Source organism: Artibeus jamaicensis, unplaced genomic scaffold (genome assembly GCF_021234435.1).
Source record: "Artibeus jamaicensis isolate MK-2021 breed Jamaican fruit bat unplaced genomic scaffold, CSHL_Jam_final contig_519, whole genome shotgun sequence".
NCBI lineage: Eukaryota > Metazoa > Chordata > Mammalia > Chiroptera > Phyllostomidae > Artibeus > Artibeus jamaicensis.
This window is the reverse complement of record NW_026521871.1, coordinates 41,074,119-41,146,207: the sequence shown is the minus strand read 5'-3', so window position 1 is coordinate 41,146,207 and position 72,089 is coordinate 41,074,119. Positions and strand designations below refer to the sequence as shown.

The window sequence follows — 72,089 nt, the reverse complement described above, 5'->3', positions numbered from 1 at the left end:
ATTATGCTAGAGGCTTGATTGGACTTGGATTTATTATTGTTTTGCAAGAACATTTCATGGGTGGTCCAGAATTTTATTGTAGGCATTTATCAGGAGGCATTTAATGTCTGGATGTCTCTCTTTCACCTTCTTTTTTTGGTAGTATTAGAGAAACTAATGGATTCGTATGTGAAAACCTGATCCAACTATTATAAGTTCTTCATTAGTTATCTTAAGGTGAGGTTTTTATAAATCTTTTCTATAATTAGAAGCCCATGTGATTTTTTAAATTGGTATGTTTCAACACATTGAAATACATTTTTTCAATGCACAAGTTATTCTCTCTATGCTCAAAGGGAGCCCCTTCAAGTTGGCTTCTCCATCCTTTTGGCATTCTGTCTTTCTGAGGTTTATGTGTCCTGAGGCTCATGATAAGAGGCTCATTTTGTACTGTCTGGGATTAGCCAGTTCTCCAAAAGTCCCAGGTTTTTGTTTGTTTTTAGACAGGAAATGATATTTAGAAACCACAATTTGGGCACTGAGGGTGCTTATTGGCACAGTGTTGGTCGTTGTTTTCAGGCCTTTACAAAAGACAAAAGTAGAAAAAAAATCTTCAGCCCTGGCTGGTGTAGCTCAGTGGATTGAGCACGGGCCTGTGAAGCAAAGGGTCACTGGTTCGATTCCTAGTCAGGGCACACAGCTGAGTTGCAGGCCAGGTCCCCAGTAGAGGGCGTGTGAGAGGCAACCACACATTGTTGTTTCTCTCCCACTCTTTCTCCTTCCCTTCCCCTCTCTATAAATAAAAATAAATAAAATATTTTTTAAAAAGAAAAAATCTTCAGAAAAAAATATATGAGGACTAGGTCAAAGTCAAACGGAGTTAAGTCAGGGGCCTACTATGTGCTCCCTGACATGGAACTCAGAGCATGAGGAGCCTCGGGAACAAAGAAAATGGGTGTACAGATTACTATCAAGAGCTTACTCATACCACAAGTGGTTACCCATACCATAAAAGAAAAACAGACCACAAAATATACCTGGTAAAGGTTAAAGTTAACCCTGTGTTTTCCCAGTCTCTAGTTCCCTGTATTAGCCATTTTCCACAGAAACCACAGAGACACAAGCTCAACCTCGAGAGAGGGCTGGCATCACTCTTCCTTCTCTTGCAAGGAGAGTCTGCTACTCTGCAAAGTGGCTTTTCTTGCTTCTCTTCTCTGCTCAGTAAACTTGCTTCCATTTTAACCTCCTAGCTGGCTCATGTCTTGAATTCTTTACTGCACGGAGTCAAGAACCCTCTTGGCTCTGGGCTCGCATCTCTCCTAGGGCCTCACCCCTCTGTCATTGAGATCATACTAATATTGCTAACATAAATGTATAATTTTTATTTAACTTACTTTTTAGATGTGGCTCCTTTTCCATATGCTGAAAATCTTAGTTGCTAATGACAATTAATGTAATTATTTCTTCGCTTCATCCTAATAATATACAATTTCAAAATAATCATACCAGTATTATTACCAACAATAAGATTATTAAACATAGTTTGATTTCTTTGTAGTTCTTTTTGTCTTTAGGATATATTCCACTAATGCTGTATCATTAATATAGATAATAAAGTCATATATATATATAATCAAAGTCATGGAAATAATTTCTGCCTGTGTAATTAGCACACAACTATGTTCATTTGTTTCATTTCATTTTTATTTTGTAGGGATTGTCAAAATTTTGGTGAATTAGGCAGGGTTCTCCAAACAGAACCATGAGGACATATATGTGGAGCTTTATTATAAAAATCGGCTCGCACGGTTATGGGGACTGAGAAGTTCATGATCAGCTAGCTGAAAGTGGGGGAGCTAGAAAAGCCTGTGATATAATTCAGTCTGACTCCAGAGGCCTGAGCAGAGAGGGACTGATGGTGAAAGTCTGGACCTGAGCCTGAGGGTCGGTGGACCAGGAGCACCAGTGTCTGAGGGCAGGAGAGGATGGATGTCTCACCTCAAGCCAGACTGGCAAATTCACTCTTCCTCCACCTTTTTGTTCTATTCAGGCTCTCAAGGGATTGGATGATGCCCACCTGAATAAGGGAGGACCATCTGCTTTACTCAGTCCACTAATTCAAAGGCTAATCTCTTCCACAAACACCTTCACAGACATACCCAGAAATAATATTTTTCCAGCTATCTGGGCATCCCTTAGCCCAGTCAAGCTGACACACAAAATTAACCATCACATTTAGGTTAACTTGTGTTTTATTTTTTACCTAAAACATTTACATGGACCAAAGACACAACTTTAAAACTAATGGCATTTAGGCCTGGCTGGTGTAGCTCGGTGGATTGAGTGCGGGCCTGCAAACCAAAGGATGGCAGTTCGATTCCCAGTCAGGGCACATGCCTGGGTTGCAGGCCAGTTCCCAGCAGGGGATGCATGAGAGGCAACCATACATTAATATTTCTCTCCCTCTCTCCTTCCCTTCCCCTCTAAAGATAAATAAATAAAATCTTAAAAACAAAAACTAATGGCATTTAGACAAATGTAGCTTCCAAGTCTTTTATCTTCATCTGTGCCCTCCTTCCCTTTATAGATAGTGATTTATATTTATTTTGGTTTATTGTTTCACTTTTAAAAATCACATGCACTTTTAAATTCCTTCCTTTAAAAAGAAAACACAGTTTACATACTATTCTGTATAGAAAAGTGCTTAGAAGGCTATAAGACAAAATTCTACAAATCTTAAGTTACTATTCTTACAAAAGTCATTAGTTATTTTTATCATTAAATTCAGATCTACTTAGATCATGTATAAAATAACTACGTGAACATAGACCTAGTAGGAAAAAATCATTAAAATGAACTTTTGTTAAGCTAGAACTTTGGTAATACAGAAGGAAAACACTTTGCTCATTTAATGACTCAGCACTTACTGTGTGCCAGGCTGTTTTTAAGCACTTTCCAAACACTAACCTAATTAATTCTCATAACAAATCCATGAGGTAAGTTCTATTATTAACTTCATTTTAGAAACAGAGAAACTTGAGCAAGAGAGGTTAAGAAACTTGCCTGAGATCTTTAGCTATTAAGCAACAGAGCAAAGATTTGAACTGAACATCCTGGCTTAGAATCCAGGCTCTTAGTTGGTTCACGAGGCTACCATCCCCCAAGGTCAAAATTTACCTAGTGTTCTTGAGTTTGCTATTATAAGCAGCATCATAGTGAGCATCCTTTGAAGGTCAATTTTAGTTTTCATCGATACAATTGTATTTATGTCTATAGGGCTTCTGAGTTGAAAGGTAAGCGTATTTTAAATTAAGCATTTCGGAATTTTTTTTATTATCTTTCACTTTAGAAATAAGAAGGAATCCTTTTGAGTATACAGACAATGGGTCTCCATGAGTTGTTCTTAATTCAACTTTATTAAGGTTTAATTTGCATACAATACAATTTATCCAATTTAATTACATGGTTTGATGTTTTGACAAATATACACACCCATGTAACCACCACTGTGACCAAGAAATTGAACATTTCGCACACCCCCAACAGCTCCCCTGTGCCCATCTGCACTTCCTGTAAGTTTTGAGAACTGATTTCTTTTACTTATAATGTTCTGTTTAGAGGAATAAACAAACTGTAAAAAATATAGGCCATCTTATTCCCAAACGAACTGTCTTCAGGCAGAAATTAATTTTTATACTTGTCTGTTTTTCTTCCTGCCAGGGCCCCTGTCAGAAAGCATGGACTGGAAGCTATCAGTATTAAACGCCGCTTTTGCTATGTGAGCTGAAGGCTGACGTCCACTGTGCTGTGATGCCAAGCCTGAAACTCTCATGTCTCATGGGCTGCTCCCATCAGACAGCGCTGCCTTTCTGGATGTGTATATTTGACATTCATTTAAACAAAGGAACACTGAAATAGCTAGAGCTGCCTGTTATCCCGAGGGAGTGTTATACATCTGTCCAAAAGATGGGAAGTTTCAGTTTTTGAATGATTAAGAAATTTCACTTTTAATCAAAAGTATAAAAGTGAGTTCTGCAGGCACGAGCAACTCTATGAGCATGTATGTGATCATGGAATATTATAATTTTAACACTGGCATGTATTTACATGAAATCTAAAAGGCAAATAAGTTAAATGGTCTGTACAAGGTGATACCACTTAAAGGACATTTGACATAAAAAAAAACTTTCTGAAAGGGGTAAACTATGTATTCGTCCCAAATCTCAGCCTGCTGTCCCAACCTCATGATCTTTCCACAGTATCATGCTGCCTTTTCATATTGGTCTTAGTTAGGCATGACTGTTCCCACACAGAAATGACAGATATTGTACTCACTCTACCATGAGAAAATTCTCACGGCCCACACTTTGTAGTATCATTCTGATATTAGTTGCAAATTAACCTTATCACACCCATGCTCATATGTACTTGGTATACCATACACCTTTTAAACAGCTTGCTTTGCTGTAGAGGGAGGAGGGAAAGAACACGCATGCAACATCTCTGCAGACATGTAACTGTTGTTGCCTATCACCACGGAAAAGAGCCACTCGGTTACCAACTGGAAAGGAAGCTCCTACGTGCTCTACAGAGTGTCCCCACGTGATATTGTGGAGAGCCCCACAAGACCATCTGAAATATGTAACCTTAAAATATAATAATGACACTCTTATTTTTTCCTTTTAAAAACATTTTACTTTTTTCCTATTTTCTTCCATTACCACTTAACCCCTTTATACTCCCTTTCCCTCAGCATAGTGACATTTTTTGTTGCAGGACAGCAAGTCCATTTGGAAAAAATTAGTAACAATAATAAAAATAATCTCAATATTTAAAACATTCATTTTCACCGTTAATATTTGTTGTATGTCTTTCCAAATTTATTCTAAAACATTTCTAGTTTTTATTAGTTTTAATAACACAATGAATGCATGAGTGCCTTTCTCTTGCTCACGGTCACAGTAGGATACATTGACTAAGGGGACAGATCCAAGATTACTTGGTTAGCATCTGGGATCTGCCCCCTGACACTGAGTAAATCAATCAGCCTGTGCTTTAGTTTCCTCCTCTACAAAATAGTGGTCATTTTAGTGCTTACCTCCCAGGGTTGTCATCAGGGTTTAATGAATCAATACATGAAAAGTATCTACAAGAGAATTTGATGCGTATTATTACTATATCATCGTTACCATAAATTTCATTCTTGAGTGTTTCTTTTGCCTACTACCTCTTTCCCCAGTCACAATTCCCTCTACAGAGATAACCCACATTATCTATACAACAAAGAATCCAACTGTCCCAGTGGTATGATCTCTAAGAATAAATCTGTAGTAATGTTTTGGCTTCTGCTAAATGTAAAAGGATTAAGAGAAGGAAACCCTTCAGGTATCCGAATAAGCTTTATGAACGGCGTAAAACTGGGACAGGAATTGTTGGGCACACACTAAATGACTTCCCTTACTGTGGGCAAAGTGGCTAACTATAAAACAGCCCCACCTTTCACAGGTATAGCCAAGGGAAAGCAAATAATGTAGGCGCTGCTCTGGCTAGTCTTGACTGTTGCTGCCAAGGTTGGATGCCGCAGTTTACACCTTTCCCTGCATGAGTGGGGTAGGGACAGAAGCAGTTAGGTCTCAGTTCCACTTCTCTTTCATTTCAGAGATTTTGAACCTCTTAAACCCGACCTCAAATGTCTTCTTTCTGCTCGCTTTAGGTTGGTGGTATTTGTTATCCAGTCTAACTACAGACCAGTTTTCTTCTCCCGGCTGAAAACATCCCTACTGACAGCTCACGGTTTTTCATCAGGTATTTCTCACTGCCCCTGGAGGACTATCTCTTTTGAATTAGTCCAAATTCTGGCCAGAACTGGTCCTGATTGGGTCAGGTGCTGACATCCTGAAACAATCAGCCATGGCCAGCATGAGTGGGGTCCTGCAAAAACACGACAGCCCCTGGGAGAAGCACTTGCTGGGAATGGTGGGAGAGCACTTCCCACAAGAAGGAGTAGAACTAGGTGGGATGTACTGTTCTCATAATGATGGCGGGAGCTAAGCAGCCCGAAGCGCCACCACGGCCTCTCTTAATTCCCTTCTGCTCTCTGCCCGTGTGTCACCTTCACTTTCATTACTCAGCAGCATGCTGTGGGTGTGACTTTTGCTCTTATATGCCATTGGTGCCATCTGCTCCTGCCTTGTCTCCTTTGATGTCATTATACAGATGGCAAGGGCACAATGGGAAGTGGCACTTAGTTCAACATGGTAGCTCTGGACACATCAAGCCTACCCTTGCATAGACGCTGCCACCAAGTAAGCCAGCTCATGTGTAAGCCTAATAATAATGGCATCATTATGACATTTGGTTTAGCCTCTGAAATCTCATTATAAATTACTGGAACTATCTGCATCCGTTCCAAAACACACATCGTACAGTGTGGGAGTGCACACACATGATTGTTTTAAAGGTGATCTGGCAAATTTCTAAGAAATGATGACAACTTGCTATTAACAACTTACCAAAGTTCAGAAATAGTTTTGATATTGTAAACAATGAAAACTGTCTTACAAATGTGCTTGTTAATTTGACCATGTAGGTGTCAGAGCTAATCAGTCAACAGCTAGAGCTAATGCAGAAAAGAAGAAAAATTAATATTCATTAGACTCTTGTTTACACTTTTGTTGTCAAGGTTAATCAGTGTGCTTTAAGCACAACGTTTCGCTCTTATTAACGTCATTAGTATCCTTCAGCACATGGGGAACACTTGGGTTTCACAAATTTGTTTGATTTACATGCTGCACAGGGGCCGGGCTTAGGCCATGTACTGTGGGGAGTTAGACATAAACCTTTATTTAGACCAGCCAGTTATTACTCTTCACAATACAACATTAGTAGACAAATTCAGGTATTCAGTAACATATCTCAGTTGCAGGAACTAACAAGTACTCAGCCTTTCAGCTTTCACACCAACAATACAGACTCATCAAAACACTCAGTACCTGCCAGGCACTAATAATGCTAAAAGAATTTTTGGTATTTCTGTTTACTTTTGTACCAGAGATGATCCTTGTAAACAATGGAATCGTGGTCAGAAATTTTTACTGACAAACAGTGTACATAGCTAGTATTCCATGGATATGACCTCAGTGGAGGATTAGTTTTTCCTATGACAAATAGAATAGCAACTTTTCATGCCCTTCCAGGTGTGGAACTGTCCGTTTCATGGAAATCCCAGCTGAGCATTATTCCAATCAATTCTTCAACAAGCTGCAAGTCTGGGTTTCTCAGGGCAATGATTTACACAGGGAAAAGTGTGCCTCTCAATGACTCGTCATTGACCATTCTTTCGCCCTTTGTCATTGCATGGAGAACTTGGACAGAAATATACAATACAATGCGGTTTTCAACTTTTACCTGTGTTTCTTTAGTTATTTTCAGAGACAAGAACAATACCGAGTTACTCAGCAGACTGGATACAAAATCTAGTTATGCTGAAACTACTCTCTACTCACTAACTTGAGAATTAAAATCTACAAAAATAGTCTGTTCTGTTGAGCTTAAAATGGAGCTGTGTTTTTTTTTTAAATTTTATTTATCTTTAGAAGAGAAAGGAAGGAGAGAGGGAGAGAAATATCAATGTATGGTTGCTTCTCATGCGTCTCCTGCTGGGAACTGGCCCCTGCTGGGAAATGGCCTGCAACCTAGGCATGTGCCTTGCCAGGAAATCAAACCACAATCTTTTGGTTCGCAGGCCCGTGCTCAATCCACTGAGCTATACCAGCCAGGGCTGCATTGTTTTCTTTCTTTTAATTTTTTTACTTTTCAATTACAATTGACATACAATATTATATTAATTTCGGGTATAAATATAATGATTAGACATTTATAAAACTTACAAAATGATCACACCGATTAACCCTATATCTCAATGATTTAGTATTTTCATGACTAGACACTCTAGATATATGTCTGTTGGCTATGACAAGTAGAACAAACAATAACTTGCTGTATACAAGTTATATGTTCCCATGACAGTAAACAAAGGCAAGAGATTCTTAAATTACTGTCACTGGAGGACTTGGTTATTCTAAATTTAAAACTTATTTTTAGCAAATTTCATCTGAAATTTAATTAACATATTCATACAATAGGAGAGTTCGTTCATACTTTGGTGGAGTGGGAGCCATTTGTAGGCAATCAATTCTGGTAGTTTTTCTCCTGGAATCATTTAATAATAATTGGACAATCCATTAAAGCACTTCATATGTATAATAAATAGATCACATATAGAACTCCCAGTACCAAATAGTCTCCATAATACTGTACAAGTGTAGAGCACAGTATAATACCTTGGGAATTGCATTTATGATTTATGAGTGAAAAAACACTAACTCTGCTGGAAATGGCCATTTATCTGTCTTGAATCTTGGTTTGGCTTCTCTACTTATTTGCTATCTAAAATGGTACTGTCCAATACAGTAGCCACTGGTCACATGGGGGTATTAAAAGTTTAAGTTAATTAATTCTAAATGAAATAAAGAGTTCAGCTGCTCAGTGTTCAGTAGTCACATGGGATATCAGTCACCCTGTTGAACAGCCCAGAGTAGAATATTCTTTTCATCTCAAAAATTTTTACTGGACACTGCTGATCTAAAACTTATGCCATCCTCATGGCATAAGTTTGACCACAAACATGATCAATTCTCCCACCACTTCCCAGGATGTTTTTATTTCAAGGTTACCTAGTAAAGATATATTTTGACCTCTCATTTTCAAAGGTCACTGTCAAATACTAAAAGGAACAAAAAACAAAACAAAAAACCATTTTGTTGCCAATGAAACTAATTCAAAGAATATCTGAGTACAGAAAAGGTGGAGAAATCATAAATGACATTGGAGGTGGGAGGAGGAAGGTCATGAGTAAGTGACTGAGACTGTGTGAATGTGTGTGAAAAGTGATAACCAGAAGCAAGATGCGCTATGGAACCAAAGAAAGGCTTAGGAATTTGAAAAACAAGGGACCTCTACTCTTCACGTCAACTTTGCATGGTCAAAGTGCTCTCTTTATTCTACTGGTAGAAAACTGGATGTTTATTCTCTAGATTAACCAAACTACATACAGCTTATGGATTGGGGGCACCAGGCACAGAGGACAGAGTGGAAGAGGGTGGCACACTGAAAACAGGGTTAAGTGCATAGCAACTTCCTGAATGGGGAGAACCCCTTTGGCTTCTTTTCTCATCTATTTCTAGAAAACCAGCAGCCAGGTTATTTATCCTCCCTGCTATCACCTCATGTCCAAAACAGGGAACTGGAATCTACTGTGTACAAAACCAACAACCCTTAAGGAAAGCTGCACTGATACTGTCATAGACTGCCTACAGTTAACAAGCTGGCGTGTTTCTAATGCCTGACAGTACAGCCACCAGCACAGAACCCAGCCCTTGCACAAGCACATGCCAGCTATTTTTTTAGTGCTTCATTCTTAAATGCAAAGGATGGGCTAGTGATGACCAGGCATTTGAGGATAATCTCCAGCAAGGAAGAAAGATGCTTGCTTGCATAAGCAAAGAGGGCAAAGTAGAAATCAGGAAAAGAAAAAGATAAAATGTAAGAAGAGACCCTTGAAGACAACATGAAAGAGATAAGAGAAATACTGCACAAATAAGAAGAGAAGACCATAAAGGAAATGGAGAAGGAATTTTAAAATATAAAAGTAAATGTGAAAAACTCAATGGAAGCTTTAGAAAGTAAAGGTGAGGATATTGTCCCAAAAACTGAACAAAAAGAAAATAGATGACAATAGGAGAAAAAAATTCAGGCTCGGTATCTAATAAATAGAAGTTTGAGGGGTGGGGATAATAGGAAAAAAAGGTAAAGAATAAATAGAAGAATATTTCCCCAAACTGAAAAACATGAGTGCCAGCAGATTTATGAAAAAAACAAAAAACCCCACAGTGTGGCACATGAGGGTGAAACAGCAGAATGTTAGAGACAAAAAAGTTCCCAAGGACAGTGGGTCACATTAAAATGTGAACAAGAATTAAAATGACACTGATCTTGCCAAATGCAACTCTGTCTGGTTTCTAAACAGAATGGGGAGAAAAAAGTTACCTCTCTATATACATATGTATATTATTTAAAAATATTGATGTAAACGCAGAGGAGACAACAAAAATGCCGAAAATGATTTACTCTGGGTACAGGAGTGAGGAATTGGGGAGAGAGGCATCAAGAGACTGCTGTGTTCTCGTTAGAAGGATTCAAGCTTTCTTTGGTATCTAAATTATTTGTATGTACTGTATGATAAACATGTATTAAAAACAAAACTGATTTTATAAAAGTAATCTCAAATTTTAATAACCAGTTCCATCAAACTCCCAAATTAGAGAATTTACAAATAATGAAAACTTGTGGACTTGTATCTAGGAAATGTCAATTTATAAGGTATATGTGTAAAGATTATGGTCTGGAGTGAATTAAATATGTATTAAATAAGTGTACAGGCCCTTTGTTATGTGACAATTTGAAGACATAAAATACACAACTACCACTGATATAAATGTGCTTTTTTAAAAGCAACTCTAACCACACTTCTAATCTTTCCCTCAGAATTTACAGTGAGGGCTTCTGAAATCATTCTGCAAGCAAAGTATCTTAATTGACTGACAAAGAACAGTTTTTTCATATTCGGTTTGTCAAAAAGTGGCATTAATACTAGTTAAGCCTAACATCTTGACCATGACATTTTAGTATGTCAATGATGATGAAAAATTCTAAGAACACTCTTTTTCAGGATGACTTTTCTAAAAACTGAGATTTACAAAATAGGATAACAAATATCCAAATACATTATTGTGGAAATCTTAAATCTCCTGTGTTCCCTCCCAGGTCTCCCATCAGAGAATTGACAATACTTCAAGAGTTTAATAGTGCAGAAGATGGTAAGTTATTAATGAGGTCAGGTTTAAAAAGACGGTCTGTGAGTATGATTTTTAAGTGCGTCTTTCCTCCACATGGAAGTATTAAAGTGGAAACCTGTCAATTACCTGCAAAACAATCTCGGGTGCGTTCTTTTGCCTAGTGTGTAAAATCTGAACTACTTACTCTTTTATGCAATAACCTACATCAATTTCCTCTTCTTTCCTCACTCTCCTTAGTATTTGTCAGTTGAAGACTGATGAGTCTACTTGCTTTTTTCCAAGTGTGGGTTTTTTTTTCAGTTCCATCTTTGTGCTTTTGTCCATATTATCCCGCTGCCTTGAATGTTTTCATTTTCCTCTTTACCAAACCTTATTTCAGTCCATCTTAAAGCTCTAGTTCAAAGTTCTACTCCAGGAGGGCGTTTGTGATTGATATTAACTGTGGCTGTTTTGTTGTTATTGTATTATTATTATTATTATTATTATTAACCCTTACAGGAACTATTCTATATTAAAATATTTTTAATATTTTAATTTTCCTCATGGACTGACTTCTAGCAAATTACTGACCAACCTGTTTGTCTTGACAGTGGGCATACTCTGCTATTTACTGGAATTTTAACTCTATCATGGCCTATGTAAAATTACTAAAACCCTTGATTATCTCTTTATGGAGATTATACTCAGGTCAAATTATGAATCCACTGGTCCCATAAACCTGCTTTGCAGGCTCAGTGTGTGTGTTTTCTATAGTGACTGCTCTCTTCAAATGTGAGAGCCTGTTCCCTGAGGTTTTTAGACATACCAGGTCATGGTCGGTGCCCCTCCTGGTGAGTTTAAACAGAGGGGAGGGTTGAATGCCAAGGCACAGCACTCTAGGCAACACAGTTACCTACTGAAGGGCCTAGGATTGTAATCCACCAGTTCCGGTGGTTTGGAAGGAGAGACGATGGGTAAGGAGATACCTTAGTTCCAGGTCTGTCCACATTCTAGCACTTTTCTGATATCTTGACATTATGCCCAAACCAACCATCAGAGCCTCTTTTGTGGATTGGATCTCAAAATGACCAGTAACCCTTCAATGACTGCACTAAGTAAGGCATATAAGTGAGAAGCAAAAACAGAAGATAAAATGTTTCTCCCAGGGCTGCACTGTAGACCACTATCTACCCTGTTCCCCATCCTTATGACCTTTCAGTTCTAAGGCTTCCTCTAAGTATTTAGCTTTTCCAGAGTGTTTTGGGGAAGGGAGGAACCTTATGTGAATTACCCGCCTTTTCAGGAAAGCTGCATTTCTCCAGGGTTTCTTAATCTTTCTTAATCTTTTGTACCCCATTGACCTCTTTGATTAAGCCTATAGACCTCTTCTCAGAATAATACTTCAAATGAATAAAAGGCAGATCATTACAATAGAAAATATTCATATTAAATTTTAACAAAATATCATTAAACAGTTAACAAAATGTCATTAAACTCCAATATGTAATAGTTATATATGTGCTTTTTCATTAGTATGTAATTTGATAACAACTATATTCTCTAATGGTGTTGAGTCTCTCAATTTTCAGATAGCTGAAATAACTGGAACATGATATGAATGTGATTTCCACTGTTAATAAAAGTCACAGATACTTGTGAATATGGCAACACATACATTTAAAAATTAATTTTTTAAGTTAGCAATATGTAGTCCTGGCTGGTGTGGCTCAGTGGATTGAGTGCTGGCCTGCGAACCAAAGGGTGGCCATTTTGATTCCCAGTCTAAAACACAAGCCTGGGTTGCAGGCCAGTTCCCCAGCAGGGGGCTTATGAGAGGCAACCACACATTGATGTTTCCCTCCTCTCTTTCACCCTGCCTCCCCCTCTCTAAAAATAAATAAGTAAAATCTTTAAAAAATTAGCCATACATAGATATGTTAAAAATGTAACCTTCCATGTAGTGAGATGCAACTCCCCCCAAACCAGGGCCCACAGCTTCCCAGTCTAGGAGTGGCTTCCATCATCTGTGTGTGTGTCTCTCTCCAGAGAAATTGAATGCATGTACAAGGGAGGAAGAGAAAGTTATGTATTGGACTTGTTCATTTGATACATTTTGGAGATTATTTTATTTTAACTCATACTTCTTAAGGACCTGTAGCATTCTGCTGTATGAATGTACCATAAATTATTTAACCAGTCCTCTGTTGACAGACATTTATGGTGTTTTCAATCTCTTATACTTATAAATAATGTGAGTGCAATTTTGAAAACATGTGGGTTGTATATATTATACCAGAAATGGGAATTTCCAAAGGAAATATATATTTTTTTAATTTAGAAGAATTTGGCCGAATTCTCCTCCACAGAAGTTGTGCCGGTTTGCATTCCCAGCAACACTATGTGAGAGCTGTTATATGTAGCAAATGTGCATATGTTTCCTGGGACTGGCACTACCTGGAAGAAGACTGTAGTAAATTCACGATACTATTACCAACACTTGTCTCACCTTTTATTTTTCTTTAATTTCTTGCGCTAAAATTTAACAAAATGTGGTTGTGTTCCTGGCTCATTTGTAATTACTTTCATTTTTGTGGCCATGCCTGATTTTGGTCTTATATTCTTGGGGACAGTGTAATTTCTTTCATCAGAACCCTGAGATCTAGGTCAGGATGCTGGACATGGTTCTACTAAATGTCTGCAAATAGTTCCTTAGAGTGATTGCGTGTCATAGGGAAGTGGGGTTGGTGGGTCTTGTGACAAACTTCTTTACCTACATGATAGTGGAAATTTAACACCACCTTCAAAGCATGTTTTCTTAGATGTTTAACTATTTTCTGATGTTTAACTCATAAACTGTGTTCAAGATAAGTGATGCCATTAATATTTTAAAAATGCTGGGGATCCAATATACAGCATAATCACTATAGTTAGTAGAGTATTATACACATAAAAGTTGCTAAGAGTGTAGATTTTAAATGTCCTCGCCACAAAAAAGAAATAGTAATTATGTGAGGTGATAGAGATGTTAACAATGTCAATGTGAAAATCATTTTTAATATGTGTTATATGTATATGAAATCATCACCTTAAACTTAAACAATGTGATATGTCAATGATATCTCAATAAAGCTGGGAAAAAAGAATTATACATTACGCCATATGTATGTATGAAGGCAAATGACTAAAAGATGTTTCTTGAACATCTCCTTTCAGTTCTCAAAAGTTATTCCCATTATCTAAAGATATTAAAGGTCAGAGGGAAGTTACAGATATAAAAAATCTTTGCATGAGTCAATATGACATTGACGAGACTGAGTAGAAACCTCATGGAATTCTAGCCTGTGTTCATCTAAGTGTGAGTTAATGTTCTTTCACCCTCTATGCTAATCAAATTATGGAGTGACAGCATTTGGCTCTAAGAATCTCAAAGGAGAGATACTGATAAGATAAATCATAACACTATGAGGCTGCTCAGCATAATGCAGGATCTCAAAAACATACCATGTGAAAATTGACTCAAGAAATTGGAGATAATATTTTTGTTCTGAGGTTATGTGAGCCATGGCTTCCTACCCTTAGCCCTGTGTACAACCTCGGGATATTTACTTAATTTTCCTAAGTCTTTTTTCTCATATGTGAAAAGAGAAAAACATTGCCTACTATATCAGTCAGGATAATGGTGCCTTTGGGTAACTGAAAAGTCAGTCAATCTTGGCTGAATCCATAAAGACATCACCTGTTTACAGACACCTTGAGATGTCTAGAGGTATGTAGTTCTAGGGTTAGTTCACTGGCTCCATGATGTGAAAGTTGTAGGTTCTCTGTAATTTCTTTGATTTTCTCTCAGCTGTTGAAAAATTACAATAGTGGCTCTAGACATCTCATTCTCCCCAATTTCAAGTCTAAAAGCTGGAAGCCGTGAGTAGGCAGGGAAATGAGAGAGAGAGAGAGAGAGAGAGAGAGAGAGAGAGAGAGAGAAGGAGGAAAAGTCTTTCCCAGAATCCTCCTGGGAGATCTGTGTATCCTCGACCAAAACTGAATTCTATTTTCACTCCTAGCTACAGGAGAGGTTAGGAAAGAAAGCATTTGGTTTGCTATTCTCTACAGCAGGAGGGCAGGCAAGAGAGATGGGGCTGACAGTGTTGGCCACAAGAACCTCGGATATAACTGTAAATATTAGATAAGATAACATATCAAATAATTTTCACAGGCAATATATTGTAGATATTCAAAACAATGGTAACACTTATTTGTTACTGTTACTTTCCTTGGAAACATTTCAATGCAGAGGATTTATAGTTTGTTTTAAATATTTGAGTGTTGTGATATGTGGGAAGAGATCAGAATTGAAATCATAATAACTTCCTATTAGATCTGCTTCGAATTGGTAGTGAGTGAATTGCAATAAAAGTTTCAAGCAGAACTGGAATAACCCCTGTTCTTCAGGTGGAAACTTGCTTTAAGTAAGTCTAAGATTCCTTATAATTGAACCTTCTATAACTCTATTGTACAGCAATCAGCAGCTCAAGATACAAGAGTCGTGGCAAAAGATGAACTTAGTTTGTGGTTGGGATAAATAGCAATGCTCTAGCTACATCCAGAATTTCTAAAATGAGGTTATCAAAAATCTAACCATCACAACTCTATAATTGTAATGAGATGCCATCAATTATTATCAGAGAATAGTTGCTTAGATACTGAAGGATACAAAATAATAGCATTTTTCCTTGTTTAGAGGCACGAAATTCATTTAGGTCTTGATATTCTAAATACTAGAACTGATATTTCTTCAAGTGAAGAATGAATATCCAGTCATTAGCTCTCCCAGAACTTCTTAGTTGAATTCCATTTCCTTAAAATGTCTATATATTTCTCATTTCATGAACTTCTGCATCACATGGGCCTTCTCTCTCCCTTCATTAGGTTTTGGTAAGAGTGCTATGAATGTGTTAGAATGGTGTAAATGATATTTGTGGAGTATGATTTGTTTCCCCTCCCCAAGCCTGCCAGGGGAGGGAGGTGTTATATCTCAGGGGACTCTTTTACCAGGTCCAAGTTTTAAATAAATGAAACTTGTACAGATTCCAACACACCATCTTGAGATAACCTCAGGCTCTGAAGTACACTGACAAGCAGCATGATCTCGGCCAAGCCGTAAAACTGTTTTTTGAAAAGAATAGCTGGATGAAAAACCTCGGTAGTGACTGAGCCAGGGGAAAGTTTGACATCTTCAAACTGAACGGGATCCTAAACGTAAGATAAACAGTGAAATTGTGTTCCCCAAATTCACATTTTTATGATGCTTTGAGCAGTCCGAGGAGCTCAAGGCAGGTGTGCAAGGCTGCTTACTGAGAAGCTCCATTAATCCCTGCACATGCTTCACCATTATTTCTCTTCACATTTCCTCTTCAACCTCTTCGCATTCGGCTTTCATTCCATCACGCAGCAACACCATTCTGTTCAGGTCACCAGTGACTGACAACTTGCAAACCCTACAGCTGCTTTTCCATCCTCACCTTACTTGTCTTCTCTGCATCATTAACAAAGTTGACAGCTTCTTCTACCTAGATGACTTTGGTGACATCATATTCTCCTTGTGTTCTCTCTTGCTTTCCAGCTGCTCCTTTTCATAATTTTTTTTTTGGTGGCTTTTCCTGCTTTACTGCAACTCCTATTCTCCTATTGTTGGAGTATCACTGATCTTGGATTGGGTTCCAGAATGAGTAATGGCACTCTCTTCCCCCACTGATTGCCATACAACCTCATCCTTCCCAGGCTTCCCATGGTAAATGGTACCATCATACACTCAGTTAATAGTATCTGAAACCTGGGAGTCATCCTTGAGTGCTCCTTTCATCCACTACTCCTTCACATCCAGCCAACCAGCAATTCCTCTTAATTTACTCTCTAAAACATATGCCAAGTTCACCCACTTTTTCTGCCTCCCCTGCTGCCACCTGGTCCAGGCACCCATCACTTCTCACCTTGTATGCTGTAGTAGCCTTCTAGCAGTTCTCCCAGCTTCCTTTATTAGCTCCTCCTCAGTTATTCTTTGCACAGAAGCCAAGACTAGAATCAGACTAGATCACTCTCCTACTCAAAACTCCTGAAGGGTTCTTAGTGCAAGTTAAATGAAATCCAAAGAACTGATCACGGTCTATGTGGGGTGCTTCACGTTCCAAACTGTGGCAGTGTTTCCAACATCACAACAGTTCTTGATCCTTTTGACTAAATCTCAGTCACACTGATTTAATGCATCAAGCTTGTCCCTGCCTCAGTCCCTTTGTACTTGTTACTTCTCTTAGGACATTCTTTTCTGGCTCTTCCTATGGGTCATGCCTCCTTATCCTTTGAGTTTCAGTTTAAACGCCACCTATCCAGGGATATCATTCTTAATATGTTACCCTCGAACCAGTTATTTGTTTATTTACTTTTTAAAAATTTATTTACACTGGTAGGAAGATAGTTCTTATCTCACTTCTAGAATCAAACCAGGAAAGGGTATGAAGAGCAGAAGCAAAACCAGTATTTGAGAGGCAAATATGAGAAGAACCCCACTTCATTCCCTCTCCTGGAACTTTTAACTTTTTAACAAGAATTACAAATTCTAAAGCCATTAGGGATCTTGCAAGTGAGTGAAGTTGATGTAATGGCCTATGTGCTGGACAACGGGGAGAGGTACACCAGTTAGCACCTGTCTGTGGAAAGGTCTTCAAGGCGGAAATTTAAAATGCTGTCCGTGAGAAGCTAAGTCTGGTGGAGGGCCAAATTGGACAGTGAACCTTCCATTTGAGATCTGTATCTAGATATCTTTTGTTAAATAAGTCAGAAATTTCCTGGATACATAAGCATCATAATTTTTGCTTCCACAATTTATGTGCAAACTAAACATAATACACAACTATACAATCAGGAGCTGAGACATGTAGGCTTTGTTAGCCCTTTAGACATTCTTCTCTTTGTCAATGTTTTTGAACTATTACAAACTTTAATATATAAAGCATACTTATCTAACCTAGTTTCTGGAATCTCAGTGGGCCAGCCAAAGCAGTGGGAGATGACTCTATAGGAGATCATGGAAAGGTCTAAAGCAGTAGAGTGACCATGTTTGTATTTTAGATAATTACCTTTGTGTTGTAGGCAAATCATTTCATAGTAGTGTGGAGTAAAGAACAGAATGACAGAAAGCAGACAGAGTGGTTAGTAACTATTGTAGTAACTTAGACGAGAACTGATGAAGGCAAAGACAGTGAGCTCAGAGAGAAGGAGGGAGAAATAATCAAACAAAAAAACCAGGTTAAGAAATGCAAAAACAGACATGTACTAAAGCTTTGTTTCCTAACAGTCATGGAGAAAGGGGAAATAAAATATGTGATTCCATGATAATTATCTAGTAAAATACTGTATTTAACTAGAGCAAACATGTCAGGAGCAAACATTTTCTTAAACTCCAAGAGGGCCATGTAAAAAACATTGCCCTACAAAGGGCACTTGCATGCATATGGTCATATCTTATCTCAGCCTTTGATGAAAGGCCAAGATAAAAATATTAATTCATAAGGTAATCAATCATGTCTATAAGGAGCTAAAATAATGTTGTATAGATATGTTATTTTCTTATGACTTTAGTGGCATGAAGAGAGAACTTTTAAAAAGTAGGAGAAAAAAAAGCAGGAGATAATTTAACAGCATATCTCTTAAATCCATGTTTTTCAAATTGCGTATTATAACTTATTAAAGGTTATAGAATTAATACAGTAAGCCGTGAATAGCACTTTAAACTGAAATACTAGATTTCAGTAGAAAGTTTTAGTAAGGGCAAATGGTACAACACAGAACTTGAGTGTGTGTGAATTTGCATGTACATGTGGCCCAATGTATTTCTGACTGAAGGTCACTGTAAAAATAAGTTTGGAATGCTCTTTTTCAGATAACCTTCCAGTATGTCTCATCTCAGCTACGATTCTGAGTAAAATCACCATAGAGTATATATGAGTAAAGGATCTCTGGACTAGTGTTTAAAAGCAGATTTGCAATCAGTTACCTCAGACGTGAGATAAGAATACTGCTTCTACCTGAAGTTATTCCTAGATAGACCTAGCCCCTCTTCACAAAATGCTACAAAGTGTTGGGAACCTTACACCTGGCTTCTAGGTAAAAACATTGCATTGATTACAGGAACCTGTGTGCTCCACAAGCCAATCGGCTACAGGCACATGAGGTGTGCATGCGCTCCACAAGCCAATCAGCTACAGGCACATGAGGTGTCCACGAGTACAAGTTACACCCAAGTAACCAATAAGCGGACCCTCCTTTGTCTCAAGCTAGCCAATAGCAAGCAACCTAATCTCCTTCCTCTCCCTCCTCCCCTATATATATATATATATATATATACCCAGTTCGGAAAAATAAAGTTTGCAGCTTGATCAGAATCTTTTGTCTTGCTGCCATTCTTCGCGCCTCTTGTCCCCCCAACCCATTTGTTCTAGGTCGGTGGTCGAGCTCCAGTTGACTGCTCCGTGGGCCGGAGCAACAAAGCACAAAGGGCAGGCACAACTCCTGGATCTGTCCAAATGCTGAAACAAGCCCTTCACTGAAGATACTGAGTTCTATTGCTTGACAGAAACCTTAATTTTGAGTAGAAGCCTATCTCAGGCGACCCATCAGAATGTAATGGTTATGAGATATATATTGTTTGGTGTTTTAAAAAAATTCACTGTTTTTTAAAAAATTCTCCATACCCTAAGAACACTACACTCATAGAATACTTCACTTCTGGTCAACAAATGTGTGAGTTTTCTTCCCACGCTAAGTAATTCTCAAATGCCAGCTGGACGTCCTACAACACAAATCAACGTCTAATAGAGAGAGTGTCAGATCCCACAGATTAAGGGCTCAGTTCCACAAGACTGCTTGAATGTCACAAGTCCAGATCATCACCTGTGCTTTTGACTGACTGGCCATGAACCGAAGTCTCCCACAACCTCCTCCTCAGGTTCAATCATTTAGTAGAGTTCTTTACAGAACTCAGGAAAAAAGTTTACTTATGAGATCACTGGTTTATTATAAAAAGACACAACTTAGGAACAGCCACATGGAAGAGATGCACAGGGCAAGTTATGGGGGAAGCAGCATGGAGATTCCATGGCTTCTGTGGGTATCGCTCTCCCAGCACCTCCACGTGTCACCTTCTGAGAGTCCCTCTGAACACTTCCCTTTGAGGTTTTTATGAAGGCTCTGTTACATGGGCATGATTGATTAAATCACTGGCAATGAGTGACTAGCTTGACTGTTAGCTCCTCCCACTTCCCAGGAGGTGAGAGGGAGGTAGGGCTGAAAGTGATCACCTTCTATCACAATGTTGTTTTCCTTAGGAACCAGCCTCCACGGTGCGGTTATCTGGGGAATTTCCAAAAATATCAACCCACGAACATAAACTCAGGTGTGACTGAAAGAAGCTTATTATGAGTACGACACCCATGTCACATTTATTGATTTGGAGCTATTTCAGGAACTGGGAACAAAAGGTTCCCCTATGACTTGTATCACAAGCTAATTTTCACGACAGACTGTAGAAGCTAAGTGCCAGGAAATGTGGATGAGGTCTGTGGGAATGTGATCCCAATGTTACCAGTTTTTTCCAATTGTCAAATCCCAGAAATCCAGCTTTTTATGTAAAATGACATGCCAATAAATATTGACAACAAATATTTTTAAAATGTAATGATGTATTATAGGCCAAAAAATTCCCTGAACAAGATCTGTTCTATTGGCTCCTGATTGATCTTTTTCACCCAAATCAGACTACTTGTTTGTTTGTTTGTTTGTTTGTTTGTTTTATCAAAAAATCCTTTTCTTTAAATGAAGTTTATGTAGAAGTCTGATAAATAAAGCCACCACCAGCACAGATGCTCCTCTCTGCGGCGGGGTGGGGCAAGGCTGGAGCCCATCCACTTGCCTCTGACCTTCCTATCCCTGCACTCATGGCCTCCCAGTTCTAGAAAAGAGGGACGTCACAGGTCTAAATGCCGAAAGCATGGTCTCCTTGAGATAGACTTCTTTTTCCTTTTTTATTTTATTTTATTTTTTAATATATTTTTAAGATTTTTCATTTTTATTTATCTTTAGAAGGGAAGGGAAGCAGGGAGAGAGAAATATCAATGTATGGTTGCTTCTCGTGCAGCCCCTGCTGGGAACTGGGCCCAGCTGGGAACTGGCCTGCAACCCAGGCATGTGCCCCTGACGGAGAATCGAACCTCAATCTTTTGGTTTGCAGGCCCGCGCTCAATCCACTTAGCTACACCAGCCAGGGCTTCTTTTTCCTTTTTATTCAACTTGGCAATTTGCAAGCAGGCTTCATTACTTCCTGAGTCCAACTTTATAATGTAATAGTAAGATTATATCATCAACATGCTTGTCTTTTAAAAAAAATTTATATATGATGGGGCAGGAGGGAATACATAGATCATTTAAGTGAGCAGCATTAAATTATTTAGGTATCAGTCATAAGTGAAGATGTCTAAACACATCTTTATAAGGTAGTATATAAACAAAAGGTCCAGAGATCGTACCTGTTTACAGAATTGAAAGCTCTTAATAGTTCCCTTAATAATGAAAAAAAGTGGAATTTTTAATAATTAACTTCCCAATAAAATTAATGGGACAGGACTGTGAGCCCCATGGTTAAATGATATGATTGAGACCGCTGTTAACTAGTCAAGAGGTGGGACTAATATCTGGCCTTTTCTATTCTACGGCTCTGTTTTGGTTTTTCTATACTGCTCAATCCAAATGACACAAGATTTTTTAATTATTCATTAAAAATGTTACAGATATCTGATTTAAGATAGCTTTGACCAAAGCCATAATGAAACTAGATATTTTGCTACTAAATAGGTTTTTGATTAAACAGATTTTTATATAACTTTTGTATAAAATCAGTAGACAGCAGTTGAGAGAGGCAGATCAGACTACTGAATATAGGTATATAAAGACAGCATTCTATAATGTGGGTTATTTGCTTAATACATTTAAAATTCTTAATACAAACTTCATAGCTTCTGTAGCCTTTCCTAACCTGCTTCCCATTCACTCAATAGGGTGGCAGGAGTGGAAATCAACATACATAGAAATTTATTTATGTCTATCCTTTAACCATATATTCCATACTGTTTATTGCAGAACTATCTTTTATCTACTTTTCTGATTACAAACTTCCTCAAAAAGAACACAGCTTTTGAGTAAAGATAAATTATCAATATTTTCTTTCTTTTTTTGCCTTCTGTCCACATCTCCCTTTTTGCTAACTTCTATTGAACTCTTGACCTTGGATAAAGATGCAGCTTTGCATGAATATTTGAAAGTGACTTTTGGTGACTTAGGTGCTAAATGTGTATGATAGAAATCCAGCTTACCTTGGAGGCTCACGGGGTTTTTAACTTACCTAAGTGCCAGAAAGCAGCCCAGGCTGGGGAATCCAGTGAATGTCTCCCAGCTGCCCGGGGAAAGTGTGAACAGCTCTGTCAGAAGCGCTGCCTCTCTCTTTTCTTTTCCAGACAGGACCGTCCACTCAAACCATCACTTCTCATTTGCCATTTGGACAACAGTGATGGAACTGCTGCTTTATTGCCCACGGAGAGGCCACATGAGGTGTCTGGGGCTGGCCTTGCATTTTCCCTGGACAAGAGAAATTTCAGGCTCAGGCCTGACCCTAAGTACACACACAGAAGGCTGACAGAAAATATATATTTCACAGCTTTGGCCTAAAGGGTGCTGGTGGACCAATCGGTAATACAAGGAGAAAATCTCTTTTCTGGAGTTGTAGTTCTTTCCAGGTGAGAAAATTAAATGCCATCACTTCGTCCTGAATGCAATCCAGCATTTCTTGGTAAATTTCCAAAGCATGTTTGTTACCATGTAGGATCTGTTGTATGATCAAGGCTGTTAGGAGAAGTGACAGAAACATAAGAAACAAACCCTCAAAGATCAATATTACATTTTAGCTGGGGGGCAATCACTCTCAACTTTACTGCTTTATCAAACAGCAGAGACTGAAAGATGCCATATGCTCAGCGCTATTTGTGGAAAACACTCAGTGCCTCTCCAGCAGCCACCCCACCTCTCCTCACCTGGAGCAAACCCCTCCTGTCATGATCGAGGCTGCACACTTTGGAGATGCCTCCCTGGCCTCCTTGCAGGTAGAGTTAGTCATGGGCCATAACTCTGACCCATGAGACATAAGAGTAATTCTGGTGGCTTCTGAGAAAGATAGTTGTCTGTGATTAAAAGTGATAGGACAGAGAAAAGCTCTTTCCCCTCTCTTTTCCTTTAATCTTTCAACATCAGAACAAAGCTTCATGAGAATAGGGACTTAACCTGTTTTGTTTATGGTCATGTTCCCATGCTAACACCATTGCCTATTGCTTATAGTTTCTCAACATATTTATTTACTGTTGACTAAATGAGGAAGTGAATGCAAACACTGGTGAGACAATGTCATATTTAGAACGGCAGCAGCCATGGTGTGAGCTTCAAGTGACCACCTTTCTGACAACACCCTGAGGATGGCACCATGGAAAGTTCTTGATGTCACCTTGGAGATCCCAAGACAGACTTGTGGCAAATTACCTCTGAGTGTATTCACTATTATTATATAACAAAATCCCTTTTTTAAAACTACCTTTCAATTATTCATTCATTTAACAACTACTTCTTGAGTGCCCAATCTGTCCTAGACTTTAAGCCCTAGGGATATAGCAGTGGATAAAACAAGGTCTTTTATCTCCATTCGAGGAGAAAGAGCCAGATAATGAACAAATTTACGAGTAAATGTATTCCATACGATGATTAGCACAATGGAGAAAAAGAAAGCTGGGGAGGAGTTGTGGTTGCTATTTTACATAAGGGGGTCAGTGAAAATCTAACTGGAAAAGTGGCATTTAAGCTGGAATGGAGGAAGTGCGGGAGGGCATCATGCCATTACCTGGCGTGGGAGAGCATTCTGATCAGAGAAAAGGGAAATGCAAAGGCCTTGAGATGAGAACACACTTGGTGTGTTTGAGGAATAGAAAGTAGGCCAGTGTGACTAGACCAGAGTAAGTGAAGGATGAGATCGATAGGAAGTGGGTTTAGACAGGCAGTGGGGACCTGGATCAGAAGAGCTTTCTAAGCTATTGCAAGGACTTTGGCTTTAGTCTACAGGGGATGGGAAGCTATTGTGATGGAGGGAAGTTTGGGCAGAAGAATGAGGTAATTAGACATTTTTGAAAGGATACCTCTAACTGAAGTATTAAGGATAGACTTTGGGGTGATACAGGTGGAAATGGGGAACCATTTGAAGGGACTGTGGAATAACCCAGGTAGGAGATGATGCTGGGTTAGACCAAGGTGAAACTGGTGGAGGTGTTGAGAAGAGGTCAGATCTATATATATCTTGAGGGTAGATCTATCTTTTTTCAGGTATTTTAGATAAAAAAATGATGAGGATAGCCCTGACCAGTGTGGCTCTGTTGGTTAGGCATGATCCCACCAGTGAAAGGTGGCCAGTTCGATTCCCGGTCAGGGCCCGTGCGTGGGTTGTGGTTCGGTCCCTGGACAAGGTGCACAGGAGAGGCAACCAATCAGTGTCTCTCTCTCACATCAGTGTTTCTCTCCCTCTTTCTCTCCTTCCCTATCTTCCCCTCTGGAGGGGGGAACAAGGAGACTGAATGGTAATGGAAAAATATATAATAAAGATTATATAAAAAAGAAAATGAGTATATGTATCAAGGAAATGGGAACCAGACTCTTCACTCTTATGGTTATTCTTCAGTGTGTAAGTATGTGTATGTATTTAAATATACATATATTCCTTGGGAAGTGAATGAATACATAAATGTTTTAAAAATGCTCATTATATACTTTTTTTTAGAAATTTATTTTACTCATTCCTGTACTCATTCACCATTTATTTAATATCATGTTCCAAGACTTATTTAGGAAAGTTTTTTAAAAGAATTTGCTTTTTTACAAGCAGAATAAAAACAAAGACACTGAAATAGAGAACAAGGGGACAGTGACCAGAGGGGAGAGGGAAGGGAATTTAAGGGGAAAAAAGGGGAGGGATTCAAAGGAGCAAATATGAAGGACACAGGGACGAGAACTAAGGGGGGTGGAAATGGGAGGGAGGTGGGGAGCACGGGGCGTGGGGGTCTGGGATGGGAGAAATAGACAAAAAACTATACTTGAAAAATAACTAAATAAAATTTAAAAAATTAAAATAATTTGCTTTTTATAGTTAATATTCAACAGTCATAAAAATGATGACTATTTTGAATCCTATTAATTCATAGGTTCCAAAGACTAATTAAGGAAATACTTAAGATGGTCTTGTCCAGTTTCCCTCTTTTACATGTAGAAAAACTGAAGCCCTGGCTGGTGTAGCTCAGTGGCTTGAGCGCAGGCCTGCAAACCAGAGTATCGTGCTTCGATTCCCAGTCAAGGCACATGCCTGGGTTGCAGGCCAGTTCCCGGCAGGGGACCCACAAGAAGCAACCATACATTGATATTTCTCTCCCTCTCTCCTTCCCTTCTCCTCTAAAGATAAATAAAATCTTTTATAAAAAAGGAAAGAAACCTATAAAAAAATCAGTAGATGTAGGGAAACTGAGACTTTGACCATTCCTGTGAGCCTCAGTTTCTCCTCTAGTATAATGAGGTGAGAGAGCTAAATGTTTTTCCAAGGGTTTCTCTAATTTCACAGTTTCTATGATTTAAAATTTTAATTTTGTTATAGTATTACAGTTCCTTCAAATATCAAATCACAACAGTTGAGTCTCATTCTACTTGATCTCAGGAAATCCAGATGTTGACTATATTTCCTCCCCCAAGTATTTCAAGGAATACCTGAGAAAAGCTTATCCATGCCCAGATCAACCCTATTTTCCATTTGCCATGTGTGCCAGTGACTTGCTCTGGACCACAGGCCAAGACACATTCTATTGCTGTTGTCTTCTCACCAATTTTAGGCCAGCTTCTCACAGGCCTCTGTGCTCCCCTGGGCCACTGTACTTTATTTTTAACAAAGAGAGTACTATAACTTTTCACGAGAATTTCTAAGGTTTTGAGGATGATGCAGTGCTAGTCCAGTGAAGGATGACTATTTGATTCTACAAGTCAACTAAATTCTGACCCTGTGTGCTTGAAGATAGCATCAGATCCCATAGGTTAAGATCTTAGTCCTATAAAACTATCATGCCTGCCCCTGCCTCCCACTTCATATGCGACCTCCAAGTCCAGGCTGTCTGGTGCTTCTGAGTGGCCCCTGTTTGGGTGTTACTGACTAGAGTGGCTCACAGAGCTCAGAGAAACATTGTACTTACTAGGTCACCCATTTCCTATAAAAGGATATGACCCAAAACAACCAGATGGAAAGGACACGTAAGACAAGGTCTATGGTAGGGGTGCTGAGCCTCCGCTCCCTCTCCCAGCACCTTCTTATATTTGCAACCCAGAAGCTCTCTGAACACTGTCCTTCTGGGTCTTTATGAAAGCTTTATTGTGTAGGCATGACTGATACAACTCACTGGCTACTCGTGATCAAACGATCTACAGCCCCTCGCCCCACCTGGGAAGTAGAAACTTTTAGCTCCACCCCTCTAATTACAAGGTTGGGTCCTACAACCTGGGTAAATAGGGGCTTTCCAAAAGTCACCAATTACTATTACAAAAGACGCATGTACTGCTCTTTTTACAGGAAATTCTAAGGGTTTTAGGAGCTCTCTGCCTTGAACAGGGTCAAAGACCAAGTAAATATTTATTATTATAAATCACAACATCACAGCCTCTCTTCCACGGATTCACATTGTGTCATTTAGGGTCCACCTGCACTTAGTGCTCACCTGCATAATACGCAATAACCTCTCCATCTCGAGATGCTTAACTTAATCACATCTGCAAAGGCCTTTTTCCAATTAGATAACATTTACAGGTTCCAGGGATTAGGATCTGATTATCTCTGGGAATCAATATTCAGCCACCACAATAGTCTTTGATGTTATTCTCCAAATATTTCCAATTTGTAATATTCAAGACACTCGTAATATTGCATTACCTGACTTCCTTTGTAAGGCAGGGGATGTTAAATGGACAGTAAATTGTTCCTCCTTAACTGCAGTTTCACTTTCCATGGTTTCAGTTACCCGAGGTCAACTGAAATCTGAAAATATTAAGTGCAAAATTCCAGAAATAATACCTGTTTTAAATCACGTGCCATTCTGAGACGTGCGTTAAAATCTCGCGCTGTTCTCAGCGGTGTGATGAAGTCTCGCGGCATCACTCGCGAGAAGTGAGTCCTTGCCCCGCGTCTCCACCAGCTGTTCCATTGCTGTTAGACAATTAGGGGCTGGCTTTGTTGTTAAATCAACTGTCAGCATATTCTAGGGCTGGTGTGTTCTAGCAACCTTCATTTTACTTAAAAATGCTCACAAAGCACAATAGTACTGCCTGGCAAAGTGGACGCGCCAAAAGGAAGCCATTAAATACTTCCTTTATTTTACTGTGAGTATATATAGTACAACATTGTGAGAGACCCCATTCATGTAACTTTTATTACAGTATATTGTTATAATTGTTCTGTTTTGTTATTCGTCATTGTTGTTCATCTCTTTACTGTGCCTAATTTGTAAACTAAACTATCATAGTGTGTACGTATAGAAAAGAAACAGTTTCTGTAGGGTTTGGTACTCTCCTCAGTTTCAGACTTCCACAGGGGGTCGTGGAACCTATTTCTGCTGACAAGGTGGGGGGACTGCTGTGTTTTGTGCCACTTCCAGGCTAGAGCATTTAACTGCTAGTGTAAGGCCCTGGGAGCCCAATTCCCTCTCCCGTGAGCCCAGCAATTTTTGGTGCGGTGTGTGCCCAAGGAAGGTGACATGAAGCACTGCCCCCGCTGACCAGCAGTAATGTAAAAGGATGAACAAGGAAGACACCTCTGCTGCTAAAGGTCACTAAATTTAGTTTTCGGGGTTTGATTTTGTTTTTCTGCTGCGTAACTTAACCTGTCCTGACTGATGCACCCAGAATCTAAGTTCCCAGCAAACTGAAAGCCAAAGAAAGAAAGCAGTTTTCCTTTCCCCACACTAAAACATTCGACTCCCAAATGATTAAAAGGTGGGGAATTCCATTGTCCGTTCCTCCCAGGGATAATCATATCCCCTCAGCTCACATCAAAACTCGGTAAGTGATAATTAGTACATTTCCCAAAATATGGGTCATTCCATTTTTATTTTTCGAAATTTATTTAATTCATTTTAAATAAATTAATACACATGTAATTATCAATGAACACATAATATTTTTATAGTGATATTTGTGCAGTCGTATGAAGGTGGTTTTTTAAAACATGTAAACATAGAGTTCCCCTTTGTTATTGTTGACACTGTTACAGATGTCCTCAATTTCCTGCCCCCTTTCCCCCCTCCAGCCAGTCCCCGACCCCTCCCTGGCCTTAACCACATTGTTGTCTGTGTCCAAGAGCTGGGCATATGTGCCTATGTGTTCTTCGGCTAACCTCTTCCAGTCCATCTCATAGGTAGCTGGACTCCCTTATGATGAGCTCACAACCCCAATTTGGTACATATCAGATTAACCAAACTAAGGATTCTTAGCAGCCTCAACACACAGAAACAGCATGATTCATGGTCTGATGAGCTGTGGTCTGTGTATCATATTCACAGAACACAAACCAAAGGAACTGGTGAGAAAGGAACCACTTGTGAAGACATTTCCTTTTCCTACCCTGCAGAGTGTTTGAGGAAACAAGGACTGGCTAGTGCCTGTCTCACTAAAACCACATATCCCCATAGGAAAAACAAAATGCACCTTCTTTATCTAAGCCATAGGGCAGGTATCAAGAAAACATCATCATTTGTGCTATGAAGCACATGGAGTTTGAAGTCAAGGAGATTGGCTCCAGTTCCTACCCCTATCACTTACTGACTACATAGCTTTGGAAAATTAACTTGTCTGAAAATTGGTTTCCTCACTGGTAAAACAAAGATGGAAAGGATAGCTTGTTGAAGGGTTAAATTACCCTCTGAGAAGGTTGCTATGGGGATTAAATAAGATGATAAGTGTAAATCATTTAGCATAGTGTTGGGCACATAATGAGAGGTCAGTACGTGGTAATTATTATTTTTATAAAATCTGCTTTACAGCTACTGTATGTCTGTAGCTAAGGGCAGTGTGCAAAACTTTTTTCAGTAAAGTAATATGTGGGTATAAGGAACAGCCATTTCAAAGTTTGAAATAGCTTGACTTACTACAATTTGCAATTAGTTCTCATATATCCTTCACCCTAAAATAACATCTTATCTAACTGTAGTATATTATCTAAATGAGGAAACTAAAATAGGAAGAAAACTCTTAACTGTAGACCTTATTTGAATTTCGCCAGTTGACATTTCTTATGTCTTCCAACTCTCTCTCATGCCAGTCCACTTGTTTCTCTTCTTTCTGATGCATTTCTAGTCCACAGGTGAGAGATTACAAACTTAGAATGATCAAAAATGAACTATTCCATATCAATGTATAGTATCACCAAATGTTTGTGAGGCCTCCATTGGGGCAGTCACCATATAGTACTTACAAAGATGGGCCAAAAACTCTTTGAAACAGTGGTCTTTCTTGACATACAAGAAAGATAAATTCTTGAGGGAAAGCCAATCCTTGTAAAGTCTTTAGGTGCGAAAAAGAATTTCGCCTTGGAATATAGTAATGAAGAACATTATTACATAAGTGCTGTTGTCACCATAGCTGGTTAATTTACATCAGCATTTGAATATAATGATGCTCTGAAGTTGGACCACTTTGCCTCCAAAAGCATAGGAGGCAGTATAGTGTGCAGTGGACAGGATAGCAAGGGCCTCAACATTGGCTTCCTAGTCCCTGTGGATTGATGGGAATCTCATCTGCCCAGCCCTAACCACTCTCCTCCGCATACCAAATGAAGAAAGCCTTAGCTTTGGGAACTGTCTAGGGGAAAAGAGAATCGTGGACCATCTGTAACACACTTCATTATTTTCAAGTAATAAAAGTTTAAACTAGATAGTCAATGTAATCATCCAGATTTTGTTACATATTTTATAACAAAGAAGTATCAATTTAAATTGTGTCAATCTAAACTGAAAATATGCCAGGCTTATTAACACCAGCATTAACAGGCTTTTTAATTAAGTTTCTGATTCTGTCAATAATATAGTTATTTCTGAAAAAGTTGTGTAAGCATTTCTTTGTTTATAACTTTTATTTCTTTCAGGTATGGAGAGGAGCAAAGTCTCAACATATGTGTTAAGAATTCAAGCAAAATTTCATAATGTGTTGTCTTATTGCTGTAAATATAAACATGTCTTAGTTTGTTCCTCAAGGTGTAAGTCTTGGTTATCAGAAACTTTAAATGTATTACTGAATCGGTTAAAATGTGCTTTTGAAAATATACGTGTTGATCCTTTGTAGCCCTAGTTCTTGGGTAGGTGGCTGATGGCATCTTCAAGATTTGTTTTTATGGTGGGCTAGAAGTAGAATTGCATTTTTTATGTATTTTTACACTTGTAAGGATTGTACCTCTACTCTCTCACACTGTAATGAATGCTCTCTATCTTTGTGCCAAGCATACATACCTAAAAGGACTTTTATTCATAAAGACTGGATGATATGTATTATAATAGTCCAGCCTTTTATATAATTCTAATACTTCATCAAAAAGCAGACCCTTCTTTTTTTTTTTTTGCACTGAAAGGAATAGTACTTAAAAGATCTACTATTTAAATGTTGAGGCCATGTAGTCCAAATGAGAATATTTTCCTAAGATATGTTGTCATAGCATCAATAAATATGTCAATATTTTGTTCTGTATCGCCCACCTTCCAAAAAAGTATTAGAAGTGTCATCTTCTTATGTGGAATAATTTGATTCAGATTTTCTCGTCTAAAAAAGATTGGTTTGAGCTCACATAACCTCAGCAATTGTGTTTATACTTCTTTCATTAATTGTTTCATATACCAATTTGGTCTTTTGTGCCCATCCTTGTTTGAAGGTATGGATTCATTTAAAGAGAAAAGCACATGCAGCTTTATAAGGAAATCCTATCTCTTCTAACAAGACACATATCCGTTTTAATTTCTAAAGCAACCCAGTCATAGCTTCTGCTAAAAAATCAATTCAGCTTTCTAATAGATTGATTGTAAAAATGTTCCCAAAGTCTCCCACCCTCCCTCTTTCTTTTCTCTTTGCTCTGAGACTCTGTAGTTCCTTTCATCGAGAGGTAGTAGATTTTATTTCTCCATCCTTTGAAGCCGGGCTGAATCTGTGACTTGCTTTGGCTAACAGAATATAGAAAATATGACTGCAGGTTCTGACACTGAGCTGTCTGGACTTCTGTTTTTCCTCAGACTCCGTAACCTGCTGGCCTTGTGGAACAAGCTGAGACCTCCCACTCAAGAACATGCGAGACCTCCCCACCTGCCAACTAAGAGAATATGCATGAGCAAGCTCATTTGAGATCAGCTGAGCCTGCAGCAGTCAGTGTACCAGAATCCAGCCAGTGAACCCACAGACTGGTGAGCAAAATAAATGTTTAATTCTTATATGCCACTGAGGTGTGGTGGTTGCTCATTACACAGTATTATTGTGGCAATAGGCAACTAATAGAGCCCTTCATGTTACTTGTTATTTTTGCCTGATTGGCTGCAAAGATTCTTGAGGGTGTTGCTAATGGAGTGATAGTATTGAGTTCTGTTTGTCTAACATCATGTCTAGCCCATGGTAGGGGCTCCAGAAATAGTTATGTACTGAATTTACAAATAAGTAAATTAATACACTGAACATACTATACATGGTGGTATGTGAGAGACATTTCTTTGCTAAAGAAGTTTGTATTTCCATGAATATTAAACATTAGAAATAATTCTGTTTATAAATCCCACAGGAAGGCTTCATGTTAAAATTCTCTGGAGTACTAAAATATCAACTGCTGCCACCACTCGCAGGGCTGGCGTTGGTGCCACCAGACTTGTGGCTGCTCTATTTTGTCCCGTCATTTGATCCTCATGGTCTCCATGAGTGTTCTGGGTGCATGTTCCCTTCCAGTCTTCTGGCTTCTTCATAGCAGGAGTTCTAGTTTGCTGCACTACCTTCTCTGCCCCATTCCACCTCTCATTTGCAGCTCGCGTTAAACTCTGTCTGCTTCACTAGCCACTGTTAGTAAATGAAGGAGAGGTAGAAACTAGTCTGACCCCATAGCCCAAGCCCTGAATCTTTGTACTCTCAATATCACTCCGCTGCTTCTTCATCTACCACTAATACGCAGCGCAGCTGTGATCTAGCAGCTTCACTCCTGTGGGTCTTGGTCTCCTCCGTTTTTATTATGAATGCTTTGCTTTAGATGGTCCATGATGACTTGTGTCATTTCCACCATGGTTTCTTCTTTGACTCATGAGTCATTTAGAAATACGTTTTTCATTTTGTGAAGATGTTGGCTTTTTAGACTTAAAAAATGATTTCTTGCTTTTCACCTCTTTTGAGGTTAAAAAATTGGTTAGAGCAAATGATCTCTATGCAACCAGGCATCAAAATATTTTGAGACTCACTTTATAGTCTAGCATGTGATGAATTTTCATGAATTTTCTGTCTGTGTTGTGTGGACAACTAAGTCCTAGGCCTGATTGCTGCCATTGTGCTGGATGTGGTATCTTGGCTCTAGCAGATGTACTAGGGTTTCAGAATCATGATATGGGACCCTTGATTTTAACTGTTTTTGCATCCACCGTTCTAGAGAATCCAAACTATGATGCCCCACAAGTGCTGTACAGTAACACAGATTCAGATGTGACATAATTGGAAAGTGGCTCCTAAACACCCAGGACTTTCTACAGGTTAGCTGGTCAGGCTCACCCTAGTCATATTATTAATGTTCCCATAATGCAATGCTGTATTTTACATCATTGAATGTTTTGGGACTCTATTTATAGTGTCATGGTAGATTTTTGTTGTGTTTTATTTTATAGTATTTGTCAATATTTAATCTTTCTTTTAATTTTTATGGAAAACAAGAGTTTTTCCAGACTTGTAGACACACAACAGACTGATGGTGGCCAGAGGGGAGGAGTTCGAGGGGTACTGGGTGTAAAGGTGAAAGAATTAAGAACTATAAATTGGTAGTCAACAAATAGTCATGGGATGTCAAGTACAGCATAGGGAATATAGTCAGTGATGTTGTAATAACCATGTGTGGTGCCAGGTTGGGAATATCAGGGGGAACACTTTGTAAGTATATGATTGTCTAACCATTATGCTTGCTGTACTCCTAAAACTAATTACAAAATAACATGGAATGTAAACTGTAATTGAAAAAAAAACCTTCATGCTATAGAATAAAACTCTGTATTGACAACTATAAAAACAAAACAAAGCAAAACAAACAAACAAAAAAAAAAGAATTTTCCCATTCCCTTACCCTCTGCACCAACAGCTAGGGCCAGTTGCAGATAGGCCAACTCCCTTCAGGGAAGAAAGAATGGCGCATCCCTGTATCCTTTCTCCCCTTCTCACCTGGCTAACTGGGGCATCAGACCTCCTCCACGGTCAGAGCTTGGAAAGAGCCCCTCCCAAAGTAAACATTGCCCCTTCCTCCAACCACTGGAGGGCGTGCCCTAGCGATAGAATAGTTACCATTATCTGAGCATTCCAATCGAATCCCTAACTTAACATCTTATCTCATATAGCTATTTTGGCTTTTTATGCTTAGTGTTTGTCTTGTCTATCTTTTTACATTCTTTAATTTTCAATTTTTTGGTGTCATAAGTGACACCCCTAAGGATGTTGCTTATGAAAGCATATAGGTGACTTTTTAAAAATTCAGTCTGTCAGTGTAAGTTTCAAAATTTGTTAACCTTCCAGATGATTCTTATGGCTGGCATAGGTGAGTAGTAGCAGGATTCTTTCTTGGAGTAGGCTTGGGGATAGCACAGGTTGCTGAAGACAGCCTCAATCTTATCTTTCTTTTCTCCCTCATGAATCTTAGCCTGTCCCCTAATCAGCCCTGGTCCTCTGCCTCTTTATTGCTTTTTCTCAAAATTTTGATTGGTTCATTCACATAGAGGCATCAAATAATTTTCTCTGAAGAAAATTACATTGTAGTGGACAAAGAAATATCTACTTGATTTAAAGCTAGAAGAGAAAACACATTATGTATTGACTCTGGAAATTTTGCGAAAGTTTTTCCAGAGGCCTGTAGGAAGATAGACATTCCTCCAAACCCTGCCCAGGCCAGAAAGGTGAACCTTTGATCTGTTCCTCCACTAGGGACTTCTATAAGGAATAGACAGATTTTTGATGCCCTGTGACTACAAAGATGTAGCATGATTAAAACATTAAAATGAGAGAAAGGAAGTAGGCTATGGGATTGGGAGGCATTACTGTCTATGTTGGAAAACAAGACTACAATATCAATTAGGAAGCTTTTAGCTGCAAGTAAAAGATTCCCCAAGTAATAGTGGTTTAAGCACTCTAACATTTAGTGCTTTTATGTAACAAAGCATATAGATGTTCCATTTTTGGAGAAGCAGTTCAAATACTTCTTTAAAGTTCTAAGTTCTTTTCTATCCTTCATTTTGTCATTCTTAGAATTGGCCTATATTTAAAATTTTTTTTTGTCTTGGTGATTGTGCCTTTCAGTTCCAAGATAGTTGCTATAGCTCCAGCCATCATGACTTATGCATTCACAGGAAGGAAATGGTAAACTGGTCAGAGAGGCAAAACAAACTCCTTGTGGGGGTTTGCCTCCCTTTATTAAAGAATAAAAAATATTTGAAGAACCCATACCCTCTCTAGAAGACTTCCTCTTAGATCTCATTGTAGAAAACAGAATTAACTTTTTAAAAGAACAAAATTCTGTTTTCTATTAGTAGCTCTTTGTAGGGATACACTTTGTCAGTCATTCATGGTCACAGCTAGGATGCACATTGCACCTAAGGCTTACCTGCCTCAAAAATCTTGCTACTGAGCAGAGCACTCGGTGTACCTGGCACATCATGTAGATATACATAGACAAGTAAAACAATTACAGGTCCAACAGCTTGGCTAGAACCAGTTGGTGGACTCAGGAAGCCACTCAGGGATATGTAAAATAGAATGTTTGCTAGCTTTCAATGAGTTTGAAACTCAATAAAGTTAGTTACTTTTTCTCTTCAAAGTTCATTCTTTCCTAATAAATGAAGGAAAAAAATGTCATCCACTTACTTCTAAACAGCCATAGAATTCTGACATAATCTTTATATTTCTCCCCAAGCCTTAGAGGAGGGATAGCATTCAAAGCCCTTGAAGGACATCACTGTCTGCTCAATTACTTGGATACAGCTTCAAAATCCTTCCCAACACAGTGATTTAGGCAGCAATTATCAGTAGATCAGAGTTGGCACTGAGAATAAATGATACCAGGTCTTTTGTACTAATGCTGGTTTTGTAGCTTTAGAAAAAAAAGCATAGGTAGAGCACTGGCTGGCGTATCTCAGTGGATTGAGTGTCAGCCTGCAAACCAGAGGGTGGTGGTTCAATTCCCAGTCAGGGCACATGCCTGGGTTGCAGGCCAGTTTCCAGCAGGGACACACAGGAGGCAACCATACATTGATATTTCTCTCCCTCTCTCCTTCCCTTCCCCTCTAAAGATAAATAAATTAAGGTTTTTTTTGAAAAGCTTAGATAGAATTAGTTGTGATACACAATGCACTTTTTTCTTCATGCATTCAGTCATTCATCCATCCAATTCATTTGTCCAAAACTGAACAATCTCTTAGCAAGCATTAGGTACTTTGTTAAGGCCTGGATATATTAAGTAATATAATCCTATAAGAACAGGAGAAAAATAAAATTTAAATTTTAGACTCAATACCACTCAACATTTAGTAAGTATGAAATAACTAATAATCTTAGATGTGAATTTTTATTTCATAGTCCTTTGGGTCAGAATGCTAAGCTGTGCGTGTAGCCATTTTCCAATGAAGCCCTTTTGGAAAGAACCTGGGGAGGAACAAGGAATCCTGAAGCATTCAGACATTTCCTCTGTCCCCTTCCAAACAAAGAAAAGACAGACACAGCATCACATGCCAGGAATCAGCGCACAGAACTGAATAGGACCCTCTAAGAGTATCCGCAACCTCCCCGAACAGCAAACCTCACGACTCCTGGTTGAGCTGAACTGCATCTGAAGATGAAACAGTTGGGAGGTGACAGTTTCACGTCAGTGGTTTGGGGCAGTAGCAGAAACGCGGGGACAGTGCACTTTGGAGAGGCCTGTGTGGTTTTCAACTCGATACCATGCTACTGCCATCACGATTTTTTTTTGACAGCCCCCGAGAAAATGCAAGCAGAGCTGACCTCTCCTCAGCAGCCCTGTAACCGTGGGGCTCATGCAGGCAGATTGGCATCTGCAGGCACATCTTTAGCAAGTTGGCAGCCTCCGTGCCCTTTGCAGGTTGCAATCAAACCTGCCTTCTACAGCAGCCTCTTTCTGGTTGATTAACTTTAATGTAATTTTAATTAAAAACCACAGTGTCAAAGGGTTTAGCTACTCGAGAAATGAGCACAGACTGCGGCCCAGTGGCAGCAGTCACTTGGAAAATGGAAATGTGTCTTGACAATGTTGTGCAGGGGCCAGATAAACAGGGTCGCGGCGGTGCTTCGCGCACACACAGGAAACAGGCAAAGGGATGTTGGAACCAAGAGGCCGGCTTGTACATCCAGGGGCTCTACTGCAGGAGTTTCAGGTGCTGTCAACATTTCCTAGACCTTGTTCAGTCCTGGCACAAAACGCTCTCTTCAGTGACTGGCTGTGACCATTCTGTCCCCCTGTTGGCAGTTTAGCCTGTAAATCAACACACAAATCTGGGTTAAATATGAATCAAATATCAGACAGAGAAAAGCAGCCAACGCTTACTATATTGCTTCAACTATACATCTTCATTTTTCATTATATATGTTTTATAGATGACGGGATTTTAAATAACAGACATAAACTTTCCTGTTTAGAAAATGCTTCCTCTGAGGTATGATTCCTTGACTTCCTTACGAAGAGTGCCCATCTAAAACTGAGTGATTTCTTCCAACAAAGATTGCTGCATGACTCAAATCAGAAGAATAGGAAATAATCTTGCAACTGTGTGGCTCCTTCTAGATTTAGAAAATAGATTTTATGCACTTGATGTTCTTACACATTAAAATATAAATATTTTCAAATTTCTAGTTAGCCTGAAGATACTATCTTTTTCAATTCCCGTTTCCCTTTAATTTTCTGGTTGGCGTTAACTGATGTTTAAAACAGAAAACTGAAATGTGTCCTACATGAGGGAAGTTTTATTAGTGCCAGTGGAAAGAACGCCTCTATCCCATGCTGAACTGCCCTTTATTCTTCCTCAGCGTAGCTAATTTTTCAGGGCACAACTCTCAGGAGAACACCTAGTGACGTCAATTCTTCAGAGGAGAATTTCCTCCACCAGGTTTGTGGGCTGCTGGGGCTGCTTTGCTGACAGATGGGGCCGGTACAGGTGGGCCCGGAGCCATCTGAGCAGAAGGGGCCCCTGGACCCTGACCGAGAGGATAGACAGAACGGTGGGGGAGAGTTTAGGGCAGTGGACAGGGAGGGGGAGAGGAGGCATAGAGGATTTCTCCACTGAATCCAGCAGAGAGGAAGAAAAGCAAAAACAAGCAGATGGGTGGACAGGGAGAGGTGATTTGAATTGTATAACTTGCTTAAGAGACTAATAAAAAACAGTCTCTGGGGACAGGACTTCACTGTGGGCCATCTTGGAAAATCAGAAATGTATCTAAGATTGCCAAAGCAAAGAAAAACTCAAGGAAAATAAATACGAAACGAAGGTATAAAGGGAATTGTGTGTCAGCTGGTGGGATGACTCCTCCTCAGGCCTCTGTACGTACCCAGGCAGTGCCATTCTCTGGCTGTTACTGATGGTGAAGAGCCACTATTGTTGCTGTCACCTCAATCACGTCCTCTAGTGAAAGACAAAATAGAATTTTGAGTGCCAGTTGACATAATTGATCAAGATGAATTTAGAATAATTCTGTACATTTATAAAGTTCCTATGATGCCAATTAAAGAAAACACCTACCAGAGTAGCATCTGCATAAGTTAAACTAGAGTATTCCAAAAATATTGTCCCTAGAATATTATTGGTTCAGGATATTGTGTGTTTTAGAAAAATGATCTCGTAGCAAAATGAATATGGGAAGGACTGGGTTACACATCAGATAGGTTTTTAATTGCAGGACTTGTCAGGGCCTTGACGTGCTCTCTTACAGACAAAGCTTTTCTTCGGTTTCAGTCAGGGATCCCTTTTTGAAAAGCATTTTGGAGCTAATGGACAAAGTACACACGTTGGGAAACAAAGGTAGGGTCTTTTGAACAAGGCAGAGACACAAGGGGCTTTGTCTTTGTCAAGTGGCTGATCCGTGCGGTACAGTTGCAGTGGACACAACTCTGCACTGATGTCGCCACTTGTTTTCAGCGACGGGCTGGTGCTGATCATTCAGCTGTGGACTCACCTCTAAGCATATAAACCAGAACACCGAGAGCACTCTTTTTACAGGTGACTACACCAGTTGTGGTGGGTTTTTTAATATGTTTTGCAGTAGATATTTTGAATTAAAGAGTTTATACTTGGTGAGAAGTGATAATAAAAAATAACTTCCAAAAGTTTCGACCCATGTGCTGACTGGAAGGGAGCCTGGCCATTATGTACAGTTATACCTGTTCATCATTGCTGAATTCCCAGCTGGCCACTGATTTTTTTTTTTGGTCTTCACTTGCAATTTATAATGTCCTCATTTACAACACACAACAAATAGACCTTCAGCTCCATGAGAACAGACAAGCATATTTTTGCTTACTCTTGCATCCCCCACACTTATCATGTAGTCTGAACTCAACAAATATTATTATAACTAATGAGTGGCCCCAGGCTAATGTTGGATACTAGTTATGAAATATAAGGGAGCATGAGAAGCTTGCACCAAACAGTGTTGGAGAAAACTTTACCAAACGTCATTACCTCTTCTTTTGTTAACTGTAAATTGAGCACCAGTTCTCTGGAAGTCACTCTGCTACAAACGTTGAGAGATTTTAAAAAATGAACGCAATGAGACACAGACACTTTAGAGAACAAATCACTTTAACAGAAGTAGAATTAAACCAAACTGGTGGGTGGGGATAGAGGGAGTGAGAATTGGGAAGTGTGGAATGAGTACAAAATTACCCACATTTAAACTCCAGCTTCCAAATGGGGAAAATGCACAACCTCAGATTCTACTTCATCTGAATGATAGGTGCTGGATTTCTGTTGGTTGGGGACAACAGAGCAAGCTAGAGGAAGAAAGACAGGCACATCTGATGAGGGCACTCGGTTTCTCCCTGTGAACACTAAGGGCCAGGTCTTGGGAGATGGCCTAATAGAGGTGAAAGGAATTCAGTAATTGCCCTGCTGTGTTATAACTCCCACATTTACGTAACATATTCTCATTACATTACCATCCATATTGCACTTAATCTTCACAACAGCTCTGAGGGGGGAGGTATTTTTATTCTAATAGACAAGGAAATGAAGGCTCAGAGAGGTTCAAGCCTCATTGTGCTGTAACTAGTAGTCTCACAGTTGAGCAGAGTGGAAATTTTATCCAACTGGTCTGGCTCTGAGTCGTCTGTTGGGAGTCCTTTTCATCAGCACAGCAACCTTGAAATAGGTGGTTTTATCCCTGGGTGGTTTTATCCCTGCCCAGAGGTTCCACTGGAGTGCTGAGCACCTTCCTTTGCTTAGTGAGCAGTAATAATATTAGTTTCCAATTTTGAACATCTTACTTTGTGACAGGCCATGCTTGTGTTTTGTATGTTATAAGCCTGTCTGCCCCACTAATTCAGATCTCCTGGATAGAAGTAGGGCTTTATTCATCTTTGAAAAATTTGACAAGTAAAGAACTCAATTGAAGTAGAAGTTGCACCCCACTTTTTAAGTGCTATGGACCATTTCCCACACATCTTACAAGCTCATCCGGAACTCTGAGGATACTACCACACAAACACTAGTTTGATCCCTATTCTTGAATAAAATTTCAGTCCTCAGCAGTTCATTGTGTACAATTTGGTATAAAATAGCCTGACCCTCAGTTTCTGTTGGAGGACAGGGCAATGCTTGTCTCTTCCGTTCCTTTATCTCCATCATCTTTCTTGTTCTGGAAGAGAGTAGGTACTGGGAAATTTTTTAGTGAGTGATTAGTGTTGTATTTTTTTCCCCTTTTATGATGAGATCTGATTTTGGTAAGTATTTGAGGTAGAACATGACAGTGACTTCTAATAATAAAGCCTTGTTTTCCTGGACAAATTAGACTGCCAATCTGATGTGTGCAGATGTTGAACAAAATCCACCTTGGAACTTCCCTGATACTCAATAAATCTAGAAAGCAGAAATTAGGGGGTTAATTCTAACTGATATTTGTCATCAGCCAATAATGCAGATGGGCAAAAACTAGATTTGGAGAGAAAATGGTTACTTCTATAAAGCTTGGGGTTCAGCATTCTGAAATCTTGTTACATATCCATTAACCTTCTATGCAGGTTTGGATAAGAAGGGCTAAGGGTGAACTATTACTACATTGAATCATAGGACTGTATGCTATACATCTTTCCTTTCATGATTTTATTTAACCTATGTAACTCATCAGAAAAGGTACTATTAGTTCCATTTTAGCGATGAGGAAATTAAGGATCAGAGAGGCAACTAACTAGCCTAAGTTCTCAGTATCTAATATGCTTAGCAGTTTCCTCACAATGAAGTTAACTTTCTGTTCTCTTTGTAGTTCTATACCTTGTATGTAATTCTAGTATTGCACACATTATTCTGTCTTCCCCAATAGACCATTTTACTTCCTCTTGTACAAGATGTGTCACATACTCTCCTAAATGTATTTTCTTCCTCTTCAGTCATTTCATTGGTAAATGGCAGAGATAATTCAGGGTGCAGAGTGGATTATAACTAGGGTGAATGCCTACCCACTTGCTCCAGAATAATTGCTGTTTATGTGCACTCACCTTATGTCATTAATAGTAGAACTTCCTTTCATTCTCCAAAGAGTGGCATGGTTTGGATTATAAATTGTGTAGATGTCCTAATAACAATTAACCAGACAAGTTATTTCTTGCTACACAGCACTAGCATTGGTAATTCCAGTGACTTTCAAACTTTTTGAGCAAAACTCATTAAGAGAAATCAATTTTTCATCATGATGCAGTATGCTCATCTCCTCCCACCCCCCAAAAGCTTAAGGAAGAATCCAAAGCTTATAAACCCAAAGCTTAAGGAAGAATACTTAGATATTTTTAAAGGTAATCTAGGCTATTTTTTTAATTTTAAATACTTCAATCATGACACATGAATTCGGTTTCCTGATCCACAGCTTGAAAAACCCCAATATCTTAGATGTGTTTTGAGGTCACAGAACGTTCCTTCTGCTTCTATCCCTTCACTGAGTGATCTTATGCCAAACTTCTCTAAACAGCACTCTCCTGGTCTGTAGAGTAAATGTTAATACTACTTCACGGTGGTGGAGAGAGTTAACAGAGATGATGTGGTCAATGGGCTTGGGGTCCAGTAGGCAGCGGAGGTTCCTTTCTTGAGTTTCTAAACCAACAGGACCAGCTGAAGTTCACAGAGTTTTTATTAGCAGTGAAACCTATTTTTCCCAATCCCTTGCCCTCTAAAGTTGGGTCAGAGTTTCATTTAACACCGATAATGCATCTTCAAACCCCGTGTCTTCTGTGGGCAGTGGAGAGAGTCACTTTTTGAGCTACTCCAATCAAACTGATCAGAACAAAGCCTGCAGCTACTCAAAAAAGAAAATCATGATAAAGATTAAAAAACACTTCTTATTGAGGGGCAGAGAGTGGTGAGGAGATTTATTATAATAATAAATATGACAGGGCCTGTACTTCAGTTTCTGCTCTCAAACTAACCATTGTCACATATAACTCTTTCCATTAGCAGGACAGTTTTGAAAATTAGCCTTGGAAATGAAATAGTAAATAGAACATAGCTTTCCAAGCAATGATATATTTGTTTTCTGTTTTAGATGTGAAAGAATATAAATGGGAATGCCCTCTCATATCAGATATATATTATATCAGATATGTATTATATTATATATAACTATATATCATATATATGATATATAGATATATCAAAAATATATAACTATTACATGCACACACACATATATATACATACATATATATATATATCAGAGAGAGAGATTTGCCAATATATATCAGCCACATGAGCAATAAAAGAAGATGGAGCCCAAGCAAGCATGCCCTAATGTCTGATAATCCAGACAGACCAAAGAAGCGATGAAGTTAAACATTGCATCTCTGGGCTGCCCAAATTCATAATCCTCTGGTCCTCATTGTGTTAAGGTGGGGGCAGCATTGATTTGCATCTGCTGAACCTAAGGAGATCACAGCAGTGGTGGAAGCAAGCCAGCTCAAGTCTCCGCACAGTATGAGGCTCTGGACCCCAGGCTAGTAGGGGAACCCTTCTAGGGAATACACAGTGTCCTAATGCCATGTAAATCTCAAAGATAATTTTGTCCCCTGATTCACACGTTGGCTCTTTCAACTATGTCTTATTTAGTGGTGTTGCATCATGGTGGATTTATACTCTTCAAGAAGTACTCTTCAATAACCTTGTAGGCAAAGTGCCATTTTTTTTCCTGGTTACTTCTGACTCCTTACGTGGTGTTCCCTGAAAAGTGGCTTCATAAATGGAGCTGATGACTAAGTCATTCACTGAATAAGTATTTCTTGAGCATCTGGTGACTAAACAATAGTCACTATTGAGCTTCAATCACCAAATCCATTGATCATTCTTTATTGACACCTTAGTGACCTCCCATGGCCTGCTTCCACTTTCCAAACACACTGCTTGACTCTCTCTGACAAGCTTTCCCTTTTCTTTGGACCATTATTCAACAATTGTAAAGAACTGAATCTGTCCTCAAAAGTACATAGCTGGTTTGAGTCAGAGCCAGGACTAGAACCCAGGTCTTATATACAATCAAAGATTGAGAAAGAGCCAAATCTTGATGTTTCTATTCATGGAGAGGGAACCCAGATGGGCCTACTCACAATACATGCTTCCAAATCAAAGAACATTTCCCCCTAAACACATTGTTAGGACACTGTCTAGCTAGAAGATATTCAGGGAAAATTCACCGCTTTACCTGCCCTAGGGAAATGGGAAAATTCAATGCAACCCATGCTGGAAATTTTGTTTAAAGTATTCTTTTAAAAGGCCCTTCTGTCTTTATTATGACTGTGAGGCTGCTGAGTCTGCCCAAGCATATGAGGTTGCAAAGAATTTTTTTTCAGACCTTGCATTCTCCATAAATTGAAAGGATTCTTGGCACATAGTTGGCAATTACTATCTAGGTTTTCTGCATCACATGGGTTTTAAACCAAGCTTTTAACTCAATAGACATCAGGCTTCAGTGAAAATACATGTGGCCTAACATGAGCAGAAATAAACACAATTCTTACCAATTTAGCTGTTGACAAAAGCATGCGATTTTGTTGCTTGGAGCCAAAGTTTTAAGAGTGGGCTCTGATTTCTTGCAGGCACACCCCTCATTTATGTGTGCAAATAGGGTAATTAAGGGTCGAATTACCAGATTTGCATTGCCAAATGGGGGCTTTGTGTGGATAAAATTCTCCATAGTTTGGGGCCAGCTGAAACTTAGGTCTTTTACGTTTAAATCAACCCTCCAACAATAACACAGGCATGATGAAGTTCCCATCTTGCCTTGACCTGAAGCCTCAGCTGAAGACTTCCCTTTATTTTGATGATTCAGTGAAGCTGAAGAGCCATAGTTAGGATCTTGATCTTTTTCTTCTGTGCTCTCTTCTCTGAAAAACAATTAAGTGTTTTAAGTGCTTTCAAATGGACTTTTTTCCCTCTGCTAGCTCTAAAGAATTGATTACTAGAGGTGAAATACCTGTAAATATTCTTTATGAAGATTTAACCAGAGGTAACCCCTTCTCCCTCTCCAAAGATTAAAGGGCTTCTCTTGGAGCTCATCCTGTCTGGAAAACACCTAATGTTTTCCAGTCACAAAACAACTTTATTCTTTTCTCCCTAGTTCTTGGCTGACATGTAAGACAGATTCTGTGACTTTCTCAGACCTCAGGTGAGAAGTTTTCTGGACACTCTGAGTCACAAAGTCACTCTCATGGCAGTAATTAGATGTTTTCCTGGGTTCAATTCTAGTCAAGATAAAGGAAGCCTACGCCTTCCTACCTCTTTCAGTGAGTGCAGTTAAAAATGCTGGATGGAATGCTGGACCCTGAAAAATTGATGGGAAAGAAACCAGCATTCAAAGTATCACTAAGCTAGAGGTCAATTTACCATTTTTTCCCAATTGTATCTCCTGCTCTATACCCAAAGATTGCTGGAAGCCCAGAACAGACAGTGTGAGCTCCAAGAGAAGCCCTTTAATTTTTGTCCGGAGAGGCAGAAGGGGCCCGTGGGGTCAGAAAGAGAGGAAAGCCACTGCTTTTACTCTTTCTTTAATGGCCTCAGCTCTCAGGCAATCTCTTGGTGTCTAGTCAGGCACCCAAAACTCCAAAGAATGAGAGCCCTGTCTCTTCAGAGAAACCATGGGGAACATTCACGGGGTTTTTCCCTCTCTCCTCTTGCTGATTGACCCTGGAGGCGGAGGGAGGGAGGTAGCCCCTTATTCCTTTGTCCTTTCATTTGCAGAGAATCATAAGCTTTGGATCACATTTCTTTCCTTAAATATTCCTCCACTACACTGACCACCAAATAAACTTTTGTGTGTGTATTTTGTGTCCAGGATAAAGTTACATGTTTTACGAAGCCTCCCCTTCCCAGAAGTTGTTTTACTCATACCTCTGTTATAATGAGATTTTGTCAGAACAGTCTCATAATTATCTCTGGTTTATAGGTGCCCATCTCCTGTAGGTTCATTCCCACTCTTCAGTGCTTGGTCTAGTGCTTTCAGTAAATGTTTAAACAAGTGGTCACATTGGTTGTCCTCTAAATGAAATAGCCCAAGAAATATTAAGAGATATGCATTAAATATCAATTAAGCATTGAAGTCACCTAAACGAAAATGAATTTATGAATGTATGTATGAAACGATATGAATATTTTACTATAGATTGGGCTGCCATATAATTTACTGTCCAAATTGGGGCATGAGAGTGAAAAGGAAAGTAATTAAAAGGTAGTATTTGCTTTAAACAGATGCAAACTGAAGCATATTATAACCTTTGTTATAGACTTAGTGGTAAATGCCATCTCAGCTCCTGTTGAGTTTCTTTATGGTTTCTTCTCCACGCGTATCTCTGGACATGTACCTATGTGCACACACTCTCTGGAAATGTGTATGGGGGTACCCCCAAATGGAACTGTCTTCTGGAGGGCGGGCCCCTAGTAGTACAGGCTTCCCCAGCAGGGCAGTGCTCTAGGAACCCATCTGTATCAGTAGTGTTCCAGCATCACACTGTGAGAGGCTGCGTTTGGCTTCAGTGAATTTTTTTGAAGACCTTTCAATGCGTTTGCCCATTTCCTGATGGGTGATTTACAAGTATGCCTGCCCACAATGGGACTGAGTGGTCAGAAGTTTTTGACCCAAAAACTCCATGACCCCTGTGCCCCATCCCTCCTATTCATCCATTCTTGCCCTGAGCAAATTTTTTTTTGTTAGTGGGGATGAAAAAATTTCTCAAAGGGAAACGTTTTGCCAGTGTGGAAGAGGTGAAACAAAAAATGGTAGAAGCACTAAAAGACATCAAAACTGACCAGTTCAAAAACTGTTTTGATCAGCGGAAAAAGTCTCCATAGGTGTGTTACATCAAATGGAGAGTTTGAAAGTGGCTGAAGTTTCAACATTTAAGACTAACTATATAATTTTTATAAAAATTCTAGTTTTCTGGGTCCCCCTGCATATTTTGACCTCATGTCATGTGTTAGACTAAAGCCAACTAAGGAAAAGAGAAATGGGAAAGCAGCATTGCATATAAAATTATCTTTATGCAGCTTCCCCTTTCTTTCTATCTTTGTTTCTTACCTTCTTCCAAACACAATTCTTCCCGGCCAGAAAGGACAGTCCCCCATCATCTTGCTTTGACTTCAACTTTTGAATAATAGATGGAGTATTGCGGTTGAGCATTCTGACTTTTAGAATCATTCTCATGGGTTAAGGTCTAGGTTTTGCTATTTACTATCCATGTAACTTTAGCTCTTTTTTATTTTAAAGATTTTATTTATCTATTTATTTTAGGAAGAGGGGAAGGGAAGGAGAAAGAGAGGGAGAGAAACATTGATGTGAGAGAGAAATATCAATTGGTTGCCTCTCGCACATGCCCCTACTGGGGACTGAAGCCTCAACCCAGACATGTGCCCTGACTGGGAATCGAACTGGCAACTTTTCACTTTGCAGGACAATGCTCAGCTAACTGAGCTACAGCAGTCAAAGCTAACTTCAGCTTTCTTATACTCAGTTTCCTCACCTATAAATTTAAAATAAAATTGGTATATAATTTCCGAGGTATGTTGTGAGAATTCAGTGAAATAATTTGGAGGTCAATAAATGTAAGCTCCCCTTAGAGGGACCATATAATTTAGTGTCCAATCTGGACACTTTTGAGATTGGGATAGCAGACAAAACATCATAGTCCTTGGCCCCAGGAAGTATAAAGATAGGGAGATAGTTAACTACCAGAAGAGAATAAGACTAGTCAAATTATAAAGCAGGTCTTCCAAAAGCAGTCTTGAAGTATTTCTCTTACGCACCACTGCCTGTTTTTAAGACTCAATCTGAAAAGAGAGGGCATATTTTTGTCTTCATTTTAGATCAGCAGTTCTCAAAATTGGCTACACATCAGAATTCTCTGATTCCAATGCGCAACCAAAGTTGTGAACTACTGAACAATTCTTCTCAAACTTTCATGTACCTACAAATAACCTGGGATCCTTGTTAATGTGCACTCTTAAATAGCAGGTGTGGGGCTGAGACCAGATGCTGCTGCTGCCGCCCCCGCCGCTTCACGGAGCACATTCTGAGTAGCAAGAATTGTGTGTCTATGAGTGTGTGTGGGCATGTACATATTCCTAGGAAGGCAGTTACTGTTCTTCCCTAAAAATCAAACTTGTCTTCTCCCTGGGTTTTGAACATAGCATGGCATTCTCAACCAGAGGCTATTTTCCCTCCTGTTTGTGGGGAATTCCTGGGGAACACAAGGACCCTCACCTGCTGACTCATGCACTCAGAACCCTTCTTCCGCTGTCAAGACAGTTCTGTTTGCTGTTAGCTCAGGCTTCTGCTCGGGTGTGCTTGTGCTGCTAGCTATGGAGGGGCTGCACTGATAATGGCATCTGAGGGCATTCAATTAGCACATTTCAGGTTTCTCTGGTCATAGACACCTCATAATTTCTTCACTAATGCAGTTGGATCTTTTTCGTCTTCCAAATCATTAGACATCCCTTCCATGTTACTTTTCACTTTCCACCCTGTAGTGGATGAGATTCTATTTTAATACCATCTCAACACATCTCTGTGTTAGGGTAATTTAGGAAGAAACCAGGTGCTAACTTATCTTTTTTAAAGAAAAGTTTCATTTTTTTTAAATCCTACTAAGACATTAATCTTGCCTTCTGTCTTCACTTGAATCCAAGTTTGCTGCCTTGGTGTTAATAAACAGGTGTGATAAAGGCTGTGTCTGGAAGTGGCAACTGAGTCTCGGAAGATGGGGAGGAGAAATGGGGGGGAAGAGAAAAGGCTCCTCAGGTCCATGCCTGCAAAACAGAAGGTAAAAACCACTGCCTGCGGGTCAAGGGCAGAGGTGGTAGGTTCCTTATTTTGCCTTAGATCCTGGTATCTCAGGAAGGAGGAGCTCATATGGGGCAAAGGTCTGATCTGGTGATGTGCCCTCTGCAGTCAGTTAGGTAAGAGGACTCTGTTTCAGGGCTTCTCAAACTTCAGTGTGCACAAAAGTTCTCTGGGAAATTTTATTAAAAACACAGATTCTCATTAGTCAGGTCAGGCTGGGGTCTGAGTTTGCGCATTTCTATAATGATGTAGATGCTGCTGACCTAAGAGCACACTCTGAGATGCCAGGCTCTGCTAGCATGCATCCAGGACCACGATTCTTGGCCATGGATTCTCATTAGAGCTACCCAAAAAGTTTTTAAAAAATCCCAATGCTCAGGCCTTACCCTCGACCTATTATTAGATAAAAAACCCATGGTAAGAGACCTAGGCATCAGTAATTTTGAAAGCATCTTGTGTAATCCTGGGGTTTTGTTCTTTGCAGAATATTGTATAGTTGGATGCATACAGTATGTCACCTTTTCAGATTTGCTTCTTTCACATAGTAATGTGTATTTACATTGCCTCCCTATCTTTTTATGGCTTCACAACACATTTATTTTCATTGCTGAGTAATAATCCATTGTCTGGATGTACCATGGTTTATTTATCTATTCATCTGCTGAAGGACTTCTTGCTTGCTTGCAAACTGGTGATTACTGATAAAACTGTTATAAACATTTGTGCGCAGGTTTTTGTGGACATAAGTTTTCAAATTGTTTAGGTAAATAACAAGGAATGCCATTGCTGGATCATATGTGGTAAGAGTATGTTTAATTGGTAAGAAACTGCCAAACTGTTTTCCAACACGTCTTTATCATGCATTCCAACCATCTACAGGAATGTGTTTCTATACATCCTCACTGACATTTTGTATTGTTGTGGGGTTTTTTATTTTTGTCATTCTAATAGGTATATAGTGGTATCTCATTGTTTTAATTCACATTTCCCAGTGACACATGGTGTTGAGCATCTTTTCATATGCTTATTTGCCATCTGTATGTCTTCATTCTACATGTATATAAGAACAGTTTCATCATCTCAGGCAGAGTGGTCCTCAATCAATGAGTCACAAGAAATGATGTATAAATGCTGCAGTTTCACCCTGGCAGGTATGGCTCAGTTGGCTGGAACTTCATCCTGTAACCAAAGAGTTTCAGGTTCAATTCCCATTCAGGGCACATGCCTGGATTTCAGATTCCAGCCCCAGTCTAGGGCACATGTTGGAGGCAACCAATCAATGTTTTTCTCTCTCCCTTTCTCTATTCCTTCCCTGCTCTCTAAAAGTAAGGAAAAAATCTCCTTCAGTGAGGATTAAAAAAATTCTAATGCTGCAGTTTCCTCAATCCTTGGGTTAGTAACTCTGAACATGTGCTCTATTCTGGTACCTAGATTTTTTCCCCTTGGGATTAAAGCTATTTGCCCACAGGGGTAACTGACCTAAATTGCCTTCCCTTCTCTCTCTCACTTCTCCACTCCTCTTCTGGTGATGCCTTCCCCTTCCAAACAGACTAGCTTTATTTGAATCCTTGTCTGCTTCTGAGGAACCTAATAACACAGTCATAATGCAACAAGAACTCAGGGTATGCAGGGAGTTGGGTTAGGCAGGAAGATGATTGGGCAAGCCCTGTTTCAGGGCCTAGGGCATGTTAAATAAAAGAAAGTTAGGAAAGATAGAGAGAGGAGGTCAAATGTCAAAATACCCATATCCTTCATTCTTGGTGCCCCGCTTAAGTAAGAGGATAATAGAAATGGTCACATGGGTCTAGGAGACCCCCCACACAACATCAAGGTTAGCTGTCTACCTCCTTATACGTAGCGAAGATCTTAAGAAGAATCCCATACTCATCTCTGCACCAGGTCCTCATGGAACAGGAATAAAAATACACCATAGCTGACAGACGAATTGGAGAGATAAGCATGGGAAAGTGGGCTTGCTTTGCTTGGCCTGCACCTGGCATGCAGGGTACCTATATGTCCTCATGTGGGGACACAGAGGTTCAGAGACAGGAAGTGGACTGCAGTACTTCTTGGGATGGTCAGAGTCTGCATGTGTGAGGAATTCATGAACAGAGTTAATAGTCAAGAACCACAGCAAGAAGCTCCTAATGGTCAGGTAGGACCTGGTTGCTCACCAATCCATGCAGCTGGCGAGACCAGCCATCCCAGCACAGAGGCCTGCAGGGATCCAGAAGTTACCACGTGGTCTGGACTCCCCAGTCTCCACTGGCACTAGGCATATGAGATCCAGACACCATCTTCAAAAGGAGCAAAGAATGGAAAGGAAATCTAGAAGACTGCGTATATATTTGAGAGATACCACACATCCAAACAGACTTGAAACTGGAAGGTAATGAAAGACAATTTGGCAAGTCTGACATTTAAGTTTGTTTCCCTATGAAAAGATCGTGTAGAAAACTTATTAACTAAATATAAAGAAGCTGAAATATTTTTGTAAACCTGAGAAACAGTGTGAGGAAATATATAAACCACTACATCAAGATTAGAGGTAATAAATACAAAGCATCAAACCAAGCACCTGGCCCATGGTAAGAGCTCAGTAGTTGGTGGCTACTGTCATTGACACCATACCTGATGATCTGAGTAGTCTTTGTTATAGTAAGAACTTGTAGCTAGTCCAGGGGGAGCAGAAGCCCCCTGCCTTAGTTCTATAGTTACTCTTTCAAAAAAAAAAAACCAAGTCCTAGAACAGCATGATGTTCTGGATACTAAATAATGGTTCTTTAATTAGAGCCCTAGATTGGTTCTGGGTGATTGAAAGTATGAGGCAAGTCTGTTCCAAATCTGAGTTTGATTTGATTAACTGGTATGGAAGAGTTTGTGTTAGAACTCACTAATATGGAAGAGCTGACCTTCAAATTGCCTAAACCAGCCTAAGCCTCAAACAGGACCGAACCCCTAGACCACTTGCTTGCTATTTCTTCCATCAGTTTTAAATTCATCACACGTGTCATAAAACAACAATAACAAAGGCCATACTAGGCAGCTGAAAGATTTCTTTCTCTCTGGTTTTTTACCTTCTTGTCACTAAAGGCACATTAAAAAGGCATCATTTTCTTTGACATATGTAGAGTATAGTCACCTTGCCTATCAGATTCAAACAGGGCAAAAGAAAAGCGAGAGATGGGTTTACTGGAAATTTGCATATACATTTCCATTACAGTTAAAGACATTTAAATCCACATTACCCTGGACCACAGAATAATGAATGCACCATTATGGACAAGGTTTAGTGTGTGTTGCTGCTGCATTTGGCAAGTTCAAGTCTTGCTCTGGGTGTAATATTTTGTGACTCATTTTTCTTCAAGCATAGAGTAATAGGCTTTAACTTTGCTAAGCTTTTCTGCCAGCCCTCTGCCCCCTGCTGTTCCATTATATTGAACTTGTAAGCAGGACGCTCCGTCCGGCTCACCCAGATTACCGTGGCAATACGGCCCCGCTGAGGGGCTGGTGTCAGGATAAGTGTTAGGGAGGGAGCTCCCCATCTTGGCATGCTGTTCTCATCTTATTAAATTCAGCTTTGTGGAAGCAGGGAGCCTGCCTCTCAGTCACACTGGCTCAAGCCTGATCCAACTGCTACTGTCAGACAATATGAAAATAGGAACCACCACAGCTCATGGCAGGTGCTGCTTCACAGCTGAAAAAAAAAAGAGGTCTGAGGCTTTTTATTATTATTATGATTTCATGAGCCCGTGTGAGTGTGTTACTTTACTCTTTTAGACCTTCACTGGACTGAAGGCCTGACTCAGAAAGCCTCGTGCTTTTGAGAAATGAAACAAGTTTCCACGCTTTCCGCAGTGGTGGGTCCACCTTAGAAGATGGCTTTTGTCTGCATTCTCGGCTCCCGCTTCCGGTGCATCTCAAGGAAGTTCATGTTTGAATTTCTTAAATAAATAAAAGCATTCTTAAATGTCTAGGAGTCAGGAGTGTACTAAAAATATTTTCCACGTGCAATAATTTCACATTTGAATTATTGTATCACCCGTAACAAGGTGGCCAGGCTCTGGTTAGAGGTATGAAACCGTTCAACAAAATGGAAAATCCAGCTCTGAAAATAAATCGTCCTGTGGGTTCGAGAGGCCCTGTCTTCACTCTAAATTTCTGCCTTAACATATATTTTGGCTACATATTGCTACATAACAAACCACTCCAATATTTAGGGGCTTAAAAGACAGCCAGTTTATTATTCTATATATTCAGCGAGTTGTCATTCTGAAGAGTGGATATTCAAATGAACTAAGCCAGCTTAAGCCTCAACAAGGACTGACCTCAGAGACCACTTGCGTGCTATTTCCCCCATTAGGTTTTTTTGTTTGTTTTTTGTTTTTTGTTTCCGAGGAATTAAAAGTTAATTTTCTTGGGATCGGCCCAGGAGTCCGTGAGTCTCGAGGACCTCGGCATGTCTGCCAGTTTTCTTCTCCACGTTCTTTTCGGGCTGTCTCTGTGGTCTCACGGGGCTGCTCTTTCTTTTGGTAATGGATCCCAGCCTTCTCCTTCCTCTTCTCCTACAGAGCGGCCAGAACGTCTTAGTGCCCTCAGGCCACCCCAGGAGCCAGGTGCCCCAGGTAGGCAAGCAGAGTGGAGAGGGGTAGAGTTGAGGGGGTGGGGAATAAGACTGTTAAGAAATGGGAGCCTGGATTAGGGAGAGAGTGGCTCTGAGAGTGGGGTTGATAGCCCGTCTCAGGGGATCCTGGAACTTTCATAATCTAATTTATCTCGCCAGGCTTGAAGCAGAAGACACACCCACCCCTGTACCGGCTCTGTGCTCCTCCGGGCATAGCTAAACCATTGGCATCATCGGCACTGCCCATGGTGGCTTCCACAGACCGTCATGAGGAAAAGCCATCATCTGCTCTCCCATTAGTTTTAAATAGGTTTTGTCAGATGCTTCTCCAGCTGATCTCACTTAGGGTCTCTCTCTAGCTGGAGTCAGGTTGTGGGTGGGGCACTAGCACCTGTGATTCTTCACTCACACGCCTCACTGGCACCTTGGCAAGGACATGTGAGCCCGGGGCCTCCACTGGTGGGGGCAGAGGGCAGAGTTGCTGGTTTTCTTTTTTCTCTCCTTCAGTTGATCTCTCCTCCACGTGGTCCCTCCAGCAAAGTAGCTGAACATCTTACTTGCATTGTGGCTCAAGGCTGCTAGGCCTTCTCATAGGCTTAGGGCTTAGAACTGTCCTGGTGTCACTTCGCCTGCATTCTACAGTTGACAGGAGTCACGGGCTGAGCCCAGACTCAGCCTCTGAGAGGACTGTACAGGGGAAGGAAGGCTGGGGTTGCCGTGCATTGGGAACCATCTTTGGACACCAGTTCATGTATCATTTAATATACAAGGGGGACCCCCAAACAGAGGTTATTTATAAAAGTGGTGTACTTATTCTTACATGTTTAAACTTCAGCCACCTTCAAAGACTTACGCTCCATTTGATGCAATACACGTATCAGGACTTTTTTCCCCACTGATGCTTTCTAGTGCTCCTGCTGTTTTTTGTTTCACCTCTTCCACATCAGCAAAACATTTTCCTTTGAAGACTTTTTTCATTCACAGAAACAACAAAAAAAGTCACTCGGGGCAAAACTGGGTAATTATGGAGGGTGGGGTATAGGCGTTATGTGTTTTCTTGTCAAAAACTGCTGAACATTCAGCACAATGTGTGCAGATGCACTTGTAAATCACCCATCATGAAATGGGCACAAATACATTGAAAGGGTCTTCAAAACAAATTCACTGAAGCTGAACGCAGCCTCTCACAATAATACCAGCTGGTACACTGTTACAGGTGGGTTCCTAGAACGCTCACCTAGTGGGGGAAACTTGTTCTACAAAGGGCCTACCCTCCAGAAGATAATCCTGGTATTTTGGGGTCCACTCTCATACTTTGCCCTCAGCCTCCAACAATCATCGTGTCATCAATCCCGCGTGACATGCCTTTTTGCATAGATAATTTAGTCAGTGCTTTAATTTTCACCGAGTACAAGTTTTAAACTTATTGGCTTAGCTCTTCATGAAGTAGAATCCCCATTACAGTGTTAGTTTATTTTCAGACAGATGAGACTCCAGTTAGTTAAGGTGTGTGATTGGATAGGACATGAGAGTAGGTTGGGAAATGTGGAAGCCAAGTCACTGAGGACTCGAGCCAGGATGAAGCTACAGATAAATCTTTTCAGCATCTTCCTTAAAAAGTAACATTGAGTTTATTAGGCCTAATATTCCAGAAATCTGAAAGAGGGAGATTCTTGAACATAGTGACCAAATGCAGCCTTTCAACTTCATCACCAATTCCTATCAGTTTGCTCCTCCTCCACCCAGGAAGCTGCTTCAAGGTGGAAGGAGCCTGGGACCCAATTTTCACACTAAGACATTAAATGAGCAAGAAACTAACTCATATAGTAATGTGTTCATTAACAAGAAGATACTGGCATTTTTAGTGACAGCATCTCTCCTACCCTGACCAACATAGCAGGCACTACTTCTTACAGCTCCGTAGAACTGCCAGAGGTTTTAACTGGTACTTCTCACATGCTCAGTAAATACTTGTTGAATTGATGGTCAACAAGTAATTGATTAACAAGTTATTGATTAGGAAAACTGTATAGATTGGGCAGTAGAAATAAAAAAATGAACTCTGTATTATTGATAGAATGCTCAGGCCCAGCCCACAGTAGAGGAAGTAACTTTAATTTCCTTTCCCCCTGGGTTTTAAATTTCTCTGCTCTCTCAAGAGCCTATTAAGAGCTGGAAGAGCTAGGGAATATGACATCCACAGGTTATTTATTAGCAGTCTGTTTTGTTTCTCCTCGTCTAATTTCTCTCCTTTAAAAGATTTTACTGCTATAAGGAGTGGTATCTGGTACAAAAAAAATCAAAACCAACCCAAACGATAATTATGTTTAAGAAGACATTTCCTGGAATCTAGTTGAATCTGGGAATGAATGTCTCTAGCCATCCAAATATCAAAGATAGAATGCATTTTGAAAAGCGCTGTGTGCCTCACCCCACTTATTTACTGGTTCTCACCTCCTTAATAATCCACAAAGTCAGTACTTCTCACCGAAGACCCAGCAGTCTCACCCTGCTTCCCCACCCAGATTTCATAGCCAAGGGCTGTAATGAGGTCTCCTACAAGTGCAGCTCCCATTGTGTTTACCAAATATGTTATGGTATCTCTACTGATAGGCTCTCGTCAACAGTGTGTGTCTATCTGGGCACAGTTTCCAGGGTGATTCTGTAAACTTACATCTGTTTTTCAATTAACCCTCCCTCCCAAGAAATGTGCTAATCTGTCCTGGGCCTCCTTGTCATTGGTGCAAATTATCTGAGTTTTACTGTTTCCGAAGGCATTTTGCATATTCATACAATCTTATCCTTCATATGTATGATATTAACCCACATTGGGTTTCAAGCCAAAAGTAATTAATTTCGTTTCAGATAAATCAATTAGAATTGAAGTAGAGACGCTGCTGGTTTTTGCCTTATGACTTCTGGAGCAGTGTAGGCAATATACAGTGGGCTGATAATATTAGATCCCCTACAAAGTTGGGGATTTACCTGAATAACAGTAAGTTAGTCATAGTATGTAGAGGTGAGGGCATGTCTAGCCTCAGGAAAATTTAGTATGAAAAGTCCAGCTTACGAAGGATTTAAATTATGGGGCAGTTATTTGTATTACAAATTAATTACTTGCTTCACAGGAGCTTGGTAATTTATTAGTAATTCGACCAAAGAGGCTGAGAGGTTCATTTAAAGCATGACTCAGAAATTTTGTTTTTAAAAAAAAATTATAGTAAATATTTTAGACTTTGTGGGCCATATGGTCTCTATCGCAATTACTCAATTTTGCCTTGGTAGGGTATGTCTGGAGCAAAAACAGCCATAGATAATATGAATAAGCACACTTGTGTGTTCCAGGAAAACTGAATTTGTGAACACTAAATTTAAATTTCATATAATTTTATTATGTCATGAAATAGTCTTACAATTTTTTTTAGCTTCTGGACCATACCAAATCACGGGGCAACTGGATTTGGCCCATGAATTACAATGTGCTGACCCCTGATTTAAAGTGTTATGAGCAAATCTCAACTGGCAATCAGAATGAAATTAAGGTAAAATACTTGATATCACCATGTGTAAGAAAGATAGGAATCAGAATGGATTATGAATTGCGGAGAGCTTTGGCAATGTGCTACAGACATGAGCAAACAGGCCGAAAGAGGTCCTGTAACAAAGGCCAGGGCACTGGGAGATGCATTGTCTTGGCCTGTGGGAGACATCATCTGTGTTTTCTTCTGTTTGCTCAGGGCTCATGCTGAAGAGTTGATGGGGTTCTGAATAGTTTCAGTCTCATAGTTTTCCAACTTATCTGTGTGCCTTAGACAATAACATTTTTAGCCCTGGGTGGCTCAGAACACCAAGACAGGGTCCCAGGTCTCACTTCCATAGATTCAGACCAGAGGTTACTGGAAGGGGCCTTGAAATCTGCATGTTCAACAAACCACCTGGAATGTTTCGATGAGGTCCTTCAGCTGGTGAACAAAGTACTGACTGCTCTTTTTTCTAGTCCAACTCCGGCTTTTTTCTTTCCTGAGACCATCTTCCACCTGCTGTTCCTTCTCATACCCAGGTCTCAAGGACTCAGCTGTGGATGGGGTTTGGCTTCTTTCCGAGGGACAGCTTGTGAGACAGAAGCTCCATGTATCCTTGCCCCCACCTTCACTGCAGTCAAAGGAATTTTCCAAAACCACACTGCCCATGTTGGTGCCCTGCTAAGTCCTTCTTCATTGGTTTTCTTTGCGTTGGGATTAAGGTAAACTCCTTAACAAGGCCTGCCCAGTTCGGTTCCTCCGCCCACCCACACTTTCAACCTGACCTTGGTTCCACTCACACTGACTACCCTTTACCTCCACATCTTCTTTATGCCTTTTCCCACCACAGGGGCTTTGCACTTGCAGTTCTGCCTGTTCCAGTTGACCTCCTCCTCCTCCTGGTTCATGTCTGTGCAGGCTTCTCATTTCACTTCAAGTGACATTTCCTCATGGAAGCTGTTATAAAGTATTCATAGCAGATGGCACGTGTCCCAGGAGCAATTTTACATTTGCTTGTGTGATTCTTTGACAAGAAGCCTGATTCTTCCACTAGACTATGAGCTCCATAAGTCAGGGTTCAAGTTAATATTTGGCTCATATTTGTATCTTCCAATGCCTAGCATATTGGGTCAGTAGTTATTTGTTGAGCGAGTGAACAAGAGAATGAATGAGAGAACACTGTAAGTTATGTACTATGTTCCAGGCAATTAGAAAAATTGGATAAGTATTCCACAACTCTAAGGGGCACCAAGCCTCCCAGGTGGAGCCAACAATGTGAAGTCAGAGAGGGCTTCGTGCTATCCTGCAACGCCCCAGTGTAGGAAGATTGGTTCCCAAACCAGGATGGTGCTACAGTTGAAAATAGTCCCACTGCCAAGACCAGAGGGGAGAAGGGCAGCTGATAGACACAGAGGAGAGTAACTGCGAAGGGGAGAAATTTCTCTAGAATGAGGATTATAGTAAAACCGTGGTTACCAAATGCCAAAGGGAAGAAAGAGAATGAGGCAGCCTAGACATCATGTGTCCAATTTGTACTGGTAGAAGTGTTGGTGGGTGCCCACTTTTTTGGTGAGAGTTGAGTCTGAGGGTTTGGGTGTGGTCTGCCAAATTCTAATGGGAAAAATCAAAGGGTGAGCTGACCTGATGTCTGGTTAAATACCTGATTTTAGAATTTTGGCTTTTTTACCAATAGGTACAACTCTATTTGTGTATGCTCTAAAACATTTTAACTTGTTTTTCATGTAGTATTGTCATTAAGCTTACATGACTGCTGTGGAAATGTAATTTATTTCTTTTTCAAAGAACACCTTGAATTTGAATATCATTTAGTGAACAAAATATAGTTTGGTTTGTCACAATTTTTATGTTTTCCTAGGAAAGAAATCACTTTATTTTCTTTGTATTTAACACATAGTGGGTGTTCTATAGTGATTATTAAATGCATGATTAAAATATTCTGTTTGCTTATGAATAGAAAATAACTCTTTAGCTAGAGCTTAAGCTTCCATTTCGCAAACTCAGAAAAGCATGTGTGTGGGAACAAAACCAGTAGTCTCCTATTTCATCCTTTTATCCCATACAGTTTTTTTTTCTGAATAGTGCAGGTATCTAGTCTGTCTTTAAGGTCACATTTTTTAAGGTCAGATGTGTCATGGTCTTCCAATGTCCCAAACCACCCAAAACCTGGCATCCTGACACAACAATGCTGATTTAGTTCATATTTCTGTGGTTTAGCTACTTGGCCAGGGCTCAGCTGGTCGATTCCTTTGGACTCAGCGGCCTCGCTTACGTTCCTGCAGTCCCATGTCAGTGAACTAGAGGGCTGCCTATAGAACTGGCTAGCTACCCACTGGGGCAAGGGAGTGACTGAGCTCTCTCACCCTCTAGCACTCTAGCTTAGGCTGCTGGTCAGCTTTCCGAGAGCAAGAGCAGAAGTTGTAAAGAGTCCCGAGGCCTAGATACAGAGCTGGACCACCACCCCTTCCTTCCACCACATGCCATTTGCCCACATAAGCCCCAGGTCACCCTAGACCCTAGAATCCCTGATGGGAAACTAGCCTCTGCCTCTCAAGGAGATGCGAAGTTACCTCAAAAGGGCCGTCAATACAAGGAAAGGTGCTGGAGTGTGGTCACTTTTGTCATCTGTCACACCCCTTGAGAATCCCTCTTCTCACTATCAGGACTATTTGTGTCAAATCAAAATCACGCTTCAGATGAATTCCAGCTTGTCATTCTTCTTTGATGATAATGAAGAACAATATTCCCTATACTCCCTCCAGTAGCTTTTCCTCAAGTTAATAGCATTAAATTTCCCTTTGGCTCTCTTATATCTTTGAAAAGATGTTTGATATTGCCCTGGCTGGTGTAGCTCAGTGGATTGAGCATGGCCTGTGAACCAAAGGATCTGGTTCAATTCCCAGTCAGGGCACATGCCTGGGTTGCAGGCCAGTTTCCAGCAGGGGACACACAGGAGGCAACCACACATTGATATTTCTCTCCCTCTCTCCTTCCCTTCCCCTCTAAAGATAAATAAATAGAATCTTTAAAAATACGTTTGATACTTATGTAGCCTGAAAAAATAAGTCCTTAAGAATTAAAAATAATTATATTTACTAGATACCTTTGAATATTTTGAAAGTTCACCATATCTGAGGATGAGTCCTAGCTTCATCACTTACTTATGCTAAAAATAACAATAACAACGCTAACACTTATGTAGCCCATGTTCATATCACACACTATTCTGAGTGCTTTACATTCAATCCCTGTAAAACCTCCTGAGGCAGGTACTATAATGATCATTCCCATTTTATAGGTGAGGAAACTGGAGTACAGAAGGGCGAAGCCAAGTTCACACAGTCAGAGACAAGCAGAGTGGAAATTTTCCTGCAGGCAGCCTGGCCTTGAACCATTACAAAGTACCTCCTCCTGTGTGATTTTGTACTAGTTACCCAACATCTCTGTGCCCACATATCCGCATCAGCAAGGTGGCGATGGTGATGCATACCCACAGATGTGTGGTGAGACACCAATGAGCTGATGTACCTGAAATATCTTGGGGAACTGCAAATCACTGTAAAAATGTAAGACATTATGGTTATTTTCGTCATTAACCTGACATGGTTATGTGCTTCACTAAGAACTTGAGAATTCCAAAGAATATACAATTTGTTGTATGGTTCCTGTGTGCTATTTAAATAAAGGAACGGATGGTGTCTGTTTAAATGCAAATCAGTCTGCAGTGTTAACGAAGTCTACATCAGTGTGATTTGGGGTTAACTATTCTGGTTTGAGGTCTTATTTCTCACCGAGTGCCCTTCCTATAGTCTCTCTCTGATGATGAAGATAACTCCGCTTGTGAAATCTGAGGGAGGAATAGAGAACTGTACCTCCCCTTGAAGGCTGCACACCAGTTCCCTTGTTTTGCTGGAGACTGTAGGGCCAAACTCATGTGCGTTTTCTAATTGATATGTCTTCCTCTTCATGAACCCAATTTACAGCACTAGGCGTGCAATGTGTTATTTTTGGAGCAGTGCTGTATACACTGGAAAAAAATTTGCACATGAGGGTAAAATAGACAAGTGCTTTTGGGGACTGCACAGATTAGTACATCATTGCATACTAACAAAGTGCTAATTGCTCCTTTTGACCACAGGCCCAGTTTACAAAGCTTTTGCACAAATGTGCTCTGTGCACTAAATTACAAAACTAACACTGCATTATTTCTCAGTACAGCTTGCAAATTCTTGTAGGGCAGTATGCATTAGCATTAATTAAACCAGAGATGTGGGGAGAAAGACAGAGCCCTAGCAAGAGAGAGGGAGATACAACTTAGAATGCACAGACCAGATTCTAATTACTCAAGTTATAAGTGTTGCGGTTGTTCCCGGATGATACTACAAAAAGCAAACAGCATCTATTCTCCAGGCTTGTGTTTGGAAAACACAGTTTCAAGTCGGTAGTGAATAGAAAAGTGGTAATTAATAGCTAAGGTAATAAACAGTGATGGGCCTTAGCTGTTAGGAGCTTTATCAAAATGTGTCTAATTCTTGAGGGAATTGTTTGCATTAAAGATTCCAAGTAAAGTCTTTCAGTGCAGCTGAGAGAATCTTCCAAGTGGCAAATGGATGAGGTTTCATCTATGAAAAACATGAAAAATTCATGCAAAAATTTTCACCCTTCTCTTTCTTCTCTTTCATTAGATGTAGTGTTTGCATCCTTAAGTTTATTAAATGTAAGTATAGATTCACAACACCTGTCCATAGGCTAAATTACCTGAAAATACCTTAGAGTTGATAATTTCATTATTTAATAAATACTTGTTGAGCACTTAATACACAGTAAGCACAGGAAGTACAAGCACAGTTTTTGTGTTTGATTGGTTCTAAATTTCTCTGGATAGATGGATGCTATAAGTGACCAAGACTAGCAAATAAGACAAAGGATCTCACTCCTAGAATGTACAGGAATATTGTTATGGGAACAGAAGGCGGGTGACCATTTCTGCCTAGAAGGACTGAGAAAAGCATGGCAGAACAGGGGACTTTCTTGTTGCACTTGTGCGTACCAGTTGTATGCAGGTGGCAGATAGGGTTTGGACTGAGAGCAGTTGCGGGCAGGCAGTAGTGTGGCACAGTATAACTCTGAACTTGGACAATGGCAAGGTGATGGAGAACGAACAAATTTGAGAACCTTTGCAGAGGTAGACTTGAGAGGACTGGTTGGTTACCTATTGGTCCTGGCAGGTGAGGGAAAGTTATCTGAAAATTCTGCTGGTGGTGGACAATTTATGTGCTAGGTAAGACAAGAGGAGAGCAGAATGAGAAAAAAGGCAGGCTTGGTTAGTTCCCTGCCCATAATCCCCTAGGATTTATTGGCCATTTCTATGCACACCAGCTCCTAATGTACTTTCACTCTCAGCCAGTACTTGGGAGTATCCAGAACCTGGATATCTGTCAGGAGCAACCCTGGCCTGCTGAAACTCCTCTGTCTGCACACACAGAGATAGGGAAGTGGCTGGAATTTTTTTAAGGGAATTAAGGAGCCTAGGATCAGCCCTAACCCCAAAACTGATACAGCAATGGGATATAAAAACTTCTCCATCCTTTCTTCTAATTGGGACAGTTTTGATGCATGACCTACGCCAGTTTCTCTCAAATTTTAGTATGCTTGTGAATCATTTGAGGGATCTTGTTAAAAATGCAGATTCCAGTTCAGCAGGACTAGTGTGGGGTCTGAGATTCCGCACTTCTGACAAGCTGTCTGGTGACATTGGTCCTTCTGGTCCATGGAGCACACTTTGAATTGCAAGGAATTACCACTGTCTCCAGAGTCCCTGAGGCATTGAAGCAAAGGCACCCGTGGAACTTTCCTGACGTGACCTCCTTGCTTAGCTTCCCTCTTCTCTTGGTCCTAGTTGTCCTCTCTCCTGCTAGATTTTGAGGGGAAATGTTCCTAATAAATCATGTTCACAGGAATCCTCACTTTAGCACTGGCATCTAGGGAATCCAACTTAAGGCAGAATCTGTGAGTGTGGCTTTGAACATGTTATATTTGAAGTGCCAAAGAAACACACAGGATGAACTTCCCAATAGGTAGCAGTCCCTGGGGGTAATCACTCCTTCCTTCTTTCATTTCTCCCTTCCTAGTGCACTGAGAACACGAACATTAAGCAGACCTGTATTGTCTCAGGTTTGTCCATAGCAACTGAAATGAGCGAGTTTCTTTTGTTGGATTCTAGTTTGAAACCTTTGAAATTTGATTATCTATATGACTGTGTGGTACATGTGGCAAGCCCAAAATATTCTGTTATCTGAGTGCTTCTCAAACATTCACGTACGTAAGAATCACCCGTGGATCTTGCTAAAATGCAGTGTTCGATTCCATAGGTCTGGGGCTGGGCCTGAGAATCCACATAACAAGCTTCCTGGTGATGCTGCTGTGCTGCTGGCCTGCAGACCCACCCCATGGGCCCCAGTGAGAGAAACAAGGCTCTAAACCACACTTCACTTACTCTGAGGTGTACTTTTCAAGGAAACATTCCAAGACCCAATGAGACGCTGAGAGCAGCAGCAGTAGTAGAAGTAGTAATAATAGTAGTACTAGTTAAATAGCTGCCACTTGTTGCTGGGGTTGTTTTAATAGCTAGCACATTTTGGGAAACAAGCAGAGCCTCACATTGTTCCTTTTGCGGGGAGCCATGGAAAGGAAGCAGGAAAGGGATTCTGAAAAGGTGTGCGAGGCAGCAAGGAATGAAGTAGCTTCCGTGGGTGACGTCACAGGTGACCACCTATTAAAATTGTTGGGTGGATTTCAAAAGTCAGTGCAACCCCCACATCATTTCACCCTGTGACTCAGCTTTGGGCCGTTGAGTCTGAAAACGACAAGGATGACTCAAAGCTTTGAAATCTCTGTGATAATAGGAGACACCTCTTCCTGCCCACAGCTATTTTTGTTTTCTTCCAAATGCTAAGAACCCACACTTTAAAAAACACATTATTGAAAAATACATAATCTTACTTGATCAAAATATTTCTCCAAGTCAGATCAATTTCTAATTTTAAAGAAAACCGAAATAAGTTTCAATTAGCAATTGAAAGAGGAGTGTATCACTCTATTTTCTTATTTTCAGGAATAAAAAATTAAAATAGAATCATGCAGATTTACAGTTGTGAAGGGCATCTGTTTTTAAACCAGGCTTGAATTTATGAACAAGACTGGCTGTGGCTATTGCTATCTTATGAAATACGCAGGATCTCCCATGAAGTATGTGTTATGACTGTACTCTAAGGCACAGATTTAATAATTAGAGCTTCTTGGGTCAAAGTGGAAGGAAGCAAGCTGAGTATCTGGTGAGGAGATAATACATCTGTGGGCTATGAATTAATTTGGGGGAAAGTGGGAGCAAACTCTTTTGGGTGTTAGCATACATGTAGAATAACCACACAGGATGACCATAATGAGTCCAGTTCTGACAGTGCACTATTCTGTAGAGTGGTGTCTGTGTCTTTTTTAAGCACCCAAGGACATGCAGATGGTGGTAAACTCAGGCAGCAGGGACTGGACTCAGGCTGGTCAGTTATGTCTGTTCAGCAAATGAACTCAGAGCTGGAGGTGGGCCTCTGACCAGAGGATCTTGGCTTTTAAAACAAGTAGAAGTCTCTCCTGTCACTGGGAGGCAAAATTAACAGGTGACAGAAGCTCCCAAAGTGCATTATATGAAACAATAGGTGTTGTGGCTGAAAGAAATAAAATGGCTCCTTTGCAAACCCACTTGGGAAAGCTTGCAGGGTGTATTTACTTGTGGAGGTTCACAAGGCGCACAAACATACGGGAGGTGCTGAGAGGCCCCTTTCTTGTTCAAGTTTGCCGGAAAAGGAGTCTCACAAATTAGAGTTCTGTGAACTCAGTTCAGGAAATGGGAGAGAATTTTTGGAAAAGTACTTAATTCTGGAGAGGAGTATGGTCATTTGAAAGGTAGGTCAAGTTTCCCACTCACAGGAAGCTAAGAAAAGGCAGTCAATTGCTTGACTTCAGGTACTTAACAAAACAAGTAATGTAACCAGGTGGTGGTGGTGCTGGTGCTGGTGGTGAGGGGTGCCGCTCTACCCCCAGTTTCCTTGCAAATAAAGTGTTCATTTCTGTTTGTCAAAATGCTTTTTAAAAATCTATTTTCACCTATATCTTAGAGGTAGAAGGATGATATTGCTTAAGCAAAAAAAAATCTGACTATTTGAAATCAACTCTGCAGCTTAAAATTTTGAGTATGGCAAAGGAAGCCAAGCTACCCTGGACCACAGGCATGGTTGTATCATACACAGAGCCACAACCAGAAGTCAGAGAGACATTGGTTGAAATTTGTAGGAAAAAAACGGGGGGGGGGGGGTAGCAAATTCTGCTAGCAAAAATAGCTAGCAGAACATGAAGTTGGAACTGTCCTCTTCCTACCTGGGCTTCCCTTCACAGTTTCTCTTTGCTTAAATGGTTGATACCTTTCCTGACACTTCAGAGGCTTTCAACCACCATGGAGGTAACAGAGGATTTCTGCCTCTCCACTCTCCCCTTTTCTTTGTGTCTTTGTTCAGTTTGTGGCCCCAGTGCTATGCCGATGTTAAGCTGTCACTTCGGGCTTGTTAGTCAGATTACGGTGATTAATGCAAACAGCCAACATGAACTTTGGGCTGCTCAGATGTTAGATAACCCACAAGCTGGCAGGGAGCCATCCTTCTGTATATCCTAAGTGACTCAGACATCTTTCAACACCAAAGGAAGTCTTCCCTAAGCACAGAGCTCTGTGATCCTTAAGTGACTCAGACACCTTTCAAAACCCCAAGACAGCCTTCTGGTATTTGATATAAATTTGATGGTCAAGTTCTTCTCAGAAGATAAAATTAATGAGGCTGTTCCAAAACAAACTGCTTCTAGTGAAAAAAAGGCTGTATTCCATTGACTCCCACTATGTACGTGATGCTGATTCTTACCAGAGGGCTTTCAACAAAACCCAAACTTCCACCATCTTTTCTTCTAAACATGGTCATTTTTTCTAACTGGGTTTGAGAAACAGTCAAGAACCCACCTTGTCCCCGATTTAGCTTTTACATGTGGCAAATGGTGATGTAACAGTTGTTCTCCTAATTTGAAACAGATGTTTTGGAGACTCATAAGAAAAACATAAATATAGGATATTTAGAACTTTGAAGCTTATTATAAAAACTCAAGAGGCTGTTTTTTATTACATAATAAGGAAGCCTCAGTTCTGAACTTCTCCAGAGAATATGTCACCAAACTTTCTGACCTGAGATGAACTCTTGCCACAAGGGATTTCCTGCCTAGATTGTTGTAAAGAAGCCAACTATGAGAAAAATGTTCCATCCACAGAAAATACTGGGGGATACCCTGTGAAATCAACCATTTCCTTTAACGCACCATTTTCTGGTTCTACAGTGCACAGAGCAACCAGCACAGGCAACATTTTGATGCAGCTGGTTTTTGTCCAACTGTTTCTTTCCTGGGGGCTCATCACCCAAAATGAGACTTTAAGACCCTTTTTTTTTTGGTGCCAGGTCATTACTGTGGTAGTTGAGTCAATCAGTCTAGAATTGAGCTAAGAACTGAGTCTGGGTTTTTTCATTGTTATGATCACCTTCATTTTATCTGCTACAGGTGAGCCAAAGCTCTTGTTTCATCTTTCTTTGGATCTCAGGCTACATGTGGGACCTGCAACCTCAGCAATCTGAAAAGTTCAGAAAAGTTATGATTTGGGAATTTATTCAGGCTTTTCTTGTTGTTAGGTTAGCAGAGATGTTCTCTTCAGTTTTCTACATCCTAGGCCAAAGGGGAACTCTGAACCATTTTTATTTTTTAAAGACTTTATTTATTTACTTTTAGAGAGAGGGGAAGGGAAGGAGAAAGAGAAGGAGACAGACATCGATGTGTGAGAGACACATAGATCAGCTGCCTCCTGCACACCCCCAACCAGGGATCTGGCCCGCAACCCAGGCATGTGCCCTGACTGGGAATCGACCTGGTGACCCTTTGGTTGGCAGGCCATCGTTCAGCCCACTGAGCCACACCAGCCAGGGCATGAACGATTTTTAAATAGGGCAGGGAATGGGTCACAAAAGAAATGGGAAGATTACATTCAGTGTCGTGTTCCTCGCAAAACTTGCATATTGTACAATTTGGGGCTACGGATCTAAATTTGAATCGGCCTGTCAGAAAAGAAGGGGTTGTTTTCCTACTTCCAGATTAGTTTAAAGAAGCATTAGAAAGCTAGAGTGATTCAGTTCAAATCTAATTCTCAACTATATCCCCTCAGGTGACCTAACAGCTAGTGGTAGGCACTAACCTGTTCTTTCATTCCTGATTACTATAGTGTATTTTCAAACAAGGTTACTCACAGTAGCCCAGCTTTTTCTGGTGTGTGTCTGTAAATGCAGCCTAGGCCATATGGTCTTTTCCTCCTGGGTGGCCAAATGTTATCTTGCCTACTGCTTTCATTTGCTCACATCATATGCTCATGAAATGATGACTCTGCCTGAATGAAAGTAAAAGGATGATAGAGCATGAATGAAACAATAATGAAAACCCATGCTGCTGTTTATGAAGCACTTGCCACATGCCAGAGCTATGTATGTGGCTAATGCTTTACTGTATTACATTATTTGATTCTCATAACAAGCCTATGAGTAGGTACTATTATTATCCCATTGTAAAAATAGAAAGTCAATAAGCAAATCCCATAAATGGTGTTGCGAAAATTGAACAGCCACATGTAAAAGAATAAAACTACTCTATCTTACACTGTACACAAAAGTTAATGCAAAATGGATTAAAAACTTGAATATAACACCCCAAACTGTAAGACTCTTAAAAGAAAACAGAAGCAGTAAGTTTCTTGAGATCCCTCTGATCGTTTATATCTGACTTCAGAAGTAAAGGCAACAAAAGCAAAAATAAGCAAGTTGGAACTATATCAAATTGAAAAGCTTCTGCAAGGTGAACAAAATAAAAAGGCAACCTACTGAATGAGAGAAAAACATTTGCAAATTATGTATCTAATAACTAGATACCCAGAGGGTTAATATACAAAATATATAAAAAACTCATACAAATCAATAGCAAAAAGCAAACAAACAAAAAACCCACTTAAAATGGACAGGCCATCTAAATAGACATTTTTCCAAAGAAGGCATACAGATAGCAAACAGGTATGTGGAAGATGCTCAGTATTACCAATCATCAGGGAAATCAACATCAAAACCACGATGAGATGTCACCTCATCCTAGAGTGTTAGAATGGTTGTTACAGAAGATGAGAAGTAACAAGTATTGGAAGGATGCAGAGAAAAGGGAGTCCTGGTGCACGGTTTGTAGAAATGTAAATTGCTGCAGCCATTATAGAAAACACTATAGAGATTCCTTTAATAGTTAAAAATAGAACTGCCATATGATCCACTGTTTCCCCTTCAGTATATTTATCTAAATAAAATGAAAACACTGATTTGAAAAGATATGTACCCCCCCATATTCGTTGCAGTGTTATTTTCAATAGCTAAGTTATGGAAATAGCCTAAGTGTTTATCAATGGACGAATGGATAAAAAACACGTGACACACATACTGAAACACTATTCAGTCATAAAAAAGAATGAAATCCTGCCATTTCCAACAACATGGATGGAACTTGAGGGCACTGTGTTAAGCAAAACAGTCACAGAAAGACATACCATATTATCTCACATATATGTGGAATCTACTCCCCCCTCAAAACAACCCCACCGAGCTCACAGATGCAGAGAGCAGATTGACTGGTTGTGGCCAGGGATAGGGAGTGGGCGATGGAAGAAGCGGGTTCAGGGGGTCAAAAGGTGCAAAGTTTCAGTTATAAAATAAGTCATGGGGATGTAATATACAGCATGCTGACTGTAGATATTAACACGGCATCACATATTTGGAAGTTGCTAAGAGGAAGAAGAGAATTGAGGCAGGAAGAATTAAAGTAGCTTCCATGTACAAGATTGCAGATCTAATACGAGGCAGATTAGGAATTCCAAATAGCATCTTTACTCCTTAGTGTATTGATATCCGTTCAACACTGCATTTTTAAAAAACGATGTGATTTACAGAGCGATGACTCTCAAATAGAGTGTCTTGGAATAATGGAAATTTCCTGTGGATGAGCTATCTTCTGATGATGACACCAAAGGCCTTGGGGAAAGTTTCATTCCCTCTGAGCTACCCTGTCATTCCTGAATTGTGGAAGTCCTCTCTCTCTCCCCAGTGTCAGAAGCCTGCTTAGATGTCACCCTTACAACAACAGTAGCTCTGACAGTAAAAGGCAGACAATGGAAGGGAAAAACCTAAGTCCTGAGTCCCTGCCTCCCACTGCAGGGCTGATGAGCTACACTGAGAACTGTAGCCTGGGTCGGGGACCCAGCTGCTAAAAGCACTTTCTTGGTTTTCCCCTAAGTGGGCTCTCTAAGAAGCCTGGTGATTGTGAATGTTTTGGACAGGCACAGCTGTAGGGGAGCAGGGGAACATCTTGTTGCATTTCTATAAGGAAAACAAGCTGACCATACACTTGGATCTACCCAGGGATGCTGAATATACTTCTTTTAAAATTTTTTGTAAATTATGAGGCAGAATAAAAATGTTCACGTTGGGGTAGCCAAAATCTGTCCAATCTGATACACATTCATTCATTTTTTTCCTGTGCTTCTTGGGGGCTCTTGTCAATATATTTGATTCTTATTATAAAAATGATAGTATCGAACACTGTGTAATTTTTATATTGTGCAAAGCATTTTATGTATACAGCCCCAGTTTGTCTTATAAAAGCAATATAGCAGATAGGGAAATGGAAGCACACCCTTCTGTGAGACTTGCACTAGGAAACAAAATTAGGAAGGCTCAGAGCTGGGTCTGGATCTCCTCCCTTTACGATCACATGACTTCTTGACACAACTTGTCACCGGGGTTCCTATGATCCAGTCTCCTAGTCTACATCCTGGGGACAACTCAGCGGGATCACATGGCTCTACTCTCCCAGGAGCCCCCATCGTTCAGAGAATGCTGACCAACCTACAGTTCCTTCAGCAGTGCTCCTGCCCCACATTTTCACCCGCCTCGACCTATTACTAATTGTTAAACATTTTGTCTCTCTTAGTGCAGGTGGAAAATGCTATCTCATGGTCATGTTCGTTCATCTTTTTTATTGTCATTAGAATTTACTTTCTCATAGATTTATAGACCATTTTTATTTTTTCCTCATAAATTACCTCTTCATCCTCTGCTTGATGTAGGTTTATAAATCTTTAGATTTTTAATTTTCCAAATTGATTTCTCTTATAAACCCCATTTGTGTCATTGTTCTCTTTTAAAACCTAATCTGAAAGTTTTTTTGTCTTTTCATAGGTAAACTCAAGCCATTTATTCTTCCATCACGATTACATGTACATTTGATCTTATTCTTGCTTCCTTATTTTCTTTTATGTTTGCTGTGATCTTTTCATTTTTGTCATGGATTGACTGAATTTTCTCTGTTCCTTTTCTGGTTTTGTGTTTTATTTTTCTTTGTCTTATGCCAGTGTTTCGAAAACTGTACATATTATTTCTGGTTATTTCAAGTTTAGCCATATATTTTAATGTACTTATTCATATGTTCATATTGCTCAGAATAAATCAGTATTTATAAAACTCACACATTTCAAACATATGTTCGGCATACTTTTTGTTCCTTTCTTTCCCCCTAGAATTATTTTAGTTCTAGATTATAGTTTTATTTATGATGTATGTCTCTCCAATGTCTAGTGATCCTTGCTTGTGCATTCAATTTTATAAACTGAGGGCTGGAGTGATTAATATAGGCAGCATGTGAAGCATTATGCTCTGCAGCCGGGCTCTGCTCTCACTGGAAGGACTCTTTGGTGGACAGAGAATGAGAGAATTGAGGCTTTTCTCAGGCTATGGGCCAAGATCAAGGCCCCTCCATTCACAGTTGCCAAATTTAGGAGCAATGTGCTTTAATACTTTGTACTTCAAGAAGGAGCTGCCTTTTTATTTTAGATCCCAATTCAGAGTGGGAGTCCATTTTTCTCTCCCATCCCAGTGCTCATATTCTCATTCTTAAAAGAGAGCCTCTGAGTTTATATAGAGGTCATTCTTGTGATTTTAACCTAGGAAGCAAAACATGGCCGGCTGCTGAATATGGGGATGTGGGGAAATGAGTGGGTTAGAGGTCAACTGGCAGAACCCTTCAGCTCTCGCTTGACGAATTATCTCAGAGGTCATCACTTGACTCAGCCCTTGCTGAGTTTCCACTAAGAAGGAGTGTACTTACTGCCTTAGACAGTGTCCCTTACGCATGGCAAAAATCTGGGCTTGCCCTTCCATGCTGTGATTTTTCTATCAGTACATTGTTTCTTCCTCTGTATTGCAAATATCCCAACATTTCTGATCCAGGAATGGCACCTTTTATCATTTATCACTTCTAACCAGAATTACTGACACTTCACAGACAGGGATCCTGAGGCTTAGAGAGGGCAACCTGGAGTGAGAAGTAGGAGATATCACCCAGAAATAACACACAGCTTACACTACTGCTAAGGCAGAGAAGGGAGCCAGCTCTACTTCTCCCATCACTGTGCACACAAGCGTCTTCACACTTTATAAGCACCAGGTGCACTCTCTCCTCAGTCCCATTCTTTAAGAAGATGCTATTGACCTGGTCCGATCCAGCTCCATGAGGTGTGCTGTGAGCTGTCAGGAACACATGGTCTCTGGGCAACTGGAGAAACACATGGCCGAAGCATGTAGGAATGTATAAGGAACCCGTCCTCCCCCTCCCCTGGTGATAGTTCATTTAACCAAAATGTATTGAGAGCTTGCCATATATTCTGATAATACTGCATTCATTGTAGAACATAAAATAGGCAAGTTTTCTGTCTTTGCGGAGCCTGGAGTCCTTATTGCGGCTTCACACTGGCCATCAGTACCTGACTTCTACATTTGCTTCTTTTGTCTTGTCTCCTCAGAGAGAGACCCTACTAATCTATGTGGGTAAGCAACTGTTTTAATAGAATTTTGAAACGATCTCTAGTACTGTATTATGAGAGCAAAGTAGAATTTTACCAACAGTTACATTTGGCCAAGAGGGTCATACATTTTTAAAATTACTTCTGCTTTAGGTCTCTTTAGAAAGACACTAAAGTAAAGAATGCTTTCAGCGAAGGCTTCTGAGCTGCCATTCTCACATTGTTCAGTGTATTGCCATCTTTATCTAGTGGGGGCTTATAAAATAGGCAGTAAAAGTGATCAATGAAGAGAGATTCAGAGTGTGATCAAACCTTGATATAATGTGTGGCTTTGGGCATGCCCAGGGCTCACAACTGGGTCTCATTCTTTGTCCAAAAAATAAAAAGATAACACTAAATGATGCCTAAGGTCATCTAGCAGTGATTTTACTGGGCCTGTGCTAATAAAAAATACACTACAGCAAATTCTGCCCTCATTTTTTTCATTTCTACCCACATAGGACTTTCCTTGAGGTTAGTGGAAGTTCTCTGGAGGAAGAACAAGTATAAGAGATGGCAGTTGGACCTATAAAGTAGTAGTCTTACAAACCCACAAGATTGTTATTGGGTGGTATGTCTTATATTCCCTAGTAAAGTGTCGAAATGAGCTCATTTTTGAAGAAGGGCACATGTTTTAATAATGAAATAGACGCCATCACTTGTTTGTGAAGTCTTAATGGCAACAGAGATCACTGTGGGGAGAAAAATCAAAGCAGGATGGTTGAGTTAGTTTTCATAAGATAGTGTGAGATGGAGCAATTCTTTCTGGGTTTTGGATTGTTTTTTCACCCTTCAGTTCTCCCTTCTTTCTCATCACTCCCACCTGCCACTCCTGCCGGCTCTCAGAGCAAAGCTGGAGAGAGCAAGCTTGGGGACTGAAAAGGCTAGGACTGACTTTTTACTGCAATTCACACCTTTCCCAAGGAAATTCCTTAGAAACCCCAGTAATTGGTGAATGATGTTTATTGGTCTTCTCAAATTGTCACTAGGATGGAGTGAGAAATTGTTATACATCTTGCCAGCATCCTGCTATTGATGCTGTGTTTGAAAGGGCCCCT

At 40.0% G+C, this 72,089-nt stretch overlaps 1 non-coding gene across 1 annotated transcript; it reads right to left on the bottom strand.

The window, feature by feature from the left end:
- Nucleotides 1-52,641: 52,641 nt before the first annotated feature.
- Nucleotides 52,642-52,727, bottom strand: LOC119043511 (small nucleolar RNA SNORD35). The gene has a single exon (XR_005081426.2). It is a non-coding gene; the product is annotated as a small nucleolar RNA SNORD35 (small nucleolar RNA).
- Nucleotides 52,728-72,089: the final 19,362 nt, after the last annotated feature.